General features: G+C 44.6%; 1 protein-coding gene across 1 annotated transcript; it reads left to right on the top strand.

The window, feature by feature from the left end:
* Positions 1-17,263: 17,263 nt before the first annotated feature.
* On the top strand, positions 17,264-60,140 carry LOC147712492 (translocator protein-like). Its single transcript, XM_086923187.1, has 4 exons — positions 17,264-17,416; positions 52,984-53,186; positions 53,592-53,730; positions 59,955-60,140. Exons 2-4 carry the CDS (start codon positions 53,014-53,016, stop codon positions 60,135-60,137), a joined length of 495 nt encoding a protein of 164 aa, XP_086779313.1. The 5' UTR covers positions 17,264-17,416; positions 52,984-53,013; the 3' UTR covers positions 60,138-60,140.
* The last annotated feature ends 10,389 nt before the right edge of the window (positions 60,141-70,529 follow it).

Raw genomic sequence — 70,529 nt, 5'->3', positions numbered from 1 at the left:
GCTAGTACAGAAGGCCTTATCTCAGAGTTATACAGGAAGCCTATGGCAAGGAATGCGCTCCTAAACTATGAGAGTTGCCACCCAAGAGCACTTAGAAACAACTTGCCCTTTGGCCAGTTCCTTAGGCTTAAAAGAAACTGCTCTACCAAGGAGGCATTTCAGGCCCACTCGGCCAAACTGTCGGGAAAAACTGGGGGAGAAAAACCACCCAAACAAAATCATACGTCAATCTAAGAAAAGGGCGTCCAACAACAATCGGGAAGTCCTTTTAGATATAACGGTCCCCAAAGAGAAGTCTGACAGGATAACTTTTGTGAACACCTTCCACACAAAATCTAATCAGGTCCAAAAGATCATAAAGAAACACTGGTCTATTCTTAATCCCTGCGGTGATACATTACCCCTACCACTCTGTGCTTTTAAAAGGGGTCAAAATATAAAAGATCAGTTGGTACATACCAGACCTAAAAACAGAACAAGTAGACAGGTGGGGACCTTATGGGATTTCCCGCCTGTACAAGGACATCATCCCTGTGGAAACTGCTCTGTCTGTCCACAAACAACCAAGTCCACCATGGTTGATATAGGGACAGGCCGACCATGGCAACAGCGTAAATTCACAAATTGCAACAGTGAGAATACCATCTATCTCATCACTTGTCCATGCCCCAAAAGATATGTGGGCATGACGACAAGAAAAATACGAACTCACATATGTGAACATAAAAGCACAGTCCGGTGTCGTAAACAAGCGACGCGCTTAACAGCCCACTTTTTAGAAGTTGGACACGGTCCTAATGATTTCACATGGACTGTGTTGGAACAGCCAACCATCCCAGAGCATTGCCCTGATGTAAGCAAATTCTTGTTTAAAAAAGAACAGAAATGGGTCTATAAGCTTAACAGCGACAAGGAGGGCCTAAACGAACCGATACCCTGGATGTCGCTATGATGGAATACTGTACGTATACTGATGGCTATATCATCATCAATACAATAATATATGGCCGTATGCACTCATGTTCTGATAGAATTCCGAGCATATATTGAGGACAATACCAACATGCAATTGGTCATCGTAATGTATGGCTGTATGTACTCACACGGGTAGCCTTGCAACACATATATATTGCTAGGGCGATAAAGAGGTGTTTTTCATTCAAAATAAATTTCAAAACATACACCTGTCACATTCTATAACGTTGGACTAGGAACATAAAACATCGGACCAACTGTCTATTTAGTAGTGTAACAACAGATTTTCATTTTGTGGGTTTCACTCAATAAGTAATACCAGTGATGTTCGCATAACATCCTTTAGCATCCGTTGCGTGAATGCATAAGAGATAGCTTTAAGCTTTGTTGTAAATAGTCATGCCATTGAATCCTGTCATAATTCGCTTTCTCAGCTTCTTTTTAGTTAATCCCTCGGTAAAACCACATCTGACATACATCCTCTAGTGAGTTTGGATGCTAATAGTCAGACCATTGAATTCTGCCATAATTCGAATGCTTGGTTCACTCTAGTCAATCCCTTAGTTATACCGCATCTGATATTCAGCTAAATCGGAAGTGAAACGCTAAAATTCACTTTTTTGGAACTACATGGCCCAGCATTCCACGCGTGATCACGTGCACGCAAAGAAAGACGAACAAACAAATAGGCTGCGCGCTATCCGTTCGGTGCCTCCCCAGTCAAGCGCAGAGGAACGCCTGGAGACACCGACGGATAGGTGAGCGCTGTAACGGTTCTCCTTGGTGTGTTTGCTCTTTACACGCGCTGCGCGTGGATAGTTTGAGTGTCCTGTTTGGGCGAGCTACCATTTTTCGAAAGGGAGACAATAGCCGCTCGTGTGTCTGTCATGCACACGCCGGATAGGTGAGCGCTGTAACGGTCTTGGGTGTTATTGCTTTTCACTCGCACTCCGCGTGGAGATTTAAGTGTTTGCTCTGAGCAAATTACTATTTGTCAAAAGGGAGATAATAGCTGCTCGTGAGTCTGTCATTCACACGGCCCCCTCTCCGCGCTGACATGATTCGCTACATAGTCGCTTTTGAGCTGTAACAGTGCTATATGTTTATAATATCGTAATATAGTCTAAACGACGAATTGAAGGGAAATGCAGAGATCGTGTATGTCATGATGTGTAACGAGACACCATATACAATTCTAGTGTCTTGGATTTTGGGCAATGATTCCATGGTAAATAAAGGGATCATGATTTACAACAAGACACCACATACAATCCTAGTGTCTTTGAATTTGGTCAGTAAGGTTGATTTTACTCCCTTATGGGATAAACGGTAGAATGCTTATGTATATTTGTGTCTTTTCATAACAGAGCGGTGCTCCTCAATTACCTGAGCTGCAGCCAGGTGAGGTGAGGCGCGATACCCACACGATTTGGGTGAGTGATAACATGTTGGGATATATGTATTGACATGATTACAAAAATACAACTACTGATGAGTGTATTTTTTACAAAACTGTCTGTCTCTTTTCACTTTTCTTGTTGACGTGACTATATTTTAGATTGTGGCGGAGCATCTGAACCTGACAAACAGGTGAGAGAGCGCAAACTGACCTAAATGTATAAGTACATCACACTTACACGTAGTAAGCACAAGTCATGAAGAGAAATGCCATGAGTGCTGATAGTACCTGCATCTATATTCTGAAATGTGTAGTTAACTTAGAGATTTAAGTAGAAGTGGAACTAATGCAGAAATGTGTGAAATTATATGATTTTATTAGACGTGATTAATCCTGAATCCATGTCGTGTAGCTGCTAAAATGTAAGATGGCATGCGGTTAAACGTAGAACGTGGTAGGCCTCAGGGCCAGAGCTGGAAGGGATGGGGAAGGTGTTTCCTTTCACGACATGGATTGCACTAATGTTTTAGTAATAGCGTTAATGGGACATGATTTATAGATGTGTTTACCGAATAAATAGAATAAGAGTATTAACATGCTATTAATTAATGCAGAAGTTGAATGCTATAATCATTATGAGAAATGCTGTAGGCCTGAAATGTTTATAGACATTGATTTACACGTATTGGTCTGGGCCGAGAAATGTTGCAAACTTTGTTGGAAGTCTATGAGAATTGGGATCTTGGCTGCAGGTGTCTGTCTGCAAGAGAAAGGGGGGATCCAATTATAAATGGAATGAATAGAGGTTTGTTCAGGAGACGGCCCAGACACGGAGGAGGGTTCCGGAATGTTTTAAGGGGTATCAGCGGGCCGGAGAAGAGTCTGAGAAGCAAGGTCAACTCTAACGCACGAGGCCTCATCATGGAAAAAGCCAGAAGCTACACCACGTGAGGGGCGTCTCACGAGGGGCGTCCCAAATACTGTTGTATGTTTTGTATTAGGGACAGCACCCCTGGGTGGAGTTAGAGCAGATGCCTGAGGACCCTTTAGAGAGCGGATGGGTAGACAGAGAGGGGTCATGACTGGAGAATTATAGGTTTTCACCAAGAGACTAAGAGTGGGTGACTTCCCTAGGGGGTCATTCACCGCTGACACCTTTTGTTAGGTTGAGACCTGGTTAAGTAGGGATACCATCTAGAGCAGGGTAGGGACAGCCTAACCTGTGTTTTTCCTCCAACTTAAATGACGGAGAGATCTCAGTATGTGTCAATGCTGATAGCTTTATTATTCTTAGAACTTGTACTCGTAGTCTTCGTTGCTCGTCTGAGGGCTTTCAGAGAGCACATGTACGTAGTTGGGCCCGTGTATCTTGTGAATCTCATTCTGAGATGCCTGTACTTGCAGCTTATCCTAACCTTATATTAAACCTTTGAAAGCTAGAAGTTGTTTGTGATCTTTCGGAGCGGAGTCCTTTATTGGGTGAACTAACTTGGTAAGAGATGCACTTTCTTCCCTCAATGACAGGCAACAAAGGTTCAGTCGACCAGATCGGGGTTTTAGATCAATAGTGATAAGGTATCGATCGAAATCTCGCCCTTCCAGTTGGTAGCTATAGAGGATGGTTGCCTTCTTGAGGAAGGTGATCTAGGCCAGGTTAGATTACCCCAAGGCCCCTAGAGATCGATGATCGGAAGAACCGCCCGCCGAAGAAGGTCCGGATGACGTGAGACAGAAAAGCAGCAGTATCGGTCGAGAGTGAGTATAAAGGGTCATGCGTGCTAGATTGCGGTGTTTTGTATTGTATCTATGTTGTAATGTCTGGCGGAGTTGAATGCCTGTAGAGTGACTGTGGAACAGGTTGTGAGCGCGCGCAACCGGTGGAAATCTTAAGTTCAAGGAGAGCTTAAGTGGTTCGGGTGTATCGGACACCCAGAGTAATTGTCAACTAGTGTGAAGGGGGTCATGAGGTACCATTGATCACCCAAAAGACCGAGATAGGGGGAACGTAAGAGTGAGTGCGTGAGTAACAGACGCTGGTCGGAGGTTACTGTGTGTGTAAAGAACCTATCAGAGAGACGTTAGACATTTCGTCAGTTGCGTTGACAATTACAGATAGACTGTGGACGTACAGTCGAGGGAAGTGACCGCTTGGTCGGAAGTAGTCATTTTTCAGGGTATGAATGGGACGCATGCATGACCGGGAGGAGAGCTGAGAAAGGAGGGGTGCTGCTGCGAAGCGGAGACGAGTGACGTCAGAAAGTGCAGCGCTGGGATTGGCCGGCCGGAGAAAGACCGCGCTGCGATAGGCCAGCTAGCAAAGCCGCGCTAGGATTGGTGGATTGTCATCAGGAAGTAAACAGAGTATTGAGGCTGGAAATTGTGCGTATAATTATGAAGTGTTTTAAATGGTTGAGAGCGGCGTTTAAAAGAGAGAGGCGGGGATCGTATGAAGGGGAAGAAGCCCCGCCGGAGGGTACGCCGGCTCGTTACATGGCGGTAAATGTTGGGCTGCATACAATATTGTGGATCTCAGAGTGGAGTAAGATTACAGAAGGAAATGAGGAACTGACGTTCCCGAAGTACGGGACGTTCAGATTAGAGGTGCTACACCGATTAAAAGCAGTTATGACCTCAACGAGACCCTTGCCTAGACCGACCCAGTTTGAAGCCCTCAATGCGTGGATTAGGGCAGAGCACGAAAAGAACATGAACAGACGACAGGAAAGGGTGAAACGATCGGTAAGGGCAGTGCAGGATGCCAAGTGGGATGCGGATGCTAAAAGATGGAGAGTGCATAACATGGAAGTAAATAAATTGTATCCAGTGTTAGAGATGCCCGGGAACAAAAGCCCCCTAGAAGAAGATGATGAGAGCGAGACAGAGGACAGCCTGATAAACAGATTATTGACAGATAGGCCACCCCCGTATAACAGAGCAGGGGGAGATGTCGAGGATAGTGAAAAGGGGGGGGCAATGCAGGAGAGCATGGGCCGCTTCCCAGTTCCGATTGGGATCCCGCTGCAAAGAAAGAACTGTCCCAGCCTAGTCAGGTGCAGCAGGTAGTCGGGAGGTTTGTGGTACAAAGGGCGCCGGAAACGGAGTGTGCCACATCCTACACATTACCAGATGCACTACAGGTACCTGTCACCATAGGTCCTATAGTATCGATATATGACCCAGAGAGAGCTAGAGGGGAGGAACGGGTATGGAGGGACAGAGAAAGAGCAGAGATGGCAAGAAGAAACGATACGATTAACTCCCCAAGTCAGTTGCCGATACCAAGAGAGTGGAGCACCCCAGTGCACACAGCAGGGGACCCAGCAGGGGATCCGGGGGACCATAGATGGCCAGTGGATATGAGGGGATCAGGACGAAAATCCTTTCAGGAGTTAAACGAGTACATGAAGAAGTGGGATGAAGCAGTAGAGGCTCACAAGAGCATCAAAGCTGCGGAAGCTGGAAGAGAAAGTCAGGATAGCAGAGCCCGGACTCACTGCGGGGCTGAGGAGAGCAGCCCGGAGTGGGACGGGAGGGAGAAGGACAGTAGGGGAGTCACCCATTGGGCCCGGAGTGGAGGTAGATCAGACCTGGAAAACGGGGGCCCCGAGAGTGGGGGGGGTGTCCCGCCCAATACACAGTGAAGAAGACAGGAGGACTCGGGAGTACAGAGACAGCTTTAAGTGTATCCACTGTGTGCCCGGCAACAGACAACAGAATGGAAGTTGCGAGAGGTCGCTCCACAGTCCCTGTGATGATGGACATGAGCGCAGTCCAGGGAATGTGGGGAACCAGGAAGGATCGTATCGGATACTGAGTGATACTAGGCCGAGAGAGAATGGAGACAGGAGGGAGAATAGCAGAGAGTCCTACTGTGAAAAGAGAGAAGAAAGAGAGAATGGACAAAGTAAGATAGGGGGTAACAGGCCCGTGTTCCATCACCTTCCAAGATCGGATGGCCGAGCATGGGACCTGGAGAGATGGGAGCAAGGGAGAACACTCCTCAACTCTCCCGAACCCAAACGTAGGGCTCGGAGTTGGGATGGGAGAGAAACCTGTGAACCTCCTTCGAAAGAGATATTGCGAGCTGAGATAAAAGCCAAGAGACTCGATGTCTCCAGCTTAAGGTCAGATCTGGATGACATGGTAGATGGTACCCTGCCTTTAGAAAGAATGGAAATGTATGAGCAGGATGAAATACTGTTCATGGCAAAGGACATCACTCGAAAAGCGAGAACAATTCATGAGAAGTTAGTCGAACTAGCAGGCAAATATATGGTGGACCTGTCAAGGACCAAAGCATTACAGGGTAACCACAGGCTACATTACTCAGATCGAGACCTAGATGAGAGGAGAACGATCGGGCTGAAAACGCACATAAGGGAACTGATCACTGGAATAAGGACATGGAGGGCACTAGATAAGTGGGAAGAGAGGTGGTCCAAGAAGGGGACCGTCAGGAGAAGCACGCTTAGTATGACACCAGGAAGACTGCAGGGAATAGAGGCATACCCTTTGCGTGAAGTCGCAAATGGGAACTATGTGCACGTCCCTTGGAGTAGGGGAGATCTAGCTGCTTTTACCACCTCCTTCCCCAAATTGCGGGAAAACCCAGTGGAGTGGTACAAGCAAGTTGAGCGATTCGTAAAAATCTCAAAGGTCCTATGGATAGATTTGAACACGCTGTTTGACATCGTAGTGCCAGGAGATTTGTGGACCGCATGCAAGGTTAGCGCTGAGTGGCCCACAACAGAGCCAGAGAGAGATGCTAAGACTAATGGGCCGTCCGAGACTGTGATGGCAAAATTCGAGAGAGTGATGACCTGGCTGAAAGAGAAAGTGCCAATGCAAGACATAGATTGGGTCAAAATAGATCGAACTAGACAGGAACCCAAAGAGACAGTTCATGAATACTATGAGAGATTGCTGAAGGCGTTTAAACAGTATAGCGGTCTGGATGTAATGGATCCAAAGGACATAGGGCAATTTGTGTCAAAGTTCGTCTTAGGCCTGAGACCGGATATTAGTTTAATGATTCAGCAACACTTGATTTGTTGGCAAAATAAACCCCTAGATGAAATACTGAGGTATGCCAGGTACTGCTGCGACGAGATAGACTCCAAGGCAAAGAAACTAAAGGAGAAACTGATGGTGGTACAGATGCAGGTAGCCGGGAAGGGGGGACAGCAGCAACAGCAACAAGGAACAGGTACTGGAGGAAAGAAACAGTATAGTCAGAACAAGGGCAATGAGGAGAACTCCACCTTTAGACCAAGGCTAGATATAGCTGCCTTGAAGAAAACGACTAGGTGCCACCAGTGTAACGAGGTGGGGCATTGGAAACGCGAGTGTCCCTATAACGTAGAGATAGGAGAACAAGAGGTAGAGGAGGAAGAGGTCCAGAGTGCGCCTACAAGAGGGGTAATGCCATACCAGGGAAAGGTGCTCAAAGGGGGGGGTCCTCCTCCCCGAGCCCAGATCCCTCAGCCCCCCCGAGTAGGGACTATGGGTAAGACATATAGACAGATGCCCCTGTTTGTAGGAGGAGAGGAGTGCTATTATGTAGACCCACTAACTGGGCAGAGAGTGGAAAGGGAAGACTGCACCCTTCGGGCAGCTTTGGAGGTGGACCAGAGGGGACCCTATGTAGAGGCCGAAGTGGCAGGGTTCCCCACGACATTTCTAGTGGACACAGGAGCCACTAGATCCACGATCAGATCCGCCGCAGTTCCAGGCCTGCCCATGTCTGGAGAGACCATACAAGTGGTGGGGGTCGCTAACAGGAGAATGACCAGCCCGCTGACTGAGCCCGTGCAGGTGAAAATAGGGAAGTACAGCGATGAACACCAGTTTGTGGTTTGCGATTCTAGCCCTGTATGTCTGCTAGGAAGAGACCTCTTGTGCAAATTAAATTGCACCATATACTGCACACCACAAGGAGTGGAGGTATTGACTAATGACGATGATGCGGACTTTAAAGTCGCAAATTCCAGAATATGTGTGGAGCTGTATCCCACTCTGACAGTAGATGAGCTCCCCTGGGATCTGAGAGAGACAGTAGCTCCAGAAGTGTGGGATTTCACTGGGGAAGAGATTGGTTTGGTGAAAGGGGTGGACCCAGTGAAAATTGTAGTGAAACCGCATGCTGAGTTTCCAAGAACACCCCAATATAAATTGACTCCAGAAACGATTGCAGGCATAAAACCCGTGATCGAGTCCATGATTAAGCAGGGAATACTGAAAGAAATCGTGGGTAGTCCATGTAACTCCCCGATTATGGGTTTGCAGAAACCAAATGGGAAATTCCGGATAGTGCAGGACCTCCGAAAGATTAATAACATAGTTGTTTCATGTTGTCCAGTGGTACCGAATCCATCAGTGATACTGTTTCAGATACCGTTCCAAGCAGAATGGTTCACTGTGATTGATCTTTGCCAGGCTTTCTTTTCGATCCCTCTGGACGAAGAGAGCCATTTTCTTTTCGCATTTAAGCTGGAAGGTCGCGTCCTAACATGGTGTCGTATTCCTCAGGGGTATACAGAGAGCCCATCGATCTTCAACCAGCTTCTGAAGAAAAATCTTGAAAGTCTAGTGCTGCCCCAGAGGTCAGTTCTGGTCCAGTACATAGACGACCTCCTTGTGGCGTCAGAAACAGAGGAAGCTTGCAGGGAGGACTCTATTGCTTTGTTAAATCACCTAGCTGAAAATGGGCACAAGGTGTCCCCGGGGAAGTTACAGTACTGCCTGACAGAAGTGCAGTACTTGGGACACAGAATTGAGAAGGGCAAACGAAAAGTGTCACCAGACAGGATAGAGGCCATCATGAAGATGAATGCGCCTAAAACACAGAGAGAAGTCAGGATGTTCCTAGGGATGGTGGGATATTGCCGACAGTGGATTGCAAACTTTTCACTGAAAGCAAAGCCCTTGCAAAAACTGACCCACAAGGAGGTGAGCGATCCGGTACCATGGGACAAAGACTGTTTGATGGCGTTCCTACAGCTGCGAGAGGACCTGTGTCGTGCTCCGGCTTTGGGAATGCCTGATTACGATAAACCATTCTTGCTTTATTGTTGTGAGAGAGAGGGTTGCGCGCTGTCTGTGTTAGTCCAAATTCATGGGAATGCCCGTAGACCAGTCGCGTATTTCTCGGCTACTTTAGACCCAGTAGCCGCAGCGTTGCCCGGATGTCTCAAATCCGTTGCCGCAACAGGTGTCAGCATTGAGAGGTGTGAGAATATTGTCATGGGGCATCCGTTAGAGGTGCATGTGCCCCATTCTGTTGAATTGTTAATGACCAGGACCAAAACACAGCATCTGACCAACAGTAGGCTCACGCGCTATGAGCAAGTTATTCTTGCTGCAGAGAACGTGACCCTCAGGAGATGCTCTGTTTTAAATCCTACTACCTTGATGCCACTCCCAAACGATATTGAGGATGATGATGAATGTACAGACCATGACTGCCTCGATGTGACTGAACTATGCACCAAACCAAGACCCGACATCGTAGATGAGCCACTGACTGACCCAGACGAAATTTTCTTTGTCGATGGCTCATGTGTAAGAGACGAAGTTGGGCAGTTGAGAGCAGCTTACGCTGTTTATACAATTACTGGAGTTGTGGAAGCTGGATGCCTGGAAGGAGTACACTCCGCTCAGGTAGCCGAGATTATTGCCCTAACGCGTGCTTGCTTGGCAAGCAATCAAATTCGAGTCACCATATACACCGACAGCCAATATGGTTACGGGGTAGTTCATGATTACGGGCAGTTGTGGTCTCAAAGAGGTTTCATGACCTCTTCAGGCTCTCCCATTCGCAATGGAGAGTTTGTGCGCTTGTTGTTAGAGGCGTTGCAATGTCCAGCAGGTATCGCCGTCGTGAAGTGCACCGCACATACCAGAAATATGGACTTCGTGTCACAAGGCAATAGATATGCCGACGAAGTCGCGCGGTATTGCGCGGAACAAGGGTACTCTTTCACAGAGGTGGAAGTGGGTGGAATAAATGTAAGAACTGAATTAGCTATGATACTGGAAACTGTTGACTCTTGGGACGAACTGAAGTGCATGCAAGAAAATGCTCCTGATTTTGAAAAGGAAACTTGGGAAAAGGCAGGATGTGTGGTGGGTGAGGCCCATTTCTGGGTCTCAGCAGATGGTAGAGCAGTGTTGCCCAATGAGATGGTGAGCCCAATGGCCAGACAAATACATGGTCCCGTACACTTAGGGAGAGACGCTATGCTGAGAGTGTTTAGGCAGACTTGGTACAACCCTAAGTTCAGAGTAGCAGCCGAAGCAGTGTGCCAGCGTTGTGTGACCTGTCAGCAGTTGAATGTAGGGAAAAAGACACCAGTTGCACTGAGTCACATTGGGAGGTCAGGGGGTCCCTTCAACCGCATGCAGTTGGATTTTATCGAACTGCCAAGGTGCAACCGCCTCCGTAATGTCCTGGTAGTTGTTTGCGTATTCTCCAGATGGGTTGAGGCATACCCTACACGTAGGTGCGACACCCTCACAGTAGCCAAGTTACTGCTTAGGGAGCTCATTCCGCGCTTCGGGGTGCCGGCCTCTTTGGAATCAGATAGGGGAACGCATTTCAACAGCTCGCTTGTGAAAATGATTTGTGCGGCTCTGAACATAGATCAGAAATTGCATTGCAGTAATCGACCAGAGGCCTCAGGAATTGTGGAGCAGATCAATAGTACTATAAAGGCCAGAATTGCAAAAGTGTGTTCATCAACATCCTTGAGTTGGCCTGACGCTCTGCCATTGGTCCTTATGAGCCTCCGTAGTACCCCAGATAGAAGAACGGGGCTGTCTCCCCATGAGGTGTTGATGGGGAGAGCAATGAGGTTGCCTTCTGTCCCAACTGCTGCACTGTTAAACATCACAGATGATATGATCCTGGACTATTGTAAGGGGCTGTCTGACGCCATTCATTCTGTGTCCCTTCAGGTGCAGGCTGCCGAGGTTCCATCGTGCCAAGACCTGTGCCATGACCTGTGCCCTGGAGACTGGGTACTGGTACGAAAGCACGTGAGGAGTAGCTGCCTGGATGTTCGTTGGCGTGGGCCCTTCCAGATCATCCTGATCACGAACACCGCAGTGAAGGTGGGAGGCCTGCCCAATTGGATCCACGCGTCACACACGCGGAGGGTTCCAGCACCTCTGGAAGAAACAGCTCCTCTCTCGGATAGACGTCCAGCTGAGGACCGAGAAGCCATAGAGGGGGCTAGCCAAGCTGTAGAGGTGCCAACAGAAGAAGGGTACGAGTCTGACCAAGCTGAGGACGGTCAGCACAACAGCGAAACGGACGACGCTACTGAAGGAGAAAGTAGCTGGGAGTACGAGTCAGACACTGACCGGTCTGACAGAGAGTGTGAACAGACCCGAAGGAGAAGGAGTAGAAGGGTACGTGGAGAAGCTAATTGGCCGCAAAGAAGGAGCTCTAGCCTGAGGTCAACTCCAGAGAGAACCCTTCCTCCGATATCAGAGGATTCAGACCCGGAAGAAGGTGCTCAGGGCGCTGAAGCACCGGATTTGAGAAGGTCAAGAAGAGTGCGTGTGCCTAGCCGAAGATACTCCACCCTTGAGTGGACATATCTGGCGACAAATGTCTTTGGAACAGAAAACAGGGAGGATACGAGCGGTGGTGGTGTCCAGTTCTGAGCCCATCGTCACAGTGGAAATACGACTGTTAGTACCCGGAGTCGAACAAGAAGGGTCACTAACTTTCATGCTCCCCAGACCTCCCCGCCTCAGCAAGTTAAGGCACATGTTTTTCACAGAATTGCAATTCCCCGACTTTGGTACAAAGATAACAAGCCATGAAGAGCACAATCTTCGTTTGGAAATATTGAACTATGCTGTCGAAGCTGCAGGCACAAGCCTGATAGTAGATGCTTAAAAGACTTTGTAAATAAGCGAGAAGAAAAAGAAGATTACCTAGCGCCCAGGAAGCAGAGAATCTTAGGGACCTTCCTTTGAGTTGATGGAGAAGGGCTAGGGTTGTCTGTATTGAACTGTTAAAGGACTTTTTGCGAAGAAGGTTGTCAGCTTCCAGTTGTGTGGTTCTAAGGACAAAAGGAGTAAAAGAGACTGTAAAGGAACGAGAAGAAAAGAACTTTGTGCTGAGATACGAGAGAGCCATACTGTCTGACGAAATGGAAGCCGGCACCCAGAACCGCAGAGCTAAATGTATAATAGGCACATTAATAGTAGGAGTGATAATATTAATAGTTTTAGTAGTCACAGTTTCGTATGTAAAGGGACATGAGGAAGAGGCCAAGGTAACCGATGTGAAATCTGTAGAAACGCCTACACCCACCGTTGCTGGTGAGAAAGGGGAAAACACTCAAGAGAAAGCGTTATTAGCTGCAGAAGCTCGCAGGTTACACGTAGATGAGTCCCAAGGCGACTTTAGGTCAAATGCTTATGCTAAACTTTTATATGAATACGTGGATGCCATGGAGGTTAAGGACTGCTATGTCTGCATGCAGTTGCCGGCGTCTGTAGATGAAGGCATTCGATATCATCACCTCCCGCTGACATATGGCATTACATGTAGCTTATTGCTTAGTATATTTTATGGGAGAGATAGTTTTGAATACTATTTCTCCAATTATGACTCAGTGTTACCAGAAGTCCCAAATTATAAGCAAATGAACAAATGGGACTACTGGAAGAGTGAAGACAGGTTGGCCAAGTTTTTCATTCCTTGGATTACCTTAGATACTTCACATGCCCGCAGAAATAACCTGACATGCAAGGTGTCAGATGTCGAGAAAAAGTTCATAGGGCAGGTGGATGATCGATACAGGAGACAAAAGATTTTGAAAAAATCAGGACAATGGAAAACAGATTGGACCGAGGAAGAGAAGGCACATAAGAGAAAGGGTAGTAGTGGTCCAATAGCTTTAGATAGAACGCAGAGAGGAAAGTTATGTCTTCACAGAGCCAAAACGTATTATGAAAATGTATACGTGGGAGAAGTTAGCTGTGAACATGCTTTCAATCCAGAATACTATACTAAGGACTTCCTGAAGGGAATGCAAGTGATTCCAAATGTGTATTTTGTATGTGGAAGAAATGCCTACGTGAGACTACCTGACAACTGGTACGGATCATGTTACTTGGCAATTATCTTCCCCAAAATATATCATGCTCAAGACTTAGAGATCATCGAGGGCAAGACATCATCGAGAGGAAGGAGAGATATAGGAGATGCAGAAATGGTTGGAGATGTATTTGGAGCTGTGTTCCCTCTTTTGGGATTAATCCTTAATGATGTAAAAATTAGACGACTGGCAACAGTCGTAGACAGGTTGTCTGCCAGCACTGCTCAGTCCTTAATGCTGGTGGAGGGAGAGATGCAATCGATAAGGGCCATGGTTCTTCAAAACCGTCTAGCATTAGATGTCCTATTAGCAAAAGAGGGCGGAGTCTGTAAGGCTTTGAAGGTCCAGGAATGTTGCACTTACATTCCAGACAATTCAAAGCCCCTTGAGAAAGTTATTAGGAACATAACTGATATTCACAAGGAGATCGAAGACCTGAGTAGAGAAAATGTCTGGGAAAAGGTGGGCCACGGAATGAGTGAAGCTGGAGGTTGGCTCACCACATTAGGCAAAAGCTTTGTGTGGTATATACTGAAACCTATCATCATAATATTGATCTGTGGGATCGTGTTGTGGGGATTGGTGAGGGTATTCAAATGGTACAGAGCAAGAAGGTCAGAGAAGGCCCAGAGAGAACAGCTGCAGAGATTGGCCGCCATACAAGATAATCAGTACAGGAGTCTGAGGGCTCTGGAAACGCAGAAACGAGGTATGCTAGCAATCACTGCAGTTTAAATGTTAGTGATGACCCCGAGAGGTCATCAAAGGGGGGAACTGAGAGAGCGCAAACTGACCTAAATGTATAAGTACATCACACTTACACGTAGTAAGCACAAGTCATGAAGAGAAATGCCATGAGTGCTGATAGTACCTGCATCTATATTCTGAAATGTGTAGTTAACTTAGAGATTTAAGTAGAAGTGGAACTAATGCAGAAATGTGTGAAATTATATGATTTTATTAGACGTGATTAATCCTGAATCCATGTTGTGTAGCTGCTAAAATGTAAGATGGCATGCGGTTAAACGTAGAACGTGGTAGGCCTCAGGGCCAGAGCTGGAAGGGATGGGGAAGGTGTTTCCTTTCACGACATGGATTGCACTAATGTTTTAGTAATAGCGTTAATGGGACATGATTTATAGATGTGTTTACCGAATAAATAGAATAAGAGTATTAACATGCTATTAATTAATGCAGAAGTTGAATGCTATAATCATTATGAGAAATGCTGTAGGCCTGAAATGTTTATAGACATTGATTTACACGTATTGGTCTGGGCCGAGAAATGTTGCAAACTTTGTTGGAAGTCTATGAGAATTGGGATCTTGGCTGCATGTGTCTGTCTGCAAGAGAAAGGGGGGATCCAATTATAAATGGAATGAATAGAGGTTTGTTCAGGAGACGGCCCAGACACGGAGGAGGGTTCCGGAATGTTTTAAGGGGTATCAGCGGGCCGGAGAAGAGTCTGAGAAGCAAGGTCAACTCTAACGCACGAGGCCTCATCATGGAAAAAGCCAGAAGCTACACCACGTGAGGGGCGTCTCACGAGGGGCGTCCCAAATACTGTTGTATGTTTTGTATTAGGGACAGCACCCCTGGGTGGAGTTAGAGCAGATGCCTGAGGACCCTTTAGAGAGCGGATGGGTAGACAGAGAGGGGTCATGACTGGAGAATTATAGGTTTTCACCAAGAGACTAAGAGTGGGTGACTTCCCTAGGGGGTCATTCACCGCTGACACCTTTTGTTAGGTTGAGACCTGGTTAAGTAGAGATACCATCTAGAGCAGGGTAGGGACAGCCTAACCTGTGTTTTCCTCCAACTTAAATGACGGAGAGATCTCAGTATGTGTCAATGCTGATAGCTTTATTATTCTTAGAACTTGTACTCGTAGTCTTCGTTGCTCGTCTGAGGGCTTTCAGAGAGCACATGTACGTAGTTGGGCCTGTGTATCTTGTGAATCTCATTCTGAGATGCCTGTACTTGCAGCTTATCCTAACCTTATAATAAACCTTTGAAAGCTAGAAGTTGTTTGTGATCTTTCGGAGCGGAGTCCTTTATTGGGTGAACTAACTTGGTAAGAGATGCACTTTCTTCCCTCAATGACAGGCAACAAAGGTTCAGTCGACCAGATCGGGGTTTTAGATCAATAGTGATAAGGTATCGATCGAAATCTCGCCCTTCCACAGGTGATATGATTCCTTTTTATTCTTCTCACTAAACTCAACAGCAGTAGCAACATCTAGGTCCTGATGAATGCATTGGCACTTTCCTTTTATGCAGAAATATGTTGACCACTCGCTGAACAGGTATTCTGTTAAATCTGTTATTTCACCATTGTTTTTATGTTTGGGGAGCTGAGAGAAAGTATTAAAACTTTCATTTTTTACTCAGTCTTACCTAATTTTACTCTATCACTAATCACTTACTTGCACTGCTTTTTTTCAATTGTCACACTACACTGACACCACCCACTAGACAAAAACGCAGGGTCTTCTTACTCTCATAGTCCTTTTCAAACTCCTGTGACTGTGTTTGCACTACTCCTGGGTAAGGAGAACCCATATGAGGTAAAAGTGGTGGAACAGATCGACAACTGATGGGAAAATTCTCACCTTGGGTACGTGTCTCCCAGTACAGTAATCACGTGAATTTTGTTATATAATATCACGTGGTGTCACTGAATAATTTAGTTCACAACTTTTTTTGTCATGTCAATGGTTGTTTGTGATTAGAGTTTATTTTTGACTCCTAGATACTTTCTGTGTAAATTAGGTCATTGTTGGGGGCGCGTATCTACTGAGTCGTTAAACTAGCCCTTGGACCCTCTTCTATGTAGTGTGTTTTTTATCCGACCATTTGGCCTTTAGAAGGATGGTGAAGACCTGGCTCTTTTGCTGGCCGGTAGTCTCTTCCACTCACCCTTCTCTCCTCGCTGTTCAGCGCTGGGACGTCCCAATGCTGGGACAGCTATGCGCTATACAAATATTCTAACATAACATATCTGCTGAACTGGTTATGTATGTGAGGGAAGCTTGCACCGCTCCTATCTTGTGTGCTATGGAAGCTTGCACTGCCTCTGCCTGGGATGTACCTGTTCAGTTTATGAGGAGATTTTGCCTTGCTAGGGTTGTTCTGTGTGGTAGAGAAGCTTGAGAAAATAGTTTCACTGAATAAATGCCAAAAATGTTCACGTTATGGTCGAGGTTTCTTTTTATATAACACTTTTGGAAGTGCGCCCTCAGTACTTGGTGTTGCGGTTATGCAATGCAAAAAGTGCAAGCCTCATCAGGGTCCATATGAGAAAATGCGCAGGCAGGGCAAACGGAAAGCGAACCTCTGACAGACAAGTCATAAGGCATGCTGGCACATTGACCTACTAAACTATCCTCCTCGCCATCCATCAGAGATGAGAATGCAACACCACACGCGATTAAGTATGCGGCAATTAAATGTAATAATGCAGCACTCGTTATGTCCCTTTACTTTGTTATTCACTGCGAAAGAAACCAAGGAAACAATGTGCCTGGTTTTGAATGTAGTGCTCGCTGCAGTCTTAAGTTGTCCCACTGAAAACCATTATATTCAATGGGTCACTTCAGTTTGCGCGGTAAATACGTGAACTTGTGACCTACCCGGACCTGGGAGCCATGCTTTGCTCTTCCAAGGGGCGTGGGTTAGAGATTCCCGCGCGGTCTGGTTTCAGAGATAAAGGCACCCTGGACTGGGGTTGGCGCCTGTTTGGGAACACCCTTCGTATCCTGCGCGCTCAGGGGGAGGGCCCCAGGGTCCGCTTATTGCCTGGGAGCGCTCGCTGCTGTACGGTCCGATAACAACTCTGCCCTCGCCTACCCCGATCACGGCGCCGCGCCTATGGTAGATCGAACAAGACTGAGGAAAGACACCAATATAACAGCACCCACAGAGGTAGGTTTGGGGTTTATAGGTTGTAAAAGGAGAGGGGGGCTTGGACTGTGGCTGTGGTAGTTTAGCACAGACAGATGTGCCGGAATCCAGACATTGCAATACTAGACAGGAAACCCAGCCCCCCTCAATCGAATGGACAGGGCCTCGCGCACATGCAGCCACCGCGTGCGTCTTCGAGCGCACAGAAGACCAGGGCTCTTTCTCAGGCGAGCAGGGCCGCCACAGTCGTGGCAAGCGGAAGAGTCGAGTACCCTCCCACCATCAGCGCAGCCAGGATCACCCGACGAGCGCTCCCGCGCAGTTTCAAGTTGTTTTCATAGGAAAAACCACATTCGATCCCCAGCTAGTTACAAAACGGCGGGGGTCCCCTGGGGCTTCACGGGACAGCGTTACGCCCTAGCTTTACCAACATTTAACACACGCTGTCCCATGAGCAAGCTGTGAAAGGAGCGCTTTCGATATCGCATCCCTTCCCACTGTCCTGGAATAAACTTGTGTCTTTCCAGCTTCACTCGACTAATAACACATCAGACTCGTAATTCCCATATGTTCTGTTTAAATATAGGTGTAATGCTGTCAAATAACCACGTAATACCTGTCACTAAAAAGCAAACCCCGGGGGCTACTTTGCCATTTTGAGTCAGGGTTTCCATCTTTTCTGTTAATGTTCTCTAGCCGGTTACAGTGTTTAAAACCATATTCTAAATTCTGTGACTACGCCTACGTAGCTTGCTGTTATCCTAGGCGTTTTCTGTGGCCTGTATGCTCCTCCGTCCATTTCTCCTCCTTGAATCCTAACTGCCCCTGCACAGCTCCTTCCACAATGATCTACAGATGGTTGAACATTATCTGGCCTTGTGTTTATGCTCTGCTTAATCTCAGATGTACAAAAGTACAGATCCTGATTCTCACATCCCCCTCCACATTCTATATGGACAACCTAGAAGCACTGGGCAAAATTAACCTCCCTTCATGGTTCCTCACACTTACCTCTAGCCCACTTGTCCACGGGATAAGCCTGTATTTGCTTCGCACACTTTTTCATCCAACAGCCACACTGGCAATACAGAATGGGAAATTGCAAATCCCAGAATGCAAACGGATATCGGATCAAAAGCCAGGATTCAATCTAACACACATATGATATGGGTTCACTCGGTGGCACTGCTAGTGCAATTCACCAGTCCTTTGAACCGTACCTCTCTCAGGGCCGGCTTTTGCGCCTGTGGCGCCCAGTGCGACAATGACTATTCCTCAATGGATTCTCTCACTAGCACACATTAACAGTGACCAAGTCTCCATAACCACTCTCTCTCAGATGCATTGAATTAGTCATATAGTGCCACTCATACCAGTAAAGGATGACAGAGCACTTTGAATCAGACACACATTACACAGAGACAATCAAGCATGGGTGTGTAAATTAGCTTATAGGTAATGTTACATAGGCCAAAGGACTAAAAGTGTAGGAGTCATGTCATCCATACTGGTAGACCGTATAGTTACACAGAGACAATCAAGCATGGGTGTGTAAATTAGCTTATAGGTAATGTTACATATGCCAAAAGACTAAAAGTGTAGGAGTCATGTCATCCATACTGGTAGACCGTATAGTTTAGGAGTGCTTTATGTGGAGAAGCACAAACTCCGAGTCAAAAAAAGAAACAGCATAGTTGGGAGTTTTCTTTAATAATAAGAATCGATTTCTACCCAAATTAACCCTTTTTGCAACATTAATTTATGCTCTAATGTATACTTTGCAGTGTGTATGCTGCTCTATGATGAAAGTTAATACCTCACTGTTCTATATTAGTTATAAATTGCAAGTAACAAAAGTATGTCGCTTTTAAAATCAGTAACCTGCTGATCTATTTACATTATATGCACTCTGTAATCTACATGGTACACATTCTTTACAGCAGGCATATTAACCCTCTGCTCTAACTTCACATAAGTCAAAACATCAACTATACGAAACTCCTATCTCTATCCAGGAAGAGCATTAATCACAAGAGTTAACTTGACATATTTGGGAGGCCTGGTAAATGGCAAGGGAAAGGAACGCAGCAGCAGGTGCTTTCAAAAAAAAACTTGCAAACACAGCGCCCCCAGGAAGCCAGCACCCGGTGCGGTGGCACCGGTCGCACCGCTCTTGAGCCGGCCCTGACCTCTGTCTCTGGGGCGAATGAACAGATTCACCAATGACGCAACGCACTGTTCCGAGGGCCAAGAACATCCTTAATGATTCTATGAAACCAAAATCCTTCATCCAATCTATAATAACACAAACTACATACACATTTATTTGCTACTACAAAATACAACACACAGCTTCCGTTGTTGCTGGAAGAAAAAACAGTTCAATTTCTCAAGTAATACACTGCTAACAATCATTCTAGAATTGTGCTTGGTTTCATGTCAGTTTGTGTTTTGATGCATATTGTGACATCATTTACTGGGTGGTCCCTTTAAACCAATCAAACTTGCACAACACATATTAGGGATAGTCTTTAGCTGGCCTGCGAAGAGGTAAAGGAAACTTGAATGGATTATGAGATTTTCAGGTGCCTTTCTGTTGCTTAAATAAATACTAGCGATCCAAGCCCTGGGTTGAATATGTGTTACAATACCCTTCCAACCGCAGACGTGTAACCCATATATCCCACTGAGTGCCCTCTATTATTACATCAAGTAGCACTCCTTTCGGAATTTAAATACTGGTTGTCATCACCTGCACAGGAGCAGGCATACTGCTTGGTCTGTGTGTTCACATACAATAGGCAGTTGCGGTACGTGACAATTACATGTTTACATTTTGGATTGCGGGCTCGTAAAACCACTCTGCAAACAACTCCCAATGTAGCACACAGACAAGCTGGCTGTGTGCCACACTCCTCATTTATTATCATGATCTCTGGTTACAGCAGAGTGCCCTTGACTCTCAAGAAAACCATGAGTAAACTTTTACTCAATCATACTGTTGTCATTGTTGCTGTCCCATACCCCAGTGCCGCCCTCGTACTCTAAACATACACTTTCAAGGCACCTCAGCCCTTCATTAGTGGCAGTGTTCTTACTTGTCCCAAAATTGCCCTTCTCCTGCTCTTGGCGATTCTCTGTAAATAGTGGAAGCACAACTTGTCTTGCATGCGAGTGTGGGGTAAATGTAAATTATTGCTCTCCTCGAGTCCACCTTTGTGTAGGACTGATACTAGTGATCTCTGTCTAAGGATACAAAGTGTTAGGTTATGACTGGGCCCCCACCATATTGGGAAATACATATGTTTCCAAGTGTCCTGTAACTCCCCCTAGGATTAGTTGGCCACAGTGGTGGTCTGCTGCACTGTGTCCTCTTACAGTTCACCAAGGGGCATGAACTTTGGGTCCAGCAATCTCTCTCAGTCCATGGCTGGTAAAGACTGGATCAATGACCGGACTGGGCACTCTGCCTATCAGTGATGGATGAGGCCTGGTGCCTGGCGATACTGCTCTTGGCTCTGGTCTCTCTCTCCAGCCCTTGGGTCTGCAAATGTACAAGTCCTTTCTGCGTGGAAGGGGACCTGGAAAACTTTGGTATTTTAATCTGTGAGGGGGGGGGGGAGGGTTTGGGCTAGTATCCTGTGTGTTACCATAGAGTTTTTGCCAGAGTAATTTTTGTTTCTTTCTAACCCAAAGTAGTACTTGGTTTGAAATGTGATCCACTGAGGAGATGTACATTTGAAGGTATTTGCTTTAAATTAGAACTGATGCAACCCATCCTTTTGGTCTGGAACTGGGCCCTGCCAGTACCTGGATACCCGCACGGGTGATGAGTAGCACTCTACAAACCTACTGATTGATTTTGGCCTTGCAAAGGAGCATTGGGCTAACAGCATTACCAGGTCCCTGCCACTCATGAGGGCATGGCGGAGGGTTTCTGCTCGCAGTGCCTTCAACCACAGAAGCAGGACTCTGATGTCCTCCGAGACTGACTCCAAGCATACTCCAGAACTCCCTGAATGTCTAATATAACACATTTACAGACATGTGGTCAGCCAGTTAGATTACAGCATCACCCCCAGGCAAGCACAAATCCATTAAATCATCTTGCTTTCCTGGAGTAGATGAATTGTATATTTCTTCCATGCCTCCTAGCCAAAGTACCTACCTGCAGTCTTCATGAACTAACACACTTCCAAACATATTTGTAGGGGGATAATCTTACAGATGTATTCCTGAGTTGCTCCTTTAGTACCCTTGCCTACATGTCTTCCCAGCAACAATGTGATTTTTGCCTGCTTTGTATCTGCTCTATTTTAGTAACCACATTGTCTTTGTAAGTAGTTTGACAAAAGTGAACACACATGCCTAAACTGAATCAAAAATGGATTGAAAAAGAAAACTTCAATGCCTATGAAAGAGCTCTTCACTAATAAGGCACAAAGAGTTGTATTTTAATTGACACTAGATTATGCATTATTTTGCAAAGAACTGCTAACATTAAATGCCATCTAGATGTTCTTGAAAAATGACACATTTAGGAAAAATTAAAAAAAATATTTACCTCACAAGTTGTCTTCTCTAGTGGAACTTTTATAAAAGGGTATTTAAGTTAAGGGAAGGTTCTATTTTCTTTGAAGATGTCCTTACTTCGCACATGAAGACAATGAATCTGATCGTGTCTTGTACACGTTTTCAATTAGATACACAAATGTACACCAAGCTTTTATTTTGACAAAATCATTGACCATGAAACTTTTGCATTTTCACTCGAAGTGTTCCATCTTAGTTTGTAACTAATGCAATATTAGTCATTATTATTTTTAGTTATATAATGCATGAAAATGTTTTCTTTTTTGCTGTGCCTGCAGCAAGAGCTTTGGAGTTCAAAACAAGCATTTGCAACACAATAGGTCTCACTTTACTGAAAGTTTGAGCTATTGGCATTGCTAATAATAATGCAACGCCAATTGCTCACACTTTCAGTAATGCAAGAGCTATTACACTGCATATGTGTTGTTTTACTATTTATTCATTTTTTGTAGCAATAAGCTCAAGTGCCGTGATTGCTTAAAAAATAAATAGTAACGCAAGACATTTTGCATTACAAATGCTTGTTATTACTGATTCCCTATTTTCCAAATACCCCGTGTTCCTTTAACAAAATCTTATAGCTACGTGAGTGGAGATCTCTGACGCTGAGAAGTTGATGTCCGTACATAAAGACAGAGGTGCTAGGACGTTTAAGCTGGTGTCACAAGACACAGGATCATTGCAGTGTGCGGGGAAGAATATGTTTCTTTGACTGCTTTTTGGTAATAGACCAAAGTAGATAGAAAAACACATCAGCGTAAGTCCAATATCAGCAGACAGAAAACATACTACACCCAGGCAGACCATGAAGAAAGAAATTTGCTGCACCTTAAATAGACTGAAATCTGCTGAGAGTTCCAGGCATCAAAGACGTACAAGACTCTTGTAACACATTACATATTGGGAAGGAAAAACACCAGTTATCCAATTAACAAAGAAGAAAAAGTAGCCAATAAGAGGTGGACAGAATTACAGGGTTGTCAGAGGGATTAGGGGGAGGTACCCGCAACACGAGTGCCGCACTAAGTTGCTTAAAGCAAGTAATGCAAAAGTATCAAGTGCGCCAGCCAGCCCTGAAGCAGCATAACGCGTGTAGGAGTGTCAGGCTAAGCTAAAGAAAGGTGCTTAAGGAGAAAGCAAGTAATTTAAAAATATCACCAACTATAAAGCTCTGCGGCTGTCAGTGAAGAGGGGAGGGAGCAGCTTTCAAAGATGAGGAGTTGGCCTAACTGCTAGGGCGGTCAACCTCAATTCTGGGAAACCTGGTTCAAGTCTCGGCAAGGACGTGTAACATCCTGTGATTCTGGGCAAGTCACTTATTCTCCCCGTGCTGAACAAAAATAAATGTGTCCTTATTAAACGCAACTGGTGCCCGTGTAAAGCGCTCTGATACCTGACACCTTCGGGTTAAGTTCACGCTATAAAAAGGTCAGTTAAAAAAAACACAACGTCCTTGATCAGGCGCCGCACTTTCAGGAAAATGCTGGGTTGGGCAGAGCCTGTCGTGCCTCCAACAGCAGGTAGAAGAAAGACATTTATGAAAAAATAGTGCCCCAAAAACCAAAATAAAACATACTGAGTGACAAGTAATAGGAGAAGTACTTATTGGAGGTTACAACAAGAGACAAGGAGGTACTAAGGAGGGACTACTAAACAAATTAACCAATGAAAAGACACACTTTCCAAAAGACAAAGGAGCTAATAAAATACTTGGGGTGGCAATGGGTGGAGCTTAATGCCCGTATCATAAACCAGCAAGGCTTGGGTCCGTAACTCCCCAGACTGGACCACTTCAATATTGAAATAAATAAACAGGATGTCTGGGGGGTTATTTTGATTAGAATTGTGATAATCCCATAGACCATTCTTATTTCTGATATTTCAACAAATGTAATGTAATTTGTACTTGTAAAGCGCACTAATACCCCAACGGGGGTGTCCTGGCGCTGTAACACATACCGCTGTGGAACCCTTCCTGGCTTTTCCCTGTGAAATGTCCACTCCTGGGCACCCCCAAGGTGAAGCCAGGCATCCCAGCGCTGTTGGGGCCATTGTGGAGATTAAGCAAGCTATTGCCCAGAGCTGCAGAGTGGGACCCATGATTAGAATAGGCACCGAGGCGAGAATTATCAGGTCCGATGAGCCCAAGACTCGCCGAGGCGGGAATTGAACCCTGGTCCTGGGCCAGACCTCTGCATCAGGGTCTGCCGCTCTAACCATTGAGCCACACTTCTCCACTCAACAAAGACATTCATAAATCAATAGAGCATGTCTTTTCAAAGAAACACCACATTAATAAATTGCACAATTTAAAAACGTTTGAAATAGAACTATATACAACATTTACATAGTGCAAAAAAAAGTTGTGAGTAAAAATAATAGTATATGGAACGTTTTTGCAGACAATTAATAACAACATATCAATAATCACAAGAAAAACATTAATAACTCGTGTGCCAGCCTGAAATTAAACCAGTCCTACATTCATATTAACACCAGACGGACAGTTACAAATTTTTGAAAAACATGTTTCCTGTCCTGCCTGTGTGGATGGCGATACCTAACCTACTGGTGGGTGTTGTCAGAAGTTGCTGAGGGAAATATTATTTAACATTCCTCATGACACACCATATCAACAGTCCCCCATACTCAAAGCCAACACATTTTGAATCCCTAACAAATCCGGGATTCTCTTCAGGACTTGGACTTGGTATTTTGGCTCTTAATTGTGGTGTGGAGTTGTTCCACAGGAACTGATGTCCAGAAACGTTGCTTCAAATCTAATATTGTGATCGAAGCTTCAAATGTATGTGATGTGTGGGACAACTCAGTGGTGTCAGTCCATTATCTTAAAATCAGAAAAAGCCATAATTGATGCGGACACTTTTAAACAGCAGCTGCTCCCAAATCGTATCTGTTTCCTGTATTTCTTTCTTTATACTGTGGGAAAAATCAATCCAACATGCTACTCTGCTTCCAAACCGGCAGCAATCAAATTGCTGCCGGTTTGGAAGCAGACTAGCATGTAAACATAGACATGCTCTATTGATTTATTCATGTCTTTGTTGAAATATCAAAAATAAGCTAAATAAAGCTTGAAAACTTTGGAATTAATAGTCTAAGGTTTATCACCGCTCTAATCAAAATAACCCCGCCAGACATCCTGTTTGCTTACTTTATATCATGAACCTAGCATGTCTCAAAGAGATAGCACAAGCGCAGCCTAGGCGAGACCTAAAAACAGTAGAGGGACAGCTATTAAACAGCAGCTTCTCCTAAATCGTATGTTTCCTGTATTTCTTTCTCTATACTGCGGGAAATATCAATACAACATGCTACTGTGCTTCCAAATTGGCAGCAGTCAAATTGCTGCCGGTTTGGAAGCAGAGTAGCATGTTGGATTGATTTTTCCCACAGTATAGAGAAAGAAATACAGGAAACAGATACGATTTGGGAGCAGTTGCTGTTCAAAAGCGTACGCATCAATAATGTTTTTTTTTCAATTTTAAGATAATGGACTGGCACCACTGAGTTGTCCCACGCGTCAGATACATTTGAAACTTCTATCACAATATAGGATTTGAAGCAACGTTTCTGGACATCAGTTCCTGTGGAACAACTCCACGCCGCAATTAAGAGCGAAAATACCAAGTCCAAGTCCTAAAGAGAATCCCTGATTTGTTAGGGATTCGAAACACGTTGGATTTGAGTATGGGGGACTGTTGATGGGGTGTGTCACAAGGAATGTTAAATAATATTTCCCTCAGCAGCTTCTGACCACACCCACCAGTAGGTTAGGTATCCCCATCCTCTTACAGGCACGACGGGAAACGTGTTTCGAAAATGAGTAACTGTCCATCTGGTGTTATTATGAATGTAGGACTGGTTTAATTTCAGGCTGGCACACATGAGTCATTGATGTTTTTCTTGTGATTATTGATTTGTTGATATTATTTGTTTGCAAAAACGTTCCATATATTATTATTTTTTCTCACAACTTTTTTTGCACTATGTAAATGTCTTATCTAGTTCTATTTTACACATTTTTGAATTGTGCGATTTACTAATGTGGTGTTTCTTTGAAAAGACATGCTCTATTGATTTATGAATGTCTTTGTTGAAATATCAAAAATAATCTAAATAAATCTTGTAAATTTTGAAATTAATGGTCTAAGGTTTATCACAACTCTAAACAAAATACCCCCCCCCCCAGACATCCTGTTTGCTTATTTCATATCATGAACCCAGCATGTCTCAAAGAGATAGCGCAAGCGTTGCAGAAGTGAGAGCTAAAAACATTAGAGGGACAGTTCAGGCCAGATAAAATGTGCAATAAACCTCCTGGAATTTAAATCAGTTACCAACGGGTTGCACTCCCATATCGGCTGCAGGTGCATACATGGATCTGGTATTATTATTATACATGATTGTTTATTTAATATACACAAACTATAAGAAGCAGATAAAGTAAGCCTTCCTTATCATTACCATAGAGCAATAATTAAAAATCTGTTCTTTTATTTAGAATAGTAGTAAAAGAAAACATTCCCCTGCCCCTCATGCTCATCCTCCTGCATTCTACAAAAAGAGCTGTGTGTGATTGTACACACACACATTTTGTATTCTTAAGAATCACAGCCAGATATTGAAGCATTTTCCCAGCAAAAATTGTGAAACCATAAAATTATTTATTCTCCGTTCATAGATTGAAAGGAGTCATTTTCTTTTCATGTTTTCCAATATCCCAAACCATTCAACAAAATGTGTGCAAGGCTTGTGTAGTTACTGTGGTACATCACCTTGTGAGTCTTCTTCACAATATAATTTATCAAAGAAATCAGCACAATAAACTGTTGCAGTACCAAACCCGTTAGTAAGCAGGAAAAAGTTGCTATCACTTTTCAGGTCTCTTTGGAGGAGGTTAAAGATATTCTTGATAATCCAGCCCAGTTAATCACTGGTGGCAAATCTGCGAGTTGTTGCTTTTAATCAAGAGTCTGCACATCCAAGCCTTAATAAAAATAACAGACACCCCTCTACCTACCTTTTGCAGGCCGTAACGAAGTTGCTGGTCAAATGAGGCTCTTCTAGTAGCCTCAAATTCTGCTTTTCTTAAATCAATATGGATGGACTGCTCTCAAGACTCCAGTTATCACTCCATTACTTAACGGCCATATCAAACTCTCTCTTTATTGACAACAGAACCCTTGTACAAGGACGGGTTTTAAAATATGTTAAGTCTATCAAATGTATGACTGCTGTGTTTCTGAAGCTGAAACCACTTTCATTTAGCTGCTACATTATCTAACCCTTATTAAACCAGAACTTCAAAGCTTCAGGTCTGGTCCTGGTTGTTAATGGTAACACCTTGGCAACCAAATTGAATATAATAAATAAAATAAAATAAATTAAGAAAAACTGCAGAGACTCAAGCTGGTAGGTTCACAACTACTGTCACCCTACCTACAACTCCTCACAGATGCTCAAACCCTACACATTCCCCTCTCCCAGTCTTACATTCAACAGGCATCCCTTCACGCATCATTTCATTCAGACTTGAAACACCATACAAGTCACCCTTAAAGCAAGCAAGTATAAACTAGCAATATGATTCAAAAAGATTGACAAGAAACACAAGAAAGGAATACCACCACAAGACACACATATAAACCTTGTAATGTATGCAGACACCAGTCATGTAGACATCACAAAACTTAACTGGCATGATCTTCACACTATGCCTCGCAGGTACAGGGAAACAGTTGTTTCAGGATTATCAACATTAATTATTGTTCTGAATACTAGCTGACCCAATACCATTCAGACTAAAGAAAACATGCTCCTCACGCAACACCACAGAATCACTGAAATTCAATGCTGTGTCACAGCAACCGCTACTATGCCCTTTAGAGCACCCACTTTGATGATTGACAAGAGGAATTTCAGTGATGCCACTTTCCGCTTATGGTACGTTCAGAAAACAAATTCATGGTCCGCATATGTGTGATCAGTATTAAAGCCATCATACTTTCTTCTGGAAATAGAGACACAATTTAATGTCCATAATGACCCTCCTTCAACTCTCACAGTAACAACAAACCGCAATTACCTTTACAGGATTAGAAAAAAGCAGTATTATTGGCAGAATCTTTGTGTATTTTAACTGTCCCATATTGTCTGAGCTCTATGTAAGATGCTGTTCATTTCCCTCTTCTTTTCTTCATAAACATGCCTATTGGCTTATTATACTTATCCTCTCTGGCATTGTCGTCAGAACAGTCAATCTCTTGTTCCTTTCTTTTCAGTTACAGCTCTTATGCATCATGTAAAGAGTCTAGAACCTGGGGCTCACCCTCTTAACTCTTCAAAAGGAGACTTGTTAGTGTTACTACTCGGAGTGAATTTGTAAGTAGTGTTCCTAGAGGGGAATTTTATTTATCAAAATCACCTGTTAATGCAAGTTAAACAAGCTCCATAAAAATTCTGTTCAATTTCTCAACTTAACTTTTAGTTTTCCAACACAATGAAGAAAACCTCTGGTGCAAGATGCCCTTGTTTTGAGAAATTACTGAAATTTCCACTAGCAAGCTGTGGACAACTATCAGAAATGTGGACTCATGGCATTTCCCTCTCAACAAAACACATAATCACGAAAGGAAATATAATTGGTGGTAACCTTTTCAACCATAGAAACCTCAGGCCACTTTGAATGGCAGTGATTCAAAACTATACCAAAGGAAGAGAGGTTGGTAAAATGGAGCAATGACGAATGATATCAACCCCTCACTTCCTCCATGGTCCTTCTTGCAACTCTACTGGAGTTGGACTGGGAATGCAAGTTTTTGCAGCTTGGTCACTGAGCACACAGAGTTCTCATTCTCTTTTCCAATGATCAATCATTTCGCCCATTTTTGGCCCCCAGTTACGTAATCCAACACATATTTTTGTTCCCAACATGTGTAAATGCCCTTTATGTGCTAATTTGAAAATCCTGTCTAAGACCAGTTGGTGGAACGGGTTTGTCACCTCCCACAATTTACTTGTTCGTATAATATAATTCATCCTGATTTTGTATAGATAATTTCACCTCTCCAGTGACATTTCACTCAATTAGCCATTTATTCACCAGATATTTGTGAACACAAGTTAAAATCTCACCTTTCTCAATTTCATCCTTTCACTCATTAGAACATATAACACCTATAGAGTATTAACACGAACAGGATCATCACAGTCATCTCAACATTAAATGAGCATTCACAATTATTTTTCTTCTACAAAATTCAACAACATACTGAGAGGGTTGCAACTTCGTATCAAGTCTCGGCAGTTTTGAACTCATTGCACTTCACCCCCTGGTGCAAGTAAATTTACCAATGGCTTTTGATCCCTACAAAGATTAAACCTAGTCTCCCATACACACATTGTATATCTTTTAGCTTCCCTGGAAAAGCACAGAATACTTCCTTTCAAAATGTATTCAAGTTTTAAAAGTGTATGAGCTATCCATTCTTTGTGCTTATCCTGAAACATGAGGACATCTCCCAAGATCACAATTGTGCCAACTGCTAGATTACACTCCTTCCCAAGTACAAAGGGACAGAAACCAGGCATTCCAGAGCTCTACAATTTCAGTGCCTTAAAAACGTCCTAATGATTTGCCGACCAAAAAAATGTAGCATCCTTTTTCAACACAGTTTGCATTTTGGTTGCAAAGTCGTTAATAAACATTGAGTACAATTTCAACACTCCAAGAACTTATGTTAACTGCTCCTTGATTTTAGGAGATGGAGCATTTACTGTTGCTTCTATATGAGTGCAATTGGATTTAAATCCTTTGTTGCTGATGGCAAAACGTAGAGCATGTCTGCCCATCCTAACTTGCATAATTTGTATAGCCAAACCTTTCCTTGATCATGCTAATAGGACCTTCTTTAGATTTTCATCACGTTGTTCATGATTTTTTTTTTTGCAATATCTATAATGTCCTGGAATTCAATCACTCCATAAATCTCCACCAACATATCCTTTATGTTACATTGCAGACTGCATTCTATGATCCTGGTTAGCCACATTGAGTGCTGAGAACATGGTTACACCCGCCAAAGTTAAGTAACTTCATCAATCTTAGGCAAAGGGTAGAATCAATGAAAATAGCTGCATTGAGACTGAATGATTGACATTTATTGCATCAATTAATTACATTTGGTACAAAATATTTTCCAATTCTAAAATAGCATTCAATCACAATGCATGCACCACTCTGTACTACGTAAGGTGCAAGACCTTGGTCATCAAAAGAAAAGATAAAAGTCAATTTATAATGTGTTTCAAATAAGATGTGTTCGTGCAAAAGTTAAAATGTAACTGGCGAGACAGTCACCAGAAAACTGATAGAACATTTAAACAAGTAGTTTATGTATAACATAAATAGATGGTGCTGGGCTCAAGAAATATGTATCGCCTTTGCGGGTGTCTTAATTGTGGAAAATATCAAATCCACGTACTTTCCAAAACGAGCCATTTTATAGGGGTTCTGGTTGTCAGGCAGAAATCTAAGGTCTTGTTGCTGGTTTAAATCCCATGCTTTCAAAACAGCAGCTTCAATAAAGTGCATCGTACAGGTTAGACTTCAGAGAAACAACAAAGTAAATGAAGCATGGACTCTCTCTTATAATTACAAAACATGCAAGGGCCAGTTCCAGGACCGCAGCCCTAGCCGCACAGAATTCATTGATGGGAAGGGCCATAAGTCTTGTTTGTAAGAGCCATGTATCCTTGCTAAGCGAAGCACTCATATAGGTTTGCATCCTAAGTCTTTCATAAGACTTTGCTATTGGAGCAGCTTAGCTGCTAGATTTGATTGTGTCCAAATCAACCTTTCTTGAATGTGCCAAGGACTGTTTCTTCAGGACAGGTTTAATATAAAAGTAAAACAGTGGGTTGGAAGCTAGTGTGCACAGAATAACAACAAATGCCACACAATAGCTTTGGTATAACTGTAGCTATTTAATTCAGTGATATATATTCATGAATCAGACATTGATAAAAAAATCTATTTATTAGAAGTTTGGGAGACTTGTCGTTGATCCTCAGTAGCTCTTACAAAAGAAAAGTTTGGGGACCCAGGGTCCACCATGCAAAGCACCTTCCTATTGTGTTTGACACAGGATCTGCGCTAAGCCTTTCTTTTTATAAGCGACGGTACTGCTCCTCGGGCGAGCTACAACAACTGCTGCCCAATCAAATACCTGCAAAGAAGACCAACAAAGAGCTGGATGTAGAGTCCCTTTCTTCACACTTCTTGCAATTCTTTTGTGTGTGATTACATCTGCTTTGCAAACATTTAAAGCTGTCTCTACCTACACCTGGACATGTCTCCTAGTCTTTGTACTTTAATGTATTGAGGCATACCAGGAGAGGATGGAATTGTAGATACTAATGCTTGAAATGCCATTAAACAACATCTCTTTGGGAGATTCTGTTCTCACGTTTAGAGAAACAAAGGACATTCTAGCGATCAAAACATTCCTATTCTCCCCATCCTAACCTCTTACTGCCCTTCCTTTCCTTCTCCCCCCTCAGGTTTTGTTATAGTTTAGCGCCGGGACGCCTCGTTGCTGGGGCAGCTGTTTGCGCTCAATAAAACGTTATAACATAACATAACATAACATAACATTCCGTCTATCAGCCCCTTTAAATTAAATCTACATCAATACATTATCATTGAATGGTAACATTACCTCCTTTGCCTTCCAGAATGTTTAGTACAGGGTGCGCTTGTTCAAGCCTCATGTGAGGTCACTTCCTGTAACATCATGAGCGGTTCAAAAAGTGTCTCATGTCAGTTCGCTACTTCTGCCATTTTCATGACCAGACATCACAGACACAGCAGTGAATACGTCATGTTGCCAAGATCGGCGTGGAATCAAAAAGGCCCCTGCTCACATTGTAATGACAAGCATCCTGCTCTAGAAAGGTTCACCAAGGTGTGAGGCTGACAATTTGTCACTACGATCGATCATGTCATTTCTCAGTGACAGCTACTGTTATTCCATGGCCGTTCCTCGACCGATCACGAAGCACTCTCTGCCCTGGAGAAATGAATCAAAAATTAGCTAGCATTCGCGCCAAGAATTTTCAATTCTATTAAGGACACGGAGGCGAGGATTATGCTTCTCTTTCTTATATTTGCTACTCACAGCAGCCAATGAAAAACGTTTTGTATGCAAATAAAACTACATTTCCCATGATGCTTGTACATACAGCACATCCTGTATAGCCCCATAAGAGCTGCTGTATCCTGTGTCTCCTCCTCTTTCTTTGCTCGAACATATACAGTCCACACATTAATAAATCCAGTCCATTCCACGGAATATGAGTCTCAATAAACATCCTTCAACATGGAGAACCATCGTCAAACTGGAAAGATTACGTCTTCTAAGCCAGAAGAACACCTGCTCCTTCTTCTTTACTCGAAGCTGAAAGGAATGAGACAGGAAAAACCTGTAACTTCTGCTGATACAGAATATCAAGAACATGCGGGTGGGTAATTATTACCAATACTGTAATAAACCGGGTGGGATAATCCTCGCCTCCGTGTCCTTAATAGAATTGAAAATTCTTGGCGCGAATGCTAGCTAATTTTTGATTCTATTACAGGACTGGAGGCTTCGGATTATGCTAGTTTAACGCTTATTAAACACAACTTCAGTCTTAAATCTCCCACCGGTACATAATACACTGTTTAAATAGAGTCAGAGAAACTCCATCAGAAGAATTAAAACTTTCACAACAATGGGAATTATCAAAACAAGAATGATAAGTATTGTACTTGAGCAAACTGCATCTCACAATTGGTTCTAACATCCATTCCGGCCAAAGGCCCTCAACCATTGGCTGTAATAGCCTCGTACTCACATATAAAATGTCACTAATCATCAACAATCATATGAACATATATGCGAAAACCTCAGATAGTAAATCCGAGAATCATCGTTGTAAGCCATGAGGCATGTGAAGAAACCCATAAAGTGCATTATCTCGAATTCGTGTGACCAGGCCCTGACCACATGCAGTTCAGACCTCGCTGACAGAGCAACTTCCTAAAGTATCTACTGTACCTGTAAAAGGCGGACTTGCCTCGCCATAGGAACACCCGAAGGTGGAATGCTTCGTAACACAGCCTGACAATATTTAATGTCCAGTCGACCTACTATTATATGTCTAATAATAAAAAGGAAATCACGAGAATTAGTCCGGTTTGGAATATTTACGCCACCAAAAAGAATTCGAAAGAAAAACCCGACGCAAGTTCAGCAACCTGCCCTGAACCGAGAATGAGCCGCAGAAAAACGGCCAAAACGGACGCTATAAGATGAACGTTACTGAAGTCCCCGTACATTATTTGGTAGAGAAATCAGTCCTCACAAAGCCGCCAATGGCGTACATATCAACAAAGCGACCCTCTATCGCGGAAACGTATGTCGGGAATGGAAGGACCCAGAATACGAAATGAACGCCCTCAGCGTGTTCGAAAACCAGGAAGTATTGTAGATACCAGAACTTGATCGTAAATAAAGCAAAGTCGGAATACATACACCTAGTGAAAACTGTACTTACCACATTGCCATGTGTCAGACCCAGACCCGTGCTTACTAAACGGCAACAATGAATCTGCGGGTCGTAGCTCCCTGGTGAACCGTAAAGGCATCTGCCTTGATCTACATGAGTTCTACTTCATGAGAAAAGGGAAAATTGTAAGGTAAGGCAGGAAACCGGGCCGGCCACCGCCGACCCAAGGGGCATTGGAATTTCAAAAATGGAGTCCACCCTGCACGAAAGTTGCGACCCAGTCGCCAGAAATACAAGGAAACCGGATGGAACAATCCTTTACTGTCAAGTAGGCTAAGGAGGTATACCGCAACAACCTAAATATGAAAGTTTCGGCAGAATGGCCTGAGTCCTGGAACAAGTCCACTAAGAAGATGACCTATATGCCCATATCCGCTGATCGTTCTCGCAGTCGAGATATTGCGCATGGTGAACCGTAAGCCTCCAGAGGCGTGCATGATAAAGAGCCCGAATGCCTGAAGGCTCGTAAAAAACTGTTTGAATGACGGTGCCCAACACACCGCTACCGTGGCACTCCCATGAAGGGAAACTCTTGTACTGATACCATCGGAAAGTCATCCTCGCATTGTAGATTGGGTCGTACAACCACTGAGTCGCGTAGGATTGAGATAAACCTGGAAACCTAAACTAAGAGCCACCAATGTATGAAGGTTATAACCGGTCCATTCCAGCACATCAATCCGATGTCTGGAAATGTGAGGCCAAGGCCTGTTAAGATAGACCTATCCATACATATATGTATCCAATTAACTTGAAAGGTAAAATATCTCTGTACTCTGAGGGTACTAGGGAGCTGAGAGCTTGGGATAACCTATACCTCTCATCAACCATTAGAACCGCCACAACTACCATTGTAGGGGAGGAGAGCACCAGAAGCTGCGGAAAAACGATGGAAAAAGAACCGACCAACTAGTATGAATGTGACCACAAGCAAAAAACATCTACCCTTTATACACTCAACGATAATAAACCTGTCCCATAGGGGCCTGTCGCAAAAGGCCTACCTGGATCTGGCGTCCTGGTGTCCAACCTTATGAAAGGCTTTGCGCCTCTCGGACGATCTGGCGCAAATGGCGTCATGCCGACGCCTATCGCCGCTGACTACGACATTGATTTGCAGCCTGTCAAATCTGGGAATCCCTTTCTGAGACGACTAGAAAAAAAGAAGCCTGGCGACGCCGTCGGGCAATTCCTCAGCTATACCCCAAAAAGGGGGTCGCAACGCCCTAGGCTAAATCCCGTCACACGTGCGCGGCTGCCTTACGTGTTGGCGAAAAGGAAATACGAAATAAAAATAATAAATAAAAATAATAAATAAAAATAATAAAGATAATAAGTACATAGAAAACAAAATCATGCTCATGATTTGTGGTAGCAGAACAAAAATGGGCGTCAATCAAGCCCTGTCACCCTGAGTTAGGTAACGTCATACTAGAGGCCCTGTTGACCACACAAGAACGGGAAGAACCTGGGTGTCAACATAATTAGGTCAGGAGGCTCTTGCTTTCCTATCAGTTAGTTGTCATCCTCCAATATATATATATCCCATCATCACCCTCACGGGATATCGGTATTCAATATATATGGTAGTGCAAAGCACAGCGCAATGAAGGAGTAGAGGGGGAGCCAACCCTATGCACACTAAAACAGAGAATGAATAATGTATCGGCTCCTCAGCAAAGCTGTAGTCATTATACCAGCCCAAAGGGCGTCGGAGTCATTGTAAAATACAAGGAGCGTGTGCGCACTCCGAGGGCCAGCCTATTGTTAAACCTGGAGGCTATCAGGCAATCTGCTCAGGTAAAGCAGGAGGCACTGAGACCTCGAAACAAAACAAAAAGGGGACGCATACGACGTGCGTAGGCCAAAGTGCCCAAAATTAAGCCCAAAATTGTGCCCAAGTGGGTTACGCACACCGGAGCGTTATGACTCCATAACCGCACTCGGCTACTAGGGAAAGCCTTTGGCGGAGAAAGCGAGAGACCGCGCAATAATTCAACCAACCCTATGGAAGTGACAGGAAAATCTATTGCAATGTGGAAACAGCAACGTTGGAACCTAATCTAGGAGCAAAAAATCTAGACACAAACCATTGTTACCCAGTTCATCATGGCGCCACGCCAGCGCCGCATTTCAGCTCTGGAGGGAGCGTTTGATTCAGTTTGTGGCCGAGTCCAGGCCTCCCATGAGGTTTAATGTCGCCAGCAAGAGCAGAGCGACCTCACCACTCCTGCAGGAGCGATCTGAACTTGTATCGGTGTGTGAAAGAAAAAACGCTACCAAGCACACTACTGCTTTCCAGTATAAATAATGAAAACATGCACCAGGAGAATATGAAACCTAAATTGTAATAAAGTACAAAAATAGAAATCATAAACATTTCATATCATTTGACAAATGGAAAAAACATGACTCAGGGCACCTGGGCTCAAACCCTGCACCATGGAGATAAGAGGCAACAGCCTTGCCCCGAGGCCACGTGTAAACCAATCATGGCGAAGCTGATGAGGCCTGAAGACCCCTGCAGGGAAGCGCGGTATTCGAGAATCAGCGGGAGTACAGAACGCCTGATAAGGCCACCCGCGTAGCGGCTACACCGCCGCACCCACAGTCCCAGGTTGTGCCCACGAGGCGACAAGCGCCTACCTTTTATTAGAGAGCCATGAAGCTGCGCGGTGTTCAGCGGCCAGCAGGAACAGAAGCCGCGCCCAAACGGGCCAACAGAGGAAACCACCGACCCGCTGCGGGAGGAGGTTCAACACCCGTACGCCGCTCCCCTCGATCAACACTGCCATGCCCGCAGGCCATCGGGGGACGGAAAACTCGGCCGGAGAGGCCGAACCATCCAGTAATCAAAAGCGTCCACGGAGTACGCCACTCCCAGCGGGAGCCGCTCCGCTCTAACCATAACACCAAAGGCGCCCGTGAGCGTTGGTTCAAGACACAGTCATGGCAATCCTGATTTAATTTGTCAAAAACATACGTGTAGTAACAAAAACACCTTCGTGCCACAAGCAGTAAATACAGCGCGATAAAAGCGCAGAGCAGGTTACATAGCGCGATATAAGCGCAAAGCATTCAAAATAGCGCGATATGAGCGCAAACATACAGGCAATAACATCAAAGGTAATCTAACAGTCAATTAAGACATTAATCATGGCACAATGTTGTGAGCACTTAACTGTCTGCGTGAGCAGCAAAGAAAGAGGAGGAGACACAGGATACAGCAGCTCTTATGGGGCTATACAGGATGTGATGTATGTACAAGCATCATGGGAAATGTAGTTTTATTTGCATACAAAACGTTTTTCATTGGCTGCTGTGAGTAGGAAATATAAGAAAGAGAAGCATAATCCGAAGCCTCCAGTCCTGTAATAGAATCCGCTTTCAGATGTCATGATATTATTTTGGAGGATATCCAGGTTCCTCACAAGGAGTCCAGAGGGGACATGTATAAGGCTCCACTGCTTTTCAAAACCCTGCTCACCAGACATTTTTATAGATTCGTATTTTGCAAGCAAGCCTGTCGTGAACATTATTAAACAGGCCCCTTGTGAGGCCATGCCACTAGATGGCGCCATGCTTTCTCTTTCCATTACGTATTTCTTTTCAATACTTCGAAACCATCGTGCTTAGCCAAAATGAAACAACCATCCAAAGGACCCGCAGTGTTTTTGCCCTAGCCCTTGCACGAATTTCTGACAATCCTGGATTAATCTAGAAGCTGCAACGTATGCTCTTGTCACTCCGAACGGAGACATCTGACCCGCTGCCTGCAATGGGATCGATCCAGGCAACTTCTCCTGCACAAAGTGTGGTCTAAAGGGCCTTGAAAAAAACAGCTACGAGGCTCAGACTGAAAAGAAGCTTACATTGTATTAAAAGGTTATTGCGATTCTATCCAAAAGCAATGTCTGTATCTAGTGAAGACTTGCTATCTCTTTAGAACCCAGCTTGGATTGTGTGTTCCCTTTGCCACTAGTACTACCCTGGCTGATTTTTACCTAGATATGGTCAGGTTCAGATCAACAGTCCTTTTTCACATTAACCTTCGATACAAAGTCCCTAGCCTGCTTATTAAGGCAGCCAGGAAGATGACAAAACATGAATAAGGTGCAAACCAAACTAATATGAAGTAATAATTAAAGGTATTGGGCAGGTGCTGGGGCTGTAGAGGGGGGTGGTTACATCCAAATCAATACCCGAAGATGGGGGGGCAACACCTGTACAGATCTGTGAAATCCAGAGGCTGAATATTAACGAACAGCTGAGTAACAGTAGTGTCAACACATAAAATGGTGGAATTCTACAAATAAGTGTACTTGCTGCTTCTTACGAGCAGTCTTTGGCCTTCGCCATTGCTATATTGTGAAAGTTAAGGTTTTCGCAATGAATAATTACGCTGGAGCCCAGTGATTATATTTTAACTTGCTTTATTACTCGGAGTGCCGGGAAAACGCTCTGCTTCCATCGGGCTCGGCCGCTAACTAAAATGGCCGCCCTTCCGGTTCCGGTCTCCTCCCATCTGGAAACACTAGACCGTCACCACATATCTCTCCCCTTTAGCACCACAACATTATAGAAGAGATCAACGTCTTAGTCTTACTTGATGCTCATCGTAAAGTCTTCAAACTTCTTAGGAGCTCTTACAATTCTGCCTGCTCTTGTTCTCACCACTTCTTTCTCTCCCGCTCCACCGCTTGCTCTTGGTGTGGAGATGAGTCTCTGTCTCTCTCCGCCGCTTCCTTGCTCCTGTTCACTTGTGCTCCTGTCCATTTCCTTCCCCACTTGCTTCGGGGTGCTCTATCCTCCTGTCCTATTGTCTTCTCCTTCCCAGGTGTTGCCATTCTCACTTTCCTCTATTTGCTCCTTTGCTCTTCCTTCACCTCCTCTCTCTTTCTCACCTTCTTCCTGGTACATTCCTCCTTCCGTTGCTGTCTCCCATTGTAGTATCTTGTTGCACTTGGCCATCCTGTCTTGTGACCAAACTTTTCCGTCACTCAACAGTGCTGATCGGGAGTACGGTTCGATGACCTTGGGGGGCGGCGTGAACTTACTTTCTCCCTTCCTTTTCAACGTCGCTGTTTTCACCCTCACCCAGTCTCCTTTCTCCAAAGTCACCCCTTTCACGTTGTGCCTCTTGTTGTAATGTTCTGTGTACACTTCCTGTGCTCTCTCCAGGTTTCTCTTTACCACAGCTGGTGACCATTTACTTTGTACAACCAAATGTTTCCAAGCCAGGTTGTCCTTGGTGAACGGTTCTCTTCCTCTCAAATACTTTGAAGGGACTGTATCCTGTACTCCCCCGGGTGATGCGATATGCCCACAGCATCTTGCGTAGTTCTTTCTCCCAATCTTGGCCGGCACTGATCGCAGCTTGGATAGTTCCCATGATCACTCCGTTAAACCGTTCAGCCAATCCGTTTCCTTCTGGGTGGTATATGGGAGTGTGTTTGATCTCTATCCCGTTCCGGGCCATGAACGCCTCCCATTTGGCAGACACAAATTGCGGTCCATTATCACAAGTTATCATTTTTAGTATTACTTCCTTCACGAAAATCACGTTCAGAAAGCTCAACACTGCGTCTGTGTCTACAGTTTCTGCCACTTCTACTTCTGGCCACTTTGAGTACCTGTCCACCATGACAATGGCATACTTCGGCACCCCTTCCATGTTGAGGATGGGTCCTATGATGTCAATGGACACCATTTCCCACGGGCTGCTGGGCATTAGAAATTTTCCCAACAGTGGTCTTACCAATGATTGTGATTTGTCTGCTCTGGCACATGATTCACATATCCTCACATACTTCTCCACTTGGGCGTCGATCGCAGGCCACCAGTATGCCTGCTTGGCTAACGCCTTGGTCTTCATGATTCCTTGATGCTCTTCATGCAGGATGGCCAATAAATGTTCCACCAACTTCTGGGGCGGAATGACTTTGTCCCCCCTCAGCAAGAACGTGGGATTCTCTCCAATCGATAGTTCTTCTCTCACTTCACAATATTTCCTCATCTGACTGTCCAGGTGTCTTATTTCCGGCCATCCGTTATTTACATATCCTTTAATCGATTCCAAGGTTTCATCTTGGCTGTAGGCTTCCGCCCACTCCTGTTCACTGATGACCTGTTCCATCTCCTGCATGGTCGCCACCATGTATCCTTCCCATCCGGGAGGTTCCTGCTCCTCCTCGCTTTCCTTTGCTGCGGCCCTGCTTAAAAAATCTGCAACCCTGTTCCTGGGTCCCGGGATGTATTCCACTTCATACACATAGTCTAACAGCCTTAGCGTCATCTTCGCTATGCGCGGTGTTGCATGTGCATGTCCGGTTGATGTAAGTACCTTTACCAGAGGTTTGTGGTCCGTTCGCACTAAGAACTTGGCTCCCCATAGGAATTGTCGGAAACGTTGCATCACCCATACCACAGCCAACATCTCCTTTTCGATTACACTGAACTTTTCTTCATTGGGCGCCAAAGATCTCGACGCAAAAGAGACTGTAGAGACTTCTCCATTGTCCAATTTCTGCATCAGCACCGCTCCCAGCCCTCTGTCGTTGGCGTCTGTGGTCAGTATAGATGCTGCAGCTTGATCAAAGCCCTTGAGCGGTATGGCTTCGCTCATTTCCCTTTTTAGCGTCTCAAATTCTTCCTGCTCCTCCTTGTCCCATTTGAACCCATTCCTCTCCTTCAGTAGTTGTCTTAGGTGGTGGGTTTTCGTGGCAAAGTGTGGGATGAACTTACTGTAGAATTCAGCCATACCAAGGAAGGATCTGACATTTTCCTTTTTGGAGGGGGCCAGCGCTTCCTTTATTGCCGCCAAGTTGGCTTTCTTGGGCTCAATCCCTTTTTCACTGATTTCGTGTCCCAAGTACGTTACAGATGGTACTCCAAATTTGCATTTTCCCCACTCAGCTGTGACTCCGTTGTTCTTTAGTATCACCAATACTGCATGTAGTTTGTCATTGTGTTCATGTTTTGACCTCCCCATCACCAGTATATTGTCCTGGAAGTATTGTACTCCTTCCACTTTCCTGAACATCTTATGCATCAGCTTTTGGAATACAGGTGCCGCTGACGCTAGTCCGAATGGTATCCTCACGAATTTGTAACACCCAAACGGTGTTATGAATGAAGTGAGGTGGCTGCATACAGGGTGCAGTGCTACTTGGTGGTACGCTGAGGACAAATCCACTGTGGAAAAATACTTTATGCCTTTGATTTTCGTGAGCATCTCATTTATACGTGGCAATGGGAATTTGTCAATCAGTATGTTCTTGTTGAGTTCTCTGAGGTCCACGCATAGCCTCACTTTTCCATTGGGCTTTTGCGCAACCACCAAGGGCGATAGCCATTCAGCACTTTCTATGGCCTTTATTACGCCAGCTTTCTCCAATCTTTCTAGTTCTTCTTGAACTGCCTCTCTGCATCGGAACGGTATGTTTCGGGGCTTGTGGCTCACCGGTTTGGCTCCTTCTTGCAAATGTATCATGTGTGTACATTTTGTCACTTTCCCTATCTCTCCACTGAACACTTCCGGGTAGTCTTTCTTCCATGCTTCTCCTTCGTATCCCTGCTCCGTGTCCGTCAGTAACACTTTCTCTACTCCTCCAGGATTGAGTTATATGCCCAGTGCTCCTTGGTCTTTCCATCCCAGCACTGAGGGCCCCTTCTCCGACACGTACAACTTGCAGTAGGCTTGTCGTCCTCTGAATTCAAACATCAAGGGACAATACCCCCGCATAGGTATCCTTTGTCCAGTGTAGGTAACAGGCCTCAAATCCATGGGATGCAGCTCCTTTCTTATTGTTTCCAGAAATTCCTCTTCCCATACCTTCGTTTGCACTATCGTGATGGGCGATCCCGAGTCCGCCACCATGTCGATTATCTCTCCTCCTATGTTCATTTTTAGCACCGGTTTGTTGGACCCCTTGCAGTCCACGTCCAACACTTGGTCCGCTATGTAGACTCCAGATCCTCTTCGCTTCCTTGCCCTTCTTCTTCATCGGCGCTGATCTGATCGACATACCTGACTGCAGCCCCTCTGGGCTTCCTTCTGTAGACCTTTTCGTAGTGGCCAAATATACCACAGTACGTACATTTCGCCCTGAATGCTGGGCACACTTTGTCGTTGCCCACGTGTGAGGTACTGCCACACCTGTAGCAACTCTTCTCCCCGCTCGCTTTCTGTTGCGCACCTGGATTCGGCTGGTTTCTTTTCGAGTATTGGTTTCTGGGTGTACCCCCTTGCTTCGGTCTGTCCCCTTTGCTGTTTAACATCACTCTGCACACTGTTTGTTTGCTCCCCTGGTCCTTCCTTGCTGCCTCCGCACATCGCTTGGACAATTCCGCCTTCTTCACCAAGGCCCATACTTCTTTGAGGGGTGCATCTCAATTCACACATAATTTTTCTTGCACCGCTGTGTTCGACGTGTGCATAATGATTTGATCTCTCACCAGTTCGTCATGTAGGTCTCCGAAATTTTTGTAGTGCTGCGACATATTCAACAATAGTCTCGCCGCTCTCCTGCTTCCTCTGGAAGAAATTGCACCTGTCTATGGCCACGCATACGACCTGTCTGTAGTGCGCATCTATATCTTCTATCGCGTGTTGGAAGACATCTGTGTCTGTGGCCGGCCTCGTGACCTTGACTATGTTGTCGTACACCCTTAATCCTTCCGGCCCTAAATTATGCAGGAGAATCTTCTTCCTCCTTGGACTGGAGAATTCCGCTTTGCCTTCTTCCTCTAATGCCGATAAGTAGTTGAGAAAGTACCTCTTCCAGTCCTCCCATGGCATTGTGGGGTCTCCTCTCTTGGGCAGGACGGCACCATGCTGGTGAGTGAATTGGAGGGAGTAGCCATCCTGTCGTTGCCCCTTGGTGGAGCAAGGGCTTGCCCGTTGTTACTGGGTGGGCTCCCTGGTGCTTGCCCTTCCTCTCTCTCACCTCCCTGGGTCCGGCTGCTGTCGTCGCTGTCTGAATCCTCTCGGGCGTCCAGGTTTGCTTCCCTCCTGGCTCCTCAGGTAGTGTGCAGGCTCTTCCTAGCCTTTAATATATTTCTCTGTTCCTGACTTGGTGGCGGCTGCCCTTTGGTACTCTCGTGACTCTGAGAGTGGGGCGTAGCCTGGCGCTGGGTGCCCCTTCTCCTTCGCAGCCCGAGACCTCTCGCCTCTGCTCGCTGCTGGGCGCAAGTTCTTGGCACGCTCCGCGGCCTCTTGGTGCCCTTGGTGACCCCCAGCCCTGTTTGCGCCCACAGGTGTGGTGCAGGGGTGTATTATATTAATTTTTTTCTGTTTTCCGATGGCTTTGCGCTCAGCGCTCCCTCTGCCGCGCTCCGAGTCCCTTTTACCACGTGGGCTGGCTTCCAGTGCACCTTCGTGTTCGCCCTCCGTTTTTATTTTCATGTGGGTCACTCTCTGTGTGGATCCCGCCTCGTCGCCATTGTGAAAGTTAAGGTTTTCGCAATGAATAATTACGCTGGAGCCCAGTGATTATATTTTAACTTGCTTTATTGCTCGGAGCGCCGGGAAAACGCTCTGCTTCCATCGGGCTCGGCCGGTAACTAAAATGGCCGCCCTTCCGGTTCCGGTCTCCTCCCATCGGCAAACACTAGACCATCATCACATATATTGAAGCAGTTAACACCAGGCTTCAAGGTGTGCAGACGAGGAGCTGGAGACCTAGTCAGCCCGAATGCTGGAGAACCTTGCTTACTTCAAGGATACTCCTTCCCAGACTTCACGAGCTCCAGAGGCTTCCTTTGAGGATCCTGTGTAGAATGGCCTTAGTTGCCTAAAACATCCTGCACAATTGTGGGTCTGCCTCTTTGCTGGACGTGTTAACATGCCAATGTTCTGGTTCACATTCCTTGCACTGTGCAAGAATAATTCACTTGCGTAGACCAAGAACTTTACACAGGATATTTTGAGGCTGTGGATTTTGGCTTTTGGTATGGAATTCATCGCCTCCGATCATCTGCGCTTCTTCTGCTTATGTGAGCTCTACAGTCTATACAGAACTCCCTCTGCCTTATCTTCTCAATGGGCATCTCACGTTCTGTATTTCAGCGCCCACTTTTCATGTCAGGGTTGACAGCGCGGCTGTCTGCAAGAAGTTTTGTTCCTAAGTCTTTAAAATATACATATAGTGAGCTTTGGCTCCTGCAAGAGCAGTATTTCTCTCACCTCATGCTATTTTGGAGTGTCATCCCACCTTCCAGAAAGTGCTTTCATTGGAATGCAAACATACAAACCTTTATTGCGACTTTTTGTGTAGCATTTGCCAAGCTTGTAGGGCAGGATGTGCTAAGACAAAGCATATTGTGCACGCAATGCTTCAAAACAGCATTTTTGACAAGCCAGTGTAGTATCACACAGTGGCACAGTATATCCAGACCTATTGGCTTTGCCAATCCTGGTCATAACATGCATTGATGCCACCATGAGAGGTGATGAGATTTTCTAAACATTTTTTTTAAAACGAAAGCCGAACTTGCATGTCATTCACCAGGGACAGCAAGCCACCCATGCTCACACAGGAGTGGATGAGGCCTGCAGCTGTGTCCACAATGGAAATAAATCCTTAGATCGATCCAAAGCCCTCCAAGCTATGATCACAAGAGTGACTGAGGGCTGCTTCATTCCTGAAATCCCTAAATATTTAACAGAAAATGAAGAAAGAATGGAGGAGAAGAAGGGGAACTAATAATACCAGGAGAAACCAGGAACAACACTTTGGGAGCTCGAACTGTGTGATTATCACATAGAGGCTCCCTCTCTGTGCATCACGCCAAACAAGAGGGAAACACAAATGCACACCGTGCAATCAGTCCTGAAGAACTTACTCTACTGTAGCCAGGAACTCTGGGCACTCTCTGCAGCTCAATAAAACAGGGAGAGAAGAGTTTAATCAGGTAATGAAAACGTCCATTGAAAGCAGACTCCTAAAGTAATTTAACGCCATGAAACCCAGGGAGTGAAAAGGACTGTTGAGGCCGTGGCGGAACTCTCTTAAGTACTAATCCATAACTAGGTTTTGAATATTTGGCAGGTGTTCTGCTGTCATGGCGGGACCTCCATACTGCAGTTACCTATTGCGGGACCCCTGCCACGAGTGCGCAGGCCCTTTGTGAATTGGGCCCTATGGGTACAAAACCCAACTCTTCCTGAGACCAGGTTGCACAAGTGGAAATCTGCCAACAATCACCACAACCAGTCCAACTTCTGAGCCAAGAATGGCATTTGTTCCAGTAGATAAAATCTACAGAGAAATAGGAAGATAAAACCCTACATGGTTTCCGTGATCAATTTAAAGAACCCATAGAATGGAGAAAATATCCTTTCACGTAAAAAAAAGAGAATTCTCCCCCTAATCTCACTGGAGGAGAATGGGAGTGGCTGTTCTTCAGTTACTGTTTTTTTATAATCTGTCCTAAATCATGGTTATCCATAGTTAATATATGGTCAGTCATAAAAACATTGATTCAACCTTGCTCCTGAAAGCGTCTTTGTTTGTGGTAATTGTCCCAACAGAAGCGCTTGCAGAATCTCCTGCCTATTTGAGGATAGAATGGATGTCTCAAGCCTTGTCAACAAGTAGCCTTGCCAAAAGGATTGGAACCTTGAGAGCTAGTTTACATGACTCAGGTCAACAGCTGAGCACCAGACACAAGTTTCAGGGGGGATTGTAATCAATTAATGGCTGCACACATGGCATCCTTGAACAAAGCTATCACAGAAAAGCAGAACTTGCACTTGGGTCGATTACATAGTAGAGAAATTCCCGGTTTGGAATTTTAGCTAGTACACCTTTGAGTTTTTTGGAATGATGTGGTCAAGCTGGTATTGACTATGAAACAGAAAGGATATTGGACCCCATTAAATATAATCCCAGCTCCTACGGCTTCTGACACATTTTGGCGAGGGATCCCGGCACATGTAGCATTTTACACTGACTTGAAGACCAGGTACATGCCATGCCAGTTTAGGATTGCTATCATATGTAGTAAAAAGAAAATAACATTTCTGAAACTACGGATGGTGTAAATAATACTTTTTCTGATACCAAAGGGCTTGGATTTTCTGACTTTAATGTATTGAGGATTAATGTGTTCCTAGGATGCGGAATTAGACAGTAGGTGCCATATCTAGGTACTGGACAGGATCCACTTACTAAAGTTGATATGTTGAAGTGGGGCTGGATCAAACTCTACTTCTCTAGTTTTGTTTGATACCCAAATGGTGAGGATATTCTTATCAGTTTTTCCATTTCAGAATTGCCAGTGTTCCTGGCTGGTTTCCAGCAGAGACACAAACCAATAAATATCAGTCTCGCCCCAGAGGCATTTCCGCTAGTGGAAAGAAGGTCAACTTCCTCAGATCCAAATAATCGGACTTAATTTCCTGAATGACTCGTGTACCTCAAGGCCTAAGGGCCTGGAAACCACATGCAAGATGCAGTGGGTCGTGAAGAAGCACCGGAAAACATGTGAACTCATAATAGAAATTGCATATTCCTTCATCTTTGTCTACAAAAACTTTTCTTGATTTTAAAAGGGTAATGCACATAAATGGCGCTTTTACTGGTGGCAGCACCCTGACTGACCATGTCAGTAGCTTGAATGCTAGCTCCATGAACTGCTGCTATGAGCAGAAGGCAGTGAGACTGATGTGCTCCAGCCTTTGCACCGAGGACTCAACCTCTCTTGTAAGGGCACTGAGGTCAGACATCTCCTTCTGCCTGCAAGCCTAGAGGTGTGAAAGAAAGACTTGATGTCCCCAAATATCACCTTTCTATTCTGGGCCACCCGGATGAGTTTGATCTTTCTCCGAATAATCCTCAGGTTCAGACATCCTATACAAGATCAGGAGAACATTTCACCTTGTATGACAATGAAATCAAATCAAATCAAATAAACTTTATTTCGATTTGGTTTTTGTTCAAAACCATATAAGTGCATATACAGTAATACTCACAATTCATAATACTTTTGTTAAAATCACATATCGCGATAAAGTGTAAAAGGTGCAAGAGTATAATTTCTTCATTACATAAAAGCCAGGAGATTGGAAAAATTCATTACATGAGGGCCACTGCAGATCCATACATTTTCTATATTTAACAGTTAATTTTAAAAAAAGTTGTAAATACATCAAGGCCGGTGTGATCTGAGTAAAATTAAGCTTTCTTAAAAGAGTCACCAGATAGCGCTTACGGGGTATTCATAAAAACTACATAAAAATATAAAATGCAGCATATCCTGCGGAGACTTTCCGTCGCAGCCTCAGGGAGCGGCAGTCTTATTAAAATTAGCAGTTTTTGACCTAACAAGCAGGTGATGAAAAAGATTCAACCTGAACCTGGTTAATAAAAACTTTTCATGAGAAGACAGGGAACCCAATAGATACGGCTCAGTAGTTACACACGTTTTCAACATAACATATTTTCTAACACCCGGCTTCTGGAGTTCCATGCCTTCCCTCTGTGTCTTCCTGATCATGAGGAAGGCCCGTTTAGTTACCTCCAGGTCCCCCTTGACAATCTGACTGGGATTTTCAAACAAATCGAGGTGCCCCAGTCTAGAGAAACTGGATTTCAGATATTTTATCCATTGGATTGCCAGTGCCTTGTCCTGAGACAAGCAGTCTCTCACTATCAGGTGTGTCAATGGGATATCAGGGTTCAGCCACAGTTTTATCCAGCAAATCAGTGGGCGTAGCGCAAAGACATCACATATATATTGTGTCCCCAATTCTTCGTGCACTGCAAGGTTGGATGTGCCAAAGGGAACGCACAAAAGACGCTTCATAAAGGGGTTTTCAGTGATCTGCAACTGCTCGCCACCGACATACCCCCATATTTTGCTACCATAAACGGCCGTTGCCACTGATTTAGCATTAGAAAGTTGCAGCATGGCGCCAGTAGGTTTTTTCCCCAATTTCGAGGCAAAATTAAAAATAGAGGCATTCACCCTGACCAGTTCTCCTTTCTTTTTAAGTAGATGCGGGCCCCAATTTAATTTAGTATCAAAAAGGACCCCAAGATAGGAGAATGTTTTTGATATCGGGATTACCGCTTCATCTATTTTGAATAGAAAATTTCTTCTGGGTTGTTGACCTACTTGCATGATAAATGATTTAGAATTATTAATCATTAGGTTTCTATCTGTCATGAAGGACTTAAAAGCATTTAAAAGAGCTTGAAGGCCCCTTTCAGTCCTGGATATTAAAACTGCATCATCTGCATATAAAAGAACTGGAATACCCCGCTGACCAACTCTAGGGCAGTCAGCCGGCACCTCCTGTAGAACGCTATCCAGATCATTAATATAAAAGTTAAAAAGAGCCAAAATACATCCTTGACGGACACCCTTTCTTATATCAAAATTGTTTGTGACACTCAGGTCTTGCGAGTATCTTACATTAGCTTTGGTATTGCTGTGGAGATCTAACAAAAAATCAACAATACCACTGTCTACTCCCTTCGCCCTCATGGACTGCCACAGCTTCCGCCTGTTTACACAGTCGAAGGCTGAGGACAAGTCCATGAAGGCGAGGTGGAAGGTACCCCTATGAGCCACTGTGTATTTACTTAGGATTAAGAATAGGTTGAGGCATTGGGTTATTGTAGAGCGACCACAGCAGAATGCATACTGGGAGATGGACATGATGTTGTTTTCCACCACCCAGTCTGAAAGTCTCTGTAGTAGTATCCTACCTATTATTTTTACCATAGAATCGATGAGCGAAATGGGTCTATAACAGTGTGGACTGCCTTTGTCTCCCTTTTTGAAAACCGGGACAATTGTGGAGACCAGCAAAACAGAAAGGAGTAGCCTGGTCCAAAATACTGTTGGTGTGCCGTATTTAATCCAGAACCATGAGTAATTGTGGAGACCCCCAGGATTGTGGGCAACCACTTTGCACTGCAGCATTAAATACAGACTCTAGGATAGGAGCCCAAAAAGAAGGCTCAGACTTAAATAAGTCCGGAGGAATTCCATCGGGTCCGGGAGCTTTCCCGGCTGTTAGTCCCAAAATACCCTCAATAACTTCACCCCTATCAATGCTAACCTTCTTTCCATTAGTGCAAGGTGCCAGGCTAGGGATTTCTTCCATCGAACTACAATATAATTGCTTGAAGTGCACTTCCCAGTCCCCCTTGGGTATATGGCATTCAAGGCCATCGCCGATCTCCTGGACAATAAAAGGCTTTTTCATTACAGCCCAAAATCTGGAGCTACTCTTTAGGGTAGTAGGATCCAGAATCTCGTTCCAGGCTTCATCCCTTAGGGATTCCTTGCGTTTGGCTATAGTAGACTTATATTCTTTCCGGCAAAGTTGGACAGTCGCCTGTTCTCTTGGTTTAGCTACTAATGCCAACCTATGGTTGCTTGCTGCTTTGGTGCAATCATGATTAAACCACTTTGGGGCCACATTAGCTACATTTTTGGCTGGTACCGACAGCAGCTTAGAGACCTTATCTGAAAGTGACTGGTACGCCTCAAGCACCTTTCTAGGCTGTGACCCTTCTTGAATACAGGTGTTAATTTCATCTGCACATATTACTTTGATGTCTTTATACAGCAGGTCTGGGGTAATCATAGACCATCTCAGTCTGCGTCTCCCATCGATTGTACTCAGCCTTCCCTGACTGGGATTCGACCCTTCTTTAGCTATCCATGGTCCCAGTAAGCGTACAGTGAGCGGGTTATGATTGCTAAATACACTCTCTTCAATAATAAAAGAATCCACAAAGGACTTCATAGAAAATGAGATTAGTACATAGTCAATGAAAGTTCCTCTCCCATGGCTCTTAAAAGTCGGTATCTCAAATCTTTTAACAGGATCCATCAGGGCCATGGTTGGTGTCACATCCAGGTCGTTCAATAAGTCATTGAAGAGTTCCCCCTCAGTTGAGTGTTCTAAATGTATGCCACTAGATCGATCACAGTGTAGATCCAGAATACATTTGAATAGGGGGTCACCACAAGGATGTACATTAAAGTCACCCATGATTATGAGGTTACGCAGACTCTGTTTCATTGACATACTAATAAAAACATTCAAACCAGATAGTTGACTAGAACCTGAGCATAAATTGACTGAGTTATAAAAATTCACCAGACCAGCTAGACAGTTTTCTCCATTTAAAATTAGACCAAGAAAATCAGGGTTAGCAGGTGGTACTCTACGCACTTTACAAGTCAATGCAACAGAAATATACGTAACCAACCCCCCCCCTCTTAGATCTTCCCCTATTGGTTGCAGTGGCAGGGACATAATATGCCTTGTACCCTTCTAAAAAATTATTATATTCGATAGACCAAGTCTCCTGCAAACAAATTATAAGATACTGTTTGATGTAATTAATCCAATTACAATCCAGCATCTTGGCACCTAGGCCCGCAATGTTCCAAGAAATTACATTGTTAGGGCTCCTCTTGCCCCAAGTAGCTTCTAAGACTCCTGGGTCAACTGAACTATCCCTTCCCTGTTCTACCGAGCCCTCAAGTCAATCACAAGCCTCTAGGCCTGATAAAAGTTCAAATCTATTATGGGTAGGGGCATCAAACCCGTTCCTACAGTGATTACCATGATTGTTAAATTGTGGCCCGTGTGGCGGGTAGCTACTAATGGCTCTTGCCCTAGAGTTATCTCTTAGGCGCCAGTTACCTCCCTGAAAACGTTGTGTCATGCCTCTCACACGTGCTGGCCTATAAAAAAAGCCTAAAGGAAGCAATTCAATTACAGTACCAGTCAGCCGCTGATGATATTGGCCATCAGATAGTAATTGGCCAGCCGTAGAAGGGTTATCAAAATTAACAATATTACAGTCCCCTCTCCCACTTTTATTTGTACTACCAATCCAACTGACCCTACGTAACATCAATATATTATTTGCAACATTCATCCTCCCCCGGGTGTTTTGATTAAGCCAATATGTTGTTTTGTTCCATAGTTGCTCATAGTTCTCTGACTCCCCATCTGGGAGAGCAGGAGCATTCCCCAATATGACCACGTATGGCGGATAGCACTAATTCTTTCATCCGTTCTTGGTTGAAGGTTGGGTAAGGGCATATCCCTCCTGGTAATTGTCTGATTTACAGAGGGAACAGGTGCATTGGACGGACCTGTGGGACTTGGGTTCTTAATTGCTGGGGCAGTCAGATTAGTACTACTGCTAGGTGTCTTAGGCTTCCCACTAGTAGTAGTAGGCGGATTTGCAATTTTCGCAGTGGGAGCTGTAGCTGCTGTTGGCTCTCTTTTCCCCATTGAGGTTTCCAGGGACGAGAACCTGGATTCGATCTCAGAGAGCTTCAGCATAATTGGGGCTAGCAGCGTTTGCATAAAACCTTCTAATTTTCCCCAAAACTCTCCACCAGCCAAATTACAGGTCTGTGCTGTTCCCTTGCATTGTACATTTCGAGTAACGCCACTATCATTTTTCCCCCCGGTTACATGAATATCTGCTAACGTTATAACCTCACTACCAGTTGCTACGCAATTCTGTTTAGGCGCCCTGGTATTTTTTTGGGAGATGGATTTTTTCGTGCAGTTCAAAACTGGCTTATCTATTTTGCTCCTTGCCCGTAGTCTAGATTTTACCAGTCTGGGAGTCCCATTAATTAGGCTATCATTTATTGAGGAGATGTCACTGTCTGGCTGCGTAACCATTGGTTGGCCAGGTGGGGGGGTTGTTAGTGACTCATTTCTCATTAAGGCAGGGGATGCTGTAGCTCTTCCAGATAGAGGGTCCATAGAGAGCCTACATTCAGTCAGGGAGATTTCTTTATCGACAGCTAACTCAACCCTAGTTGAGTAGGCATCAAGGGTCCCAATCATCCCGGTTGTACCAGTGTCTTTCTCTTTACGTGGTGTCATAATGGATTCCCCAACCAGAATAGCAAATAATAAAAGGCCCCCTGGGTTTTCAAAAAAATGCCACTCCTTAGGAGACAACTCTGTATTATAGCATCTTCTCTTATCTCAAATAGGGGTTGATCCTCTTGCTACATACAAACGGAAGGTATTTGGCATGATATAATAATTCGATTACTTTAGATAATCATCACATTGACACAGGATGGGTCGGCGCGTGGGTGTTTCCTTCTTGAGGTGTCGGCTGTCGTTTTAAACATCTTATTTTATCATGAGCACTTCTGTGACACTTTTCCATGTGTGATTACTACACATTCTAATAATGCTGATGTTTTGAGGCGTCCATACAATGGGACTACCAGATTGTTAGACCTTTTCAACATTGACCAGACATTCGAATATAACTTTCAAGATATGTTTTGTATAGGGTGGATATTAAAATGTGCACAATCCTGTAATAAGAAAGATGCATAGATAAGTGTGTATAGTTTGGATAATGCATGCTCTGAATAGTGTGCATGATCACTCCATCCTCAAGCCTTCGAGGAAACTTTTTTTAACCTCACACATTATACAGTATTAAACGTTGTTAATCTATGTAATAGGAAGTTCTACATCCCTAGGGATGATGTATGTATGAAACGGCTGACTACAATAGTCAGTTTTTGTTTGTTAATTTCTCTTCTCCAGCCCTGAAGAGTCCGAGTTTTGTATATACTCAGACGAAACACGTGTCGGCTGGCGCTGTCTAGTTTCGAGTATTAAAGCTACAACATCAAACGACTCTTCAGTTATTCTTTTTACATTTATGGAAATGGGAAAATACTGTACATAATTCATGTATTTGTAGATATGTGTGCACAAGTGTTTGTTGACTAAAGTACGCAGGTGTTTTTGTAACATCATCTCCCGAGGGATTTAAGGGTCGTCCCTCTTCTTGTAGCACCATCTTAACCCCTTCGATGCTCGTTATGAGGCACGGTTGATCTGTGCTGATGACGAGCTGAGCTCGTCATGAACAATGGAAAATCTGGGAATGCAGCACCGGGGGAGAATACCTCTAGCAGCCAAGGTGTTAATATATCATTTTCTTAGACAAATTAAACAGAAAGTGAGCTGTGCACAATAATTCCCTTACATGTTGAACCCTTTTCCGTTGAGAGCATACAATCAGCCACCCTGTTGGCACAAAATAACAGAAACGCCTGCAAATATTACCCTCTGCATCCAGAGTGACCGCGCAGTCTGAGGGAAAATAAAATGAGACAGTGGGATAGAGACACTTGCCACACGTCAAAAAAGTACAATCCCAACACCACCTGCGACAGTGTGTCTGCGTGTTCAAGAAACAGCACACGCCTATTCCTGTAGTACCTCAAATGGTTAATCAGTCACAATTCACATTATACACCAATGTATTCAACTAGGTTATTCATAAGTAAACTTTATTCCATCTTTGCTTTTTTCCTTTTCTTTTAGGGGAACCCTAAGTCTCATTGGAACCGATAAGGATGTGGGCAGCCGTTGCGGGCTTCACTGCTCTTCCACATGTTGGGGGCTTCTTTGGCTGGTTCTTTACTAGAAAGAATGTGCCCACCTGGTACGAGAGTCTAAAGAAGCCCTCCTGGCGTCCACCCAACATGATGTTCCCCATTGCCTGGACGACTCTGTACACAACCATGGGGTAAGTAAGGATTGTGGCTCACCTTTGGTGGCTCAAACCCATTGTACACAGAAGCGTCCCGAGTCACACATTTGATACAGCAGCTTTACTCTCCACTTACCAAAAGACAGACAGGGTACAGTAGTAGCACATACTTTCCCCCCAAACACAAGGATTATAACGAGCAGCTGCAGGACACAAATTCTATTTTTAGTTCATTATATCACTACCTTGCCATCCCATGCCTTTCTACCAACTGCTTGCCAAACAAAGCAATGATACCCTTTCCAACACTAGCTAGTCCCAAAAACTGTTATATGGTATACCGTCCACATATCTGTTCTCTTTAGTCAACAGATCATGCCAATGTGTCTCAAGGCTCTCTGGTTCACATTAAATGTCTCAATTGTCTCTTTCCTTCCAAAGCTATGCTTCATACCTGGTGTGGAAGGACCTCGGTGGGTTCAACAACCAAGCTGTGGTGCCACTCGGTCTCTACGCAGCTCAGATGATCCTGAACTGGGCATGGATGCCCATTTTCTTTGGAGCTCACCGGTTGAAATTGGTAAGGCACTCGCCCGTTTGCATAGTTGCAGTAACATTGCCTAGCGCCCAGGGACAACACATTTGACCACACACATCTACAGCTGGACCACCTGTGAAGAACTGAATGGTACATCTGCTTTAATAAAAAGGCTCCAAAGGACACAATAGTACTCATACTTGGTTCTGTTGCATCACCACAGCCTAAATATTATAATTGTTGAGGACAAGACTCACCTTCAGATTTCTGGGTTGAAAGAGATGCTCGTAATCCTATTATTCATTGTTTCTCATGTTGCCCTGGGTCCGAAGCGCGTCGGCCTGAGGCGCGTCATAGTGCTAGAGCTACGGGCAGTCTAATGCAGAAATACCTGCTACAGCTCTCACGTACCCTACGAGATTATTGGGTTGTACTTTTATTTAATGATTTTAGTGCATGACTACCATATTACCTAGTTGGTGGGCATTCTACTTCAACTTTTTAGATCCAGAATGTTATTGGTGCAGAAAGAAGGAAGGAGAAGTCTGAATGAAGCAGGAGTAGCTCCATGTATCAGGGATATAAAAAATATATCTGAATTACCTTCATGCGTTTCGTATGAACCAACACAATATAAATGGCATTCTCACAACAAAGGAATTAAAATAAAGACCACTTGTGTCTATAAAAGATGATTTCCAGAACGCTTCCCCAATGGCGCTCTGCTCCCGACTGTCTTGAGTGCACGTTGGGACGCCTTCACTAAGATTGCTGATCCATAAAAATGTGCAACTCTTTGTTTTTCCTCTGATAGTGAAGTAGGGTCCTCTGGAATATGAAAAACATTAAAGTACGATCTGGTGGAGCTAGGGGTCTCTTGTGAGGAGAAGGCAGATCTAGGCAGTAGAGAACATAGCCGTAGTTGTTTCAGTGACTCTGGTTAAGAACACTACAGCTACTTTTATGCCTGCCATAGATTCTGCCGTAGATTTCTATAGAAGATAAAACTTGACATAGGGCAGGAGGACAAACTCGAACCTTATTTCTCCCAAAACCGCAAACATGCATCTAAAGCATTAAAATGAAAGCTTGGGAAAATCATAATACCAACAAAAAAAGGTTAGTGTTTAAAATGGAGTCAAAAAACAAATGGGCATGCGAAGAGAGCAGTTGAACACCAAGCATAGAAATAGAATGGATAGTCATGTCAAAAAAGACCTTCACCAGCGTCAATGCAAAGACAGTATTTGCATCCAGTGCAAAATAAGAGACAAAATAATGGCACGTTGTAGAACATCTCCTACAACACGCCCACTAGGGTAGTCAGAAATTGATTTCCACGCAGTTTATTAATGGTGGAGTGTCTTGTGATCGTGCTGTTGTGGCCTCCAACCCTTGAGGTCATCAGCAGTGTGCATAAGATGTCCCACAGGTCTAGTTAAAGAAGAAAGCAATCTTGTTCTACATTGATCCCTATGTAGATGCCTTATAAACTGAGTTATTTTGAGATCTCATTTGAGTGGCCACATGTACACAGGGGCTACTGGACCTCAGCCATGGGGGTCAGGGGTCTTTTGCTCCTGCTGTTCCAGGGTCCGTCCTACCATGGCTCTGCAAAACTAGGCCAAGTACAACCCCTTCAACACTCGACTCTCAGTGGTAGTGATGGCAAGCAGTCACAGGCTTCTAGGGGAGGTAAGTGAGGGGGCGCTGAAGCTCAAAACTCACCAACCACCCAGTAGGGCAATAAAGGTTTGTCCAACTCAGTGTGTACATTCATAAAGAAAAGTACTTTAATATACACAGACAACTCAGTATTTCACAGAACAGGCTAAAGGTACAAAGGCTTCACTGACACGGAGGCAACTGTGGCTGGGATCTGGGGTCCTTATTTTCTCTCCCCTCTTGCGTAAGCTGGGAAGGAATCCCATACCCCTACCATTTTGTGTTTGAGTTCTTTCTAGGTCGGTATCAAGGCACAGATATAGATTACCCATTTTCTAAACCGATAATTCACTCAGGTCACTTAGCAGTCCCCAAATAATATTTCTCACCACAGCATAGTCTCCAAGTTCTTGTGTGGTCGGTGAGGATCCGCTGCGCGTTTGGCTTGCTCCCGCTTCAGGGAGGAGACATACAAACTGGAGGTTCTCCAGCACTCCGACCTTGACAACAGCAGACAGTAGTGGAGGCTGCTGCACAGATACTCCACAAGGCTAAGTCATAAGCAGAGATGTCTGGCTGCCAATGGGCCCGCTTCTAGGCTTCTGGTGAGATGGGGATTTGGGCTGTAGAGTTAGAGATCATTTTCCACTTCCACACAGTCTCTGGGTTGGTGCATCCACACCACAGGCACAATTCATTGATGCACAATACAGTCAAATAAGGCACAGTTTGTTGTTGTAGTAGCAGTGTCCATATGAACAGACTTTGTTGATAAAGTGGTACAGCCCGCTTGGGCACATTTTGTTGTTACTGAACTTCCTGACTGGAACTTCTCATCTGGAAAGACTATATACACATTCCCTTGAGCATGCAGTTTGGTCTCATCAATCTTCCTGTTCTGACAGACCCTCACACCACCGGGCTCAGGTTGCTTAGAGCTCTCCCTTGACTGTCACACCTCCTGGAGATTTGGCAGGCTCCTCCTTTCCCTCAGCAAGCAGGTTGTGTTTCAGACACTTTAAGCCAGGGTAGGAAAAGCTTCCTGTTTCCAGACAATACTTAAAGTGATATCTCCTTACCACTGGGAAGCAGGCTGTAAGGCAGACACCAGCTCTGCTTGCACAGCAGTTCTCTCGAGTTCTTTGTGGAGTACTCCCTTCATTGGTCAAAGAGAAGTTGAAACTGGATCAACAAGTGGCTCAGTGGCTCCCACGTTTATACTAAGAAAGCAGACAACTGTATGAATTCTTTGCACTTTATGAACCAGTTTGGGGTGGTTCGTCATGCTAGTGTGCTCTATGCACTGTTCTCTAGACAGAGCCTTTATGTAGAGTGATGTTCCTCACTGCAGGGTAGTCTCCAGCCTAGAGTACCCACAACAGAGGCACAAAGAGATGTTAGTTTTATGCACCTAAATAGTGATCAAGAAAGACCACAGGAAGGCGTCACCTACACAACCCTTGTCACCTTGAACAACGGAGACTGCAGTCCTATCCTTCACCCCACCATGTACAAAACGGCTGTGCTCCGAAGACTGGTCAGCAGCTGCTCGCAGTAATATGACAATGAAATTTAGAAAGGATTATGGTCTCTTTTCTAACTGGAGTGTTTAGCAATCCTGTCTGCAGTCTTTGGAATGTCAACAATACACTTTGTCGGGGAAAGCAGCCTCACCTCCATCTTGTGCACTCTAGTTAGCCAGGGGCTTATGAAATGATGAGAGCTTGATTCACAGTTTGCTTGATGTTGAGCTGAAGCCATATGAAGATCTTCCTGAGCATTCGTAGGGTGAGGAAGCAGACGGAGGAGACAGCGCTGACCTGCTTCTTCATGGATAGCTGGCTTTCGAGGATGATGCTGAGGTTGCTACTTTGTTTGGTGGGTATGGGAGTAGGGCCCAGCTCAGGTGGCCACCATTCGTTGTTCCATAGGGTGTCCTTGCCTTTCCCCGAAGATGAGAACTTCTGTCTTGTTTGTGTTGAGTTTGAGAAAGTTGTTCAATAAGATGGCCACATCCTTCATGCATTTTTGAAACCTGTCTTTGATGGTCGTTGGGTTGTTTGTCAGGGAGAGGATGAGTTGGGTGTCACCTGCATAGAAAATTATGTTGAATCCATGGCTCCTGACTATGTGTCTGTCATGTATATGTTGAAGAGGATTGGGCTGAGGGATGAACCTTGAGGTACACTGCGACTGATGTTCTTAGGGTTCGAAGAGTAGGGAGGAAGGTAATCTTCTGTGTTATTCCTGTGATGCAGGAAGCAAATCAGATCTGGTGGAGTCTGATTATCAGTGTGTGGTGGGATACAATGTCGAAGGCTGCTGAGAGTTTGAGGAGGATGAGAGCTGCTATATCTCTGTGGTCTAGCAGGATTCTGATGTCATGCTTGGCTGCAATTAGAGCTGTCTTGGTGCTGTGGGGTTTGCTCTGAAGCTGGCATGGGAAGGGTCCAGAAGATGAAGTGGAGGAGGTACGGAGTTGACCATAGTCACTGGATGCGTTTATCACATCGTTTCCCAGGGCTGTCCATGGCGGCGCAGCCAGACAGTCTCTTAGCTTCCTCTGCCATCCTTCTGCTCACTGCGCTTAGAAGAACCCAGCTCGGATTCATGTGGGAAGTGAAACTAACAATCTACGACATGAACTGCGCATGTCAAACTGTGCGAAGGCCAAGCCTGTTCCAAAACACCATATTAGGGTCAGGCAAAATGCATTTATGATAGTACTTACAGGGAGGTGCAGAATGGGTAAATGTCTTCAACGTGATAATTTAAAACATGTTTATGTATGCCAGTGCACCTATATTAATTGTACTTGAAAGTGTTAATACGATGCAGTTCATGCGCTATAGGTCTTATTAGTCGCTACTTTGAGCTTGCACATGGGACATAGATTTGGTGTCATTTAACTAGTGCCGACGTGTTGTCCCTCACAAGCAAAGGGTTGCGCTTTGGGGGTGTCAGTGTGGGCCCTGTGATCAGCCCTATATCTTCTGCCTATTGCACATAAAAAGATTGCAAAAATGCATATAAGTTCAGCATAATGGAACACTTAAAATAACTCGTGAAAATAAGAGAATGCATGTTTTAAAATTTGGGACTGAATAGCTCAGAACAGCTTTCAAACTCACAGGACAGTAAAATATGGGTGTACCCTCTTGTCTGAAATGGCAGCAAAAGGAAACCAAGATTTCAGCCATAACTATGGTAAAATATCACCTTTCAGTAACATGCGAGAAGTGGTCTTGAAACTCATTTGTATGCACGAGATTGTAAGTCCATCTGCTCAGTTATATATTTCGTTAATTGATTTGACAATCACCATCTACAATATAAACATAGATTTTTTCTATTCAATGGCAGCATTATTCGTGTGATGGGAGGGCATTGAGGCACTGGGTTCTGCGCTTAAAATAAAACAAATCAGAAGACAATACAACGTATTCAATATGTCCAAACTTTTTCATGGACATAAAGATTACATGCAACAGCAAATCCCTGAGTGGTACCTACTCTGAGCGCAAGTAGAAAGCTGTGGATAGCAATCAGTGTGACTGAGAGTCATTAACTCAGTATATGTTCATTGCAAAAGCGCGTGAGGCAGACAGGCAGTGTGGTTCTGCCCTACTTGCTACTGCGAGCTCGGTATCTCGCCTCGTATTCACCTTACATTGAACAGAGAGGCACGCACGGTCTGGCCTTGCTAACTTTCTTATGAACTAGTACTGATTATAGTGATTAAAATTTAATTCCGCCAACATAGCAGCAGAATGTATTAGCAATTCTGCGTTCCAAGAGTAACACAGAATTACTTAAATTCCTCCAATGCTGCACAAAATTAAAATTCCGCCCACCCCCAACTAATAAAGAGTAATTTGGATCTTACTTGTTCAAGCTCCATCTCTCTTCCATAGTGGTACTGTCCGGTGCAAGACCCAACCCTTCATGGACTTATCAAGGCTCATCTTTAGTCAAGTGAAGAGCACAGGCATGGCCTGTGATCTGGCCCAGATGCTGATACACTCATCCTTTTGACATGTGCTTTTACTTCCATCTGTCCGATTACTTTCACTGAGGTCGATTCTCCAGGTCTTTCCATCAAAGGTAGGTTGCTATAGAAGCTGAAATTGGGTTAATACTGAATTTAGATCACAGTTCTTTACCTAGATTTTTCGCTAAAACTATTTGCTCCAATAGAGTGGAGATGTGTTGTAATAATTATGTTGCATATGGTGGATCCTCGAGTCATAGGCTTATCCACTGAACTGCAATCTGTGTTCCTAAGCAAACCTACTTGTGCCCAGGCTTCTAAGAACTTCAAATTCAGTAGTTGAGAAGTGGGTTGAGGGATAATAAGCTTATTATACTCTATATAAAAATTGGGCATTCACCCTGGATGACCAAACATATCTCAGCACGAGAAGGACTGTTTGTACACAGTGCAGGATTTAGTGATAATGCCTAATTGGTAGAGAGATCATACAGACACAATTAAATTGGCCTAATATAGGGAGAGATATATCTGGGTGTATGACTCACTAAGCTTCAAATGTTTCACTGTGGATTCTAATGTTATTCCTTTGCTTTTTCTATTTGTCCAGGCACTAGCTGAAATCCTGTGTCTTGACTGCATGGTGATTCTCACAATGACCTCCTGGTACCCCATAAACAAGACCAGCACTTTGCTGATGGTGCCTTATCTAGGATGGCTGAGCCTGGCAACTGCACTGACTTACCGCATCTGGAGGGACAATCCTGGAATGGGCAAGAGAAATAAAGAATGAAAATGAAGACTTTTACAAAACAGGAACATGTTACCACTGCCTTCCTATCGAATGTACACTTGCAGAAGAGTGAATGAGAGCTGGTCATGGTACCCAAAAACACAACTCAGAATTAAAGAACTAATTGAAAAAAGTAATATCACACAGAACTGACCTACTGTACTGCTCAATCTAAAAACATAAAACATTGTATAAGATAAAGCAATAAAAGGTTTCAACATTTTCTATTGTTCTTATTGTATGTGTACAAAAGGTCAAAAGAAGCTCTGCGTAGATGAACTGGGGCAGGACAAAATTATATGTAAGTTCACAAAAGGGCAGGAACTCTAAAGCAGCTTTGCCTATGAGGTCAGAAAAAAACAACATTAAGGAAAGGACATCAATGGGTGCACAGGGTACCAATCCAACTGCATAAAGAGCCAATTAAATTGCTAGGGCTCGTTTGGTTGAAGAAACATTTGAGCATTTGGGGCAAATGATGCAGTTACGCTGCAAACCTCCACTCGGAAACATAATCTCTCTGGCAAGAGATACTAGTAAAAATATATAGGGCCAAGCTTATGCATGGCTTTGAGTGGCTCCAAAAATATAGAGTAGCGCAGAGGAAATCGCTGCATTGTGTTACTTTGCCCTGTTTAGGCGTTCCACAGGCATTGCCAGGTTGTTTCCACACGCAACTCCCATGTTTTTGGTGCATATTTACAAGACCTAGTAAACCCGGGAATGCACCAAAGAGATACGTCTCCCCAGGGGAGGCTGTGTTATATTGTGCTTAACACAGCCGCAGCTATGCTCATGTTGCCATGCTTGCGCTGCCCTGACATGTTTAACGTTCTACTATGCCGTAGAGAATGTTCCATTGTGTGGCAGTTGACATCTGTGCCTTGCCGGGTTGGTTGGGTGACTGCGCTGTCTTCTATGACTAAAGCTTCAACTTATGTAGATCTTGTCTAAGATTATTTACCACAGAGCGTAACTAGGAGAAATATTTATTCGAGGCATGTGTGCTCTAGATACACATGCTTTGCATACTCCTGCCATCTAGTATTGGGTCTGGATGTTTGGAAGTTGTTTTTCTTCTAAGAAGTCTTTCCTAGTCACAAGGTAAGATGACTTCTCCTTTTGGTGATAGTGTGCATGGAATTCGCTCCATTGTTAGATTGTTTTTTTCCACCATTGGGTTTTGGCGTGTTTTGCTGCGCTCTGATTCAAAACTGTTCTCTGGGGTCCCCTAGGCGTGCAATCCTCTCTACCCTCGACAGTATTGTTTCGTACGCGTTGCCCACTTCTCCGCGTATCGTTTCAGTCAACTGAATCTACTTTTCAATCTGAAAGCTTTGTGGATGGCCTTCAGGCCTAACCGCATCGGATCAGCTCTCTGTCGATGGAATAGACACCGTTCAAATTCTGCCCTCAGTGCCACGCAAAGTATCCGTGCACTGATTCTCACTGGGTGTGTAACTTGTGCTTGCCTCTGGACCACAAGGAAGAGGACTGCAATGCTTGCAGATCGTTTCGATTGAAGAAAACTTTGCAATCGTCGGTCACAACATTGAGAGATGCAGCGTCAGCATCGAAGACATGCTGGACCTCTTCGGTGAAGATTCTGATCAAGAAGACGTGGAGTCATCAGCGGCAGAGGAGGAATAAGCCTTCTCTGTGCAGGACTCCAACTCGGAGTTCGAGATAGACATTGATGCAGAAGAACTGCCGCAGGGACAAGGTGACGTGAGTACAGAAGACTCCTTGCCCCTTCAAGTCACTCCCAAAAAGCACAAGGCTTCAGTATCACCTTCTGGCCAAGGTCGGTACTGAGACAACTTTTCCGACGCCCGGCTCCAAAACAGCCAGTCAAGCCTTTCAGCTCAGTACCGAGTCGACAAAAGTCGTCGGAACCAAAGCCCTCAGGTTCCAAACAGAAATCCAGCTCCAAGCCAAAATCCTCCATACCGAAATCCAAGCAGCCTTCGGAGCCAAAATCTTCTGTACCAAAAGGCCAGCACATGCAGGTACCGAAAGCATCAGCGCCGAAACCAAAAGATGTTACTTCAGATCCGAATTTTGACATTGTTCCACCAAAGACGGATCCCAAGCAAAATAGTCTATATATTAACCCTGCGACTGGTCATATTCATAGGAAGCTGCCTCAGGAACATAAACTTCATGATGAGGACATTCCTTACAAGATCCCTTTGAAGAGGAAATCTGTTCCTACCTGTCCTTTCCATCCACCACTATCATCCTCTCCTCCACCTCCTTCTCCACCTTCAGATCCTTTGCTAATCACACCTCAGGATTCTCCACAATCTCAACCTGAGGTTGATGATGGGGGACACATTTACCAGTAGATCGGTGGACAGAGTATACAATTGATCCTCCAGCAGATAATGACCCATACCTTTACCCAGCCAAGCCATCTCCTCCAGACGACAATGCATCCCACCAGGAACTCATTGCCAGGGCTGCACAATATCATTGGGTGGCACTGCACAAATAATCAATAGAAGGGTAGTGTCTAATGCTTGTGAGCGGGCTAATCCCCAAACATCAGGGATGCTGCTCCACCAGATAAGGAGTCTACGTTGGTAGACGCTTGTGGCAAGTGCATAGCTACTCAAGCTGCAAATCAATGGCGCATTGCAAATAAACAGAGCCCTCTAGCCAGGTACGACAGGGCACACTGGGATGAAATAGAGCAATTGCTTCAATATGTCACAGACAAGCATAAAGCCAAAGCACAGGATTTAGTAAATGAGGGTAAGCTAATTTCAAATTCTTCCATAAGATGTGCTCTAGATGCTGCTGATAATGCGGCTAGAGAGGTCAACACTAGCATTTTGCTTAGGAGGCATGCTTCGTTATGGATCTCTAGGTTTAAGCCTGAGGTCCAACAATCCGTTCTTAACACACCATTTGACAAGAAACATCTATTTTGTCCTGAAGTAGATCAGGCATTAGAAAAAATGAAAGAGGACACTGAAGTGGCCAAGTTCACAGGAGCGCTCCATTCTCCTTCAAACAGAGGCTCCTTTCGTCGTTCCTTTTACAGAGGGGGAGTCCAAAACCACATCCTCCGACCAGAATACCTCCACCTACAAAGGTAACAATCAGCCCTCTCCCTCAAGAGGCTTTTTTCAAGGAGGTTATAGGTGGGAGTAAGGGCAACACACCCTATAACTCCCCTTCCCCTAATAAGTGGTGGCTTGCCGACGCCACCCCCCCCCGCCCCCCAACTATACTACACCTGTTAGTGGAAAACTTCCACAATGTGTCCCTATTTGGCAATCTATAACAATTAAGCATGGGCGAATTTTGCGGATCTCGCGTTCGCGAATTTTGCGGATTTGCGGATTCGCAATCCGCAAAATCCGCGAATTCCCGCGAATTTGCGGATTTTTTTTTTTGTGTTCGCCCGTGTTTCTGCCAGTTCGCGAGGGTTTTTACAATTTCGCAATTTGCGAACTTACCTGTCGGGTCGCAAGTTTTGCGAACTTGTTGTTTCTACGTGTCCAGCCTGTTTGGGACACTCTTCTTCATCACTGCCACTCTCTGTCACCACTGCCACTCTCTGACTACTCATGCCACCCTCTGGCCCACCCATGCCACCCTCTGTTTCATCACCACACCCTCTGGTTGTCCAGTGTACATTATTTTCGGCAAAGCAAAGCACACCTTCCCTGCCTCAAGTGACCTGAATTAATTTGGGGCTGATTAATGTGTCACAGAATATTTTTTTAGCTGGCACCTGCTTCCTTAGTGCGCCCTGATTAGTGATCTTTTGCACTTGCTAAGTGCTTTCATTGTTGCAAAATTAGTTACAACACCTGCCCTGCCCCAACTGACAATAATGAATTAGGGGCTGATTAATGGATTTTAACTTCCAGCCTGGCTCCTGCTTGTCTCCCTTAGCTGTAATTCAGGACCTTTGTGGCATATGTGTAACTATTCTGAGGTTCAGAGCAGGGTCACATAATAGTTTCAACTGGCAACTGAACTCTGGAGGGGCCCCTCAGGAAGCACTACAGGAAATGGCTACTAATGATGAGCCTGAACTTTTGAACCTGGTAAGTAGTTACTTTCAGTTTTGCTAAGATCGTATTTCTGCAATTTTGCACTTATTCGCGGGGCGCGAACTCACGCGAACAGTGCGAGCAGTGCGAGCAAAATCCGCTGCTCGCGGATTTGCGGATTTTGCGGGAAATTCGCAAATCTCGCGGATTGCGGATTTCCCGAAAATCCGCAAAATCCGCGAGCGGAACGGATTTTCCGCCCATGCCTAATAACAATAGACAAATGGGGGATTGGAATTATCCAACATGGTAATTTATTGCCTGGAGCTTACCAGCAATCCTCCAAATATTCCACCTCAACCTCACAGATTGTCTCCAGAATACCTACAATTGCTCGAACAGGAAGTGCAATCTCTCTTACTGAAAGGAGCTATAGAGCCAGTTCCAACACAGTACCAGGGCTCAGGGGTTTACCCTCTGTATTTTTTCATTGCCAAAAAGGATAGTTCAGAGAGTTAAACCATTATATACTGTCAGAACACTTTCACATGGTGACCATTCAACAGGTACTTCCACATTTACAGAAAGCAGATTTTATGTCTACTCTAGACTTAAAAGACACATATTTTCATTTTCCGATTCATTCGGGTCATCGCAAATACCTCAGATTTGTAATAGCAGGCAAGCATAACCAATTCAAAGTACTTCCCTTCGGAGTGACTACAGCGTCTAGAGTATTTGCCAAATGTCTGGCAGTAGTCGCGGCTCATTTCAGAAGACAGCATAATCATGTCTTCCCCTATCTAGACGACTGGCTCATCAAAGCGATCACTTAACAACACTGTCTACAGCACACATACATCACAATAGACCTACTTCATCAACTAGGCTTCACTGTCAATGCACACAAATCTCACCTGCATCCATCACAGATGCAGTCCTACCTAGGATCCACTCCATATGCAGTCAAAGCTCTAGGCTCTCTCTCAATGTAGCTATAATTCACAATATTCAAGCTATCATACTACAGTTTCAATCCAACCAAGCCTTACCAGCCAAAGTGTTGTTGCAACTGCTGGAAATGATGGCTTCTTGCATTGCATTTGTACTCCATGCAAGACTTCACATGCCTCCCCTACAAGAGTGCTTGGCACGTCAGTGAAATCAGTCACAGGGTCAATTAAATGATCTAGTGTTGGTACACGGCCGTACCCATCACTCTCTGCCGTGGTGGAACCTACAAAACTTATCAAAAGGAAAGCCTTTCATCAACACTATTTCACAGATCGTGCTAAGAGCTTAGACATCTCTGACCGGTTAGGGTGCTCATCTCCGAAATTACTCAATACAAGGCCTGTGGAGCAACAAACTCAAAAGCCTCCACATCAACTATCTAGAGTTTCTAGCAGTTTTTCTAGCACTCAAAGCTTTTCAAACTCACCTCATAGGCAAAAATGTCTTAACAGACAACATGACAGCAATGTATTATGTGCAAAAGCAAGGAGGGATGCACTCTCCAGTTGTCAAGACTCACTCAAGCCATTTGGAATTGGGCGATCCATCGATTGATCTTCTGGCAGAACACCTCCCAGGAGTAAACAATGAAATTGCCAACCTTCTCCGGAGGAGACAACAAATTCATGAGTGGGAACTTTATCCCCAAGTTCTCCTTCCCTACTTTCAGCAATGGGGATTCCCACTAATAAACTTGTATGCCACAGCAGAAAACACAAAATGCCCAAGCTTTGGCTCCAGGTTCCCACACCCGCTCTCAAAGGGCAATGCCCTATGGATGAACTGGTCAGGGATATTTGCCTATGCTTTTTTGCCTCTCCCCCTCATCATTCTGTGTCTGGTTCGGAAGCTCAGGCAAACATCCATCACTCTAATTCCAGTAGCTCCCAGTCAGGGCCCGTCAGCCATGGTACACCACCCGGTTGGAGCTGTCCCTAATTCCGGATCAAAAACTGCACCTCACCCCCAGTCTCCTCACACAGAACCATGGAGAAATCAGACATCCAAATCCCAAAGAACTTAACGTAGCGATCTGGCTCCTGAAGTCATAGAGTTTGGTTGTTTAAATTTACCACCAGACTGTATGAATATTCTAAAAGAAGCAAGAAGGCCTACCACAAGAGCTTGCCATGCAGCAAAGTGGGAAAGATTTGTTGTAAACTGCAATAACAACAAAATCAATCATTTAGATGCTTCTATACAAAACATTATCTGCTGCCTGTTACACTTACAGCAAACTGGACTAGCTTATACATCTATTTGTTTGAACCTTGCAAAGGTAGCTGCATATTTTCAGAACAGGCAACATCTGTCAGTATTCAGAGTTCCAGTATTCAAAGCTTTCATTGAGGGGTTGAAGGGAGTAATGCCACCAAGGATTCCTCCTGCCCCAGTTTGGAATATCAACATTGCTCTCACAAGGCTCGTGTCTACCTTTCGAACCATTGCGCAGGTGCCCCTTGCAATTTCTCTCATTGAAGATTACTTTCCTCATTGTGATCACTTCACTGAGGAGAGTTGGTGAGCTATAGGCATTAACCTTAGAAGAACCCTTCTTTCAGCTACACAAAGACAGGGTAGTTCTAAACACCAACCCTAAATTCCTTCCCAAAGTGGTTTCTGTTTTTCATATAAACCAATTGGTTTAGTTACCAGTCTTTTTTCCTCAACCTGATTCTGTAGCAGAACTCTCTCGTCACATGCTTGACATTAAAAGAGCTTTATTGTACTACATAGATAGAACAAAAGTCTTTTACAAAACAAAACAATTGTTTGGGAGGTGGAACAAAGGCAACCCCTTCTCTAAATCTGGTATTGCAAGATGGATTGTTAAATGCATTCCAACATGCTACGCTAAAGTTAAAATAACTTTATCCATACCCCGTAGAGCGCATTCCACTCACAAAATAGGGGCTTTTGTGGCCTTTTTGGGTAACATTCCTCTAGTTGACATATGTAAGGCAGCTACACACATTTACCAAACACTATTTTGTAGATGTGTTAGCACGGTAATAAGCTAATGTAGGCCAAGCAGTACTTAAAACACTATTTCAAACAACTACAACATCTACAGGTTAGCCACCGCTTTGGAAGAACAATGCCTTGCAGTCTATGCAAAGCATGTGTATCTATAGCACATATGCCTCAAACGGACAATGTTACTTACCCAATAAGTATCTGTTCTTGGCATGTAGAGCTGTAGATTCACATGCGCGCACCCGCCTCCATGGGTCCTGTAGTTGTTGCAGTTCTTCGTTATACATTTATACGCATGGACAACAATACAGGACAAAAGGACAGGAATGTGCTTTATTGGTTAAAAATGACGCATTACTGCCCTTTCCATGTGCTGCACAGCAGCGCAGCAAAGAGGCTTGCTGCGATGCGGCACAAGAGTCATAAATATGCCAGTTCTGTAACAGTAACCCAGCTACCATGCACAGAATAAAGTAAAACTCAGAGGAAGCTTCAATAGTTTGCAGGATGTCAAAGGGAAAGTAGTGATGGTACTCAAAAATCTTGTGAAGGTTGTAAAAGAGGTCAATGGAAACTTAATGTAAGCGTGTATGTTATCTGAGAGAACCATCTCATTATGCAGTAGTATACAGGTTTCAGGAAACTTCATGTAGGCATACTAGGATTTAGAGGAAGTTTCATGTAGATGTACCAGAGATCAAAGGAAATCTCACATATGTACAGAGGAAAGGAGTACTTTTCCTTCATCAGTAAGTGCACGCCCTGTTCCCTGCTCCGGCCGCCGCACTAGTGAGAGGGATTGCGTGGGGACGTCCAGGAAGTAGGTGGGGGCTCACCAGGAGTGGAACACGAGCTGGAGGATACAGACTGATAAGAGGAGAGGCAGACACCCCCCCCCTTTTATCTACTGAGGCGCGGAAGGCTTGAGACACCTATACACCTACAGATAGGCTGGGCCCCCTACCTCCACTTGAAACCGACCACAAAGACAAGAAGGGGACTGGCAGCCTTTGGGGTAAACCCAGTGGGAAGACTGCCCTATCTGTACGGAATTCTGGGGCCGGAAGGCAGAGAGCGACACCCTTAATTCCCTGCATGTGGCAGATATGTTGCCCGGCCACAGAGAGCAGTAGTGCAGGGTAGCGCAAACTGCCTTTTCCTCCCTGCCACGTCTGTGAACCAGAGACAGTGACAATATAGGGGGGCCCTGGCGGCTGGACCAAATCCCATAAGCACATTAGATTTTTACTCCCCTGAAATAGCACAGGCACAGGCAGACTTAGCCTTGAATGAGAGAATGTGTGCAAGCACACCACATTCAGTGGCCATTGCCCCCGGCGGAAGATGACAAAAGACAAGGACCCAAAACCCCCCAGGCAGGGGAAGATAGACAAATACACCAAACCCTATGCAGCCCTTCCCTAATGCGACCACCATACTCCATGCCATACAGTCCTCCAGAGAAATGGTAGAAAATAGAATTGGGGAAGTACTTTCTGAATTAACATTAAGACAAGATCTCCGAAATGTTTCTGAGCGAGTGACAGAGACAGAAAACCGAGTCTCAGAAGTAGAAGACAAAGTCAAAGACCCACAAAAGAGGTAATGGAACTCCGTAGCTCAAACAGTGGAGTGATATGGCATATTGACAATGCCGAAAACTGGGCACGCAGGAATAACCTACGGTTTCTGGTATTCCCGAAGGGGGTCGAGGGACCTGACTTGCCTGCATTCTTAACTGCTTGGCTGAAAAACATTATCTCTACCTGCTTTGAATTTTGAACAGGCACACAGAGCACTGAGTTCAAAACCGCCACCAGGTGCCAATCCAAGGCCAATCATAGTAAAACTCCTTAATTTCCTAGATCGGGTTATGATCCTATGCGAAACACGCCGTCTGGGAGAAATCAGACATGAAAATTCCAAGATTATGATTTTCCCAGACTACAGCCGAGAAGTACAACGTCAGAGGAGAACCTTCGATTCAGTAAAAGCAAAACCACAAACATTGCAGGTACGATACATGCTACTCTTCCCAGCAAAATTGAAAGTTATATACAAAGGAAAGGTGCACTTCTTTCAGGCACCCAAAGATGCATGGGCATAGATTGATGAAAGGCTGACCTTACGCCCCCTTGAAGCAGATTCGAGATGACAGACTGTCCTGGTCCCCTGGAACTGGACCTGTAGGCAAGACACGTACAAATGGAAGAAGCAAGTCTAGAATGAGAAGAACAGGCCAAGTGACACCATATGTACTCAGGGGTTCAGTAAAGGGACTGAGGACCCAGAAAAAGGGAAGGCTTGCACCGAAATTTTAGATGACCAGGAGAACGACAGGTCAAGCAAGCGGGACACATGTGGACTCAGAGGAAATGAGAGGCTCCTCCGGGGATGAGAGTACAAATCCTCTGGTCATGGAGATAGTGGCTCTGGAGGGTGGCACAGAAACTGGCCGACCTCTGCCGATGGAAGACAAGTCACAGAACAGACTACAGTAGCCTGAGCGCTTTAATCTGGCAATGTTTCATCGGCCGGAGACCGGCAAACCTCAAAGCCATATACATAAACGTATAGCCTGCTCCCTGGCAGCAGTACTGAAAATAGAAGTGGGGTCTGCTAAGGGCCAGTTTTGACATTTTTTCAGGCATATGTTGTGGGAGGTCATGGGGAGTTCTATTTTTAATTTGTTGGGGGGTGGGTGACAGACCTCTCTGTCTTTACCTACACACAGTTGTTGCATTGCCATGGGTTGAAGTGTAGGGAAAAGGGCTAGGGGGGTGTGGTTGGGAGAAGGGAGGGAGGATGGGAGTGTTATAATGGAAGTTCAAGTTGATCGCACTAGGCCAGAAGACATCACACCTGAAACCTGGGGGACCCATACCCAGAAATAGGGACACACAGGAAAGACCGCCCTTCAATCGCTGTTGTACCCATGTGCACCCCCATAGGATAACGGACCATTTCGGTCTTAACGTGGAACATAAATGGCCTGAGAGGTAGGATAAAACATGGACTGGTTGACCAGTATATAAAGTGCTTTCACCCAGATGTAGTGTTACTTCAGGAAACACACCTACAGAACACCCAATGCAATTTCCTTTGGAGGGCAATGTACACAGTACTGGTGCACGCCGTCTACAAATCCGGATCTAGAGGTGTTGAACTCCTGGTAAAAAATCACCCTCTTTTGAAATAACCCATTAATGGGTGGACCAGAGTGGCAGGTTTGTTGGTGTAACAGGCACATGGGGCAGACGTAATACCACAATCATATGTGCATATGCACCTCCCGACTACAACCCCCCCATACTCCTCAAAGTGGCAGATACACTCCTAGAAATCCACACACATCCTTCTACGTCATAGAGGGAGACTTCAATGACGTCAT

This window comes from Lissotriton vulgaris, chromosome 5, assembly GCF_964263255.1.
Source record: "Lissotriton vulgaris chromosome 5, aLisVul1.2, whole genome shotgun sequence".
In the NCBI taxonomy this organism is placed as follows: Eukaryota; Metazoa; Chordata; class Amphibia; order Caudata; family Salamandridae; genus Lissotriton; species Lissotriton vulgaris.
Note: the sequence above shows the minus strand (reverse complement) of the source record. Positions and strands in the feature narration are given on the sequence as shown.

Coding starts and splice junctions, on each gene's coding strand:
- LOC147712492 (XM_086923187.1), top strand. CDS start 53,014: ATGTGGGCAGCCGTTGCGGGCTTCACTGCTCTTCCACATGTTGGGGGC. Junction 53,187..53,591: donor ACTCTGTACACAACCATGGG/GTAAGTAAGGAT, acceptor TTCCTTCCAAAG/CTATGCTTCATACCTGGTGT. Junction 53,731..59,954: donor GAGCTCACCGGTTGAAATTG/GTAAGGCACTCG, acceptor CTATTTGTCCAG/GCACTAGCTGAAATCCTGTG.